The following is a 72089-nucleotide window of genomic DNA, read 5'->3' as shown; positions in this document are numbered from 1 at the left end:
GACTCGTCTTTTGAGGAACGAGTGATAATATGGGTAGCAGCTGATTCCAGGTAAGGGTTGGAATTTTCCAAGCACGGCAGTGTCACAAGGATGGCTAGTGAAATCACTCTTCGCAGTTGTTCCTCAAAATGGGTAAACGATCAAATGGAGGTGAATGATCGGCCAATGGAAAAGTGGAGGTGACGGTGCAAACACGACCAAGGCTTTAGTGGCTGATAATGTTACATTCACGGTGGTTATTTACCGGAGGATAGTTTATTTTTTAACGAGCTTAAACGCGGGTTGAAACACTTGCTCGATTTTATGTTTATTTTTTAACGAGCATGAACTATGTGCTAAAACTGCTTGATTATCCAGTCATATGATAAGAATGTCTCATGTAAGATGCCATTTTTTATGGAGCTTGCGCCTTACAAAGCTATGCCCCGCATCCTTTCGTTATGCAAGTTCGGAAACGACTAATCCTACGAGTTTAAAGGGTTAGAGGTCCTAAAAATTTAAAAAATAAATAGCCGCCCCTTGCTTGCACTCCAAAAGGTTTGCATGCCCCTAGGTATAAAGTACGATTTCAAGGTTACCCCTCAATTTGCAGATAAAACATTTGTTCTACCAGGAAAGGCCTACCTCTTTCAGGTCACCCAAAGATTGTTCTATTAATCTTTCAAAAAAAACACTTCTTCGGCGATGTCTACCGAGATAGACAAAGGTGAGCGACGATGCCCGCCAACTCACATAACTTTGACAAAAGAATCTTATTCTAGAATAACCCCTATCTCAATCACGGACGGGGTACAGACTAGTCATATTCTCCCGCGGAAACCTACCTTATACCCAAAGTTTTCCTGCCGAAGCAGACCAGGACGCATGCCCCCTGGGTTCCAGTCATATCCCTCCGAATTACTTGCGCTCATCGGGAGGACGAACCGTGGTTTGAGACATTTCTTGCCTGAAGAGACCATTTAGGGATGGTATATGACTATTTGCGATGCGTGATCCGGAAATGAAAGCTGGTCCACGAGCTTGACCACTCTTCCTTCGTGCGGAAAACACATTACTCTAAAGAGTGAGGAGACGATGGCTCCCATGCAATATATATAGTCTCGTCCAAGGAGTAGGTTATAATCCAAGGGTCCTTGAACGACCATCACGTTCATTTGAACGGTCTTCCCTTTCAATGTTATGGGCACATTGGGGAGGATCCCTAAAGGTCGATTGGTTCCTTTATCGAAGCCTGTCAGATTTCTCATCTCAGGCAAAAGCGATGGAGAACCAAGCGCTTTCCAAGCGATAGAGAAAAGGATACTCACAGATGCCCCCTCATCAATGATGGTGCCAGCCATGACCATTCTGTATATTTGGACGATAATTTTGAATGGTATGCTTGCTGGAAAATGGGGTCTGCCTAGTTGGTTCTAGTCGAAGGAGACAACTAGGTTGCTTGTTGGTGGGACCGAGTAGACGGTCGGGTATAGCTCTGATGAACTTCCTTCCTGCGATAAAGGAATGGGTGGATTGCCCCCGTGCTTGTCGGAGTCTGTGTTGATGAAGAGAATTTGGATGGTGTCATCTTTATCCTCTTCAGTGACTGTATCATTCGAAGATAAAACCTCTGAAGGCAAGACCGGGTCAACTGCCGCCTCGACCTTTTGACTTTCGTCGGGTATGGATTCAGCTGGTTCATCTTCAATGACCGGCACTTCAGCTGACCACTTGAGCGGGCCAGCTGGATTTTCAACTAACGAAGGACTCGGCAAGAGTTTTTTATATCCAGGAGGGAGTCGTAACGGTGAAACCGGACGATCATCCAAGACTCTTTTAGCCTCGTCTAAGAAGGGACAACGGTGGAGGGCATGGTTGCCTTCGCACAGTCTACAGGGAGATCTAGCTCTCCCTTTTTGTCCTGGGACTTCACTTTCACTAGTTGACGGTGTGCTTTCAACATGGCTATCAGAGGTTGACGCCACCGGATTGTGCAAACGGGGAGACCAGTCCCTTAGTATCTGAGGGATGCAGGGACAATCTCTGTGAAAGTGGTCTCCCTTGCAAATGACACATGGCGATTTAGGCCTGGTCAGTGCAGTGTGTGGATTTTCGTTAGACGACACTCGTTTGCCCCCAGTCGCTTTTGGCTCCTTCTTCTTCTTCTCTTTCTTCTTCTTTTCCTTCTTCTCCTTAGGAACTTGACTTTTGGCTTTGCCAGCCCCATCAAGCGAAGAGGAAGGAGGAGAGGAAGAATTAGAGGAAGTAGAAGGCTGGTGGGTAACTCTGGACTGGTCTAACTGCTGATTTGACTGTTCAGGAATAGTGGTGTTCTGAACGACATTGGTTGAGAAGAGCCAGATCGGCAAGCCAATTGTCAGTCCTGGAAGTGACAATGTGGCCATATGGGGCGCACCAACATCTCCCCAAGAGGAGAAGGGACTAGGATTTCCACCAAGGGGAATTCCTTGGTTGGTAGGCTCCATTTTCTCAACCTAAAGATCAACACAGGAAAAAGGGTATGAATATTCTGTTTAAAATAAATTTTAACGACGCTTGGACACGACTTGCTTTTTCAATTTTAAAGAGTCGAGAAAAAGCAAAAGATGACTCTAGTCTCCTTCAATTTTTAATGAGACTGAAGTGACAAGTGCTCAGATGGACCTTTTCTGTTAAGGAGTCTGAAAAGGAACGAAAGGGACTGCTCTGGAGTTCTAAGTAGAGGGTGTGCCAAACCAATCGCAAAACCGCAGAATACTTTTTAAGGTACGGGCGGTCAATCTTCCTAAATGTTGTGTTCAGTGCATTGCGATCAGTAGGGCGGCCGACACGGCTTCCTATGGATAAAGGTTTTATGCCTATAGGGGTCTCCCAATATATACTCGACGGTACGTGGGAGCACAATCCGTACTGGCACTTATCGTCTCTCAGGAGGAATCACCCAACCATCAGTGAGGCTGACAGTAACCAGGTTTTACGACGCCGGAACACGTCTCTAGCCTAGACCTCTATGTTGTGCGTTAAGTTACAAAGCGTTGTTAAGTTCATTCAATTTATTTTAGGTTGATCTTTCTTAGAAGTTTGCCTTTTTGGATCACCACGAGATGTAGATACAATTCCTAAATGCAGTCGAAAGATGATAAGCAAGCTTTTATCTCTTTTCAACAATGAAAATCCTAGCTACAAGGGGAAAAGAAAGACACAATCTTTTCTCAAAGAGCATAGAGCACACTGTAAATGCACTTTTCCTAAATCAAACCATACAAACTATCAATATGCAAATGCACAAATGCATATATTTGTTTTCTCTTTCTTAATATTGATGCCTAAAAAGAAAGTTGTTGTACAAATTTGAATTCGATTTCAAGTGAAAACACAAACAAGTTTCTTTTTGAAATCAAAAAGACGATTACGAAACTTTATGATTTTGAAGTAAACACTTGTTTCGACACTAGAAATTCACAAATTCAAACCAAAAGACAAAAGTAAAAGCGCAATCAACTGTCAACAGCAAACAAACTTACTCCTAAGATCAAAACGACACTTACGACAGGTCTAGATCTAAGGGCGACAGTATGACTAGTTTACTTTTGTAATGGGAAACTGCAAATGATGTAACAAATACACAAAAACAAATACAGTTTCTTTTATACAACTGAGGTAGAATTAAGGCAGAGAAAAGGGGTTTTCAGATAGGTACACACACTGATAACAGGCTGCAAAAAACAGAGATAAAACTGAACACAAGGATGCAAAGAACCACAGCTGCACAGGGCAAAGGCTGATCAGCGCACCTGTTGCACAGAGAAACTGAATTGCAGTGCAGGTAACCCTCTCGGGACCTGCGTTGAAATGCAGAGTCTCTTCACAGAGCCTACGCTGAAGCAGAAACGAGAATTGTCTCTGGGTTCTGGGTCACGGTTTGCAGTTTGATCTGAGGTTTTTGGCCGGATAAAAGCTATCAATAAGGTACAATTAGAAGGATGATTTAAAGGAGGACTAAGAGCTATCACAAAGGGCAGTTAGAGCATTTGTGGATCAGCTTGTTCAGATCATAAATAGGCCCAGTGAGTGGACTAGAGTGGCAGATCTCTACTTTGCATTTGTAAATGGCAAATGCAGTTCGATTCGCCACTCCTAAGTTTATGAGAAGAACAACAATAGAAACACAAATAAACTAACTAGATACGATCCCCAGCGGAGTCGCCAATTTGTTGTTGGGAAAAGTATCTATTCAGAACACCCCTATCCCACTCTAAGGTGTGATAGTGCCTTAGCAACAAACAAGGAAAACTACTTGAGTATTCTTCTTTATGAAATGTAAAATGAGGAGAAAGGATGTAACTAACCTGTGTCTTTCGCTAGTTTGTTGATCCAATGGCTCCTCTCTTCAATAGCTCCCAGTTCCCTGCTCCCTTACCAGCCCAGCTTCACCGAATTCCTGCAAGATCACAAGAGAGAGAAACTACATGAAGATATAGATATACATTCATAAAAAGCTCAGGATCAGATTAAGCTAAACATGCAAATATAACAAAACATCATTGATACACAGCATGTAGGAGAAACTCAAATAATTTTATTGATATGATAAGAAAGTCCAAGAGGAGATACAACCAAGTGAGTCCCGATCCAGCATCTACCTCCCAGCAAAGGAATCCCTTCCTCTCCTCCAACAAAGCATAAATCACCCAATGTACTAATCTCAATCTCAAACCAACAGCAATTCTCTGCAAAGTACAAAATTCCAACCTCCGGATCTCTGGGATGAGGGATCCATATATAGATGTAAGCAGAGAGGATGAGTCAGCTTATGTTTTGACTTGTGGCTTCTCTCTGTCAGTTCTTGCTTCCACTTGGAGACTGAGAGCCTCTTACTCATCACTTGGTCGAATTCAGTGAGGCAAGTGTCATTGGAGAAGATTCTGGAAGCTTCCATGGTCTTTCCACCTCGTTGAATGACTCTGCCACTTATCATTTCCCACTCAACGCGCCTGGGTAGTGAATTCAAGTGCGTTACAACGCACCTAGCCAGTGTATTTGGGTGCTTTGCAACGCAGGCAACTAGTGGAGCTCTTGAATTGATCCTGATTTGACTAGTTTTGAGTAGTTTTTGGTGGAGAACTTCTGGGAGAAGCTGTCATTGGTTGACCTTGTTCCTTTAGGAGCTATAACAACATATTTCGGGACTTTGGATCCCTTGGATTATGGACATTTCATGCTCAAAGCTGTAAGGCACAAAAATGTCTATAACACATGAGGAATTCTATCTTTGATCTAGAAAAAAGAAAAAAACCGAATTCAACTATCCTCTATTTCAGATTGACTGTTTGGTTGCCTGAGCATTTCCTTTTCTGATTAAAACATAAAAAGAGCACTCTCACCATGCCAAGAGGATTCATAAGGGGAGAACACACTGAAGAAGGTGAGAAAACCAATGGTGAAGGAACACAGGACATTCAAGCACAGAAAGAACAGAAAGAAAAAGGGGAAATGGGCCAAATTGCCGAGCCTAAAACAGAGAAAGAAACCACTGCAGAAACAACAAAAGAAAAAAAGGACAAAGGTTGGCAAGAAAAAGGCCAAGAAAGCCCAAAAGAAGGTTGCAACAATCAAGGTAGGCACCCAGCAAGAGAAAGAACAGACACACCATGAGATATCAGTGACAGAAGCAAAAACAGTGGGCATAGAGATTTCTACAGGAAGCAAGGAAAAAGAACAACAAAAGAGAAAACACCTGAAATCTTAGCAAGGGAGGCAGAAACTATGCTTGCTGCATTAAAGAACACCTACAAAACAAAAAGAAAAAGAAAAAGGTAGGCATCCATGTATTTTAAGGCCAAGAAAAGCATAAGAATTCAAACAAGCAAAATAGGAGGAGTAGTGGAAGGACATGGACGAGAAGGAAAAATTTTATGGCAGACATGAGCAGACCACATCAGAAGCTTGGGATGATAAGGAGGCCACCAGAGCCATCAAATATGGAGAGATAGATTAGTTGCTCAGAGGATGAGCAACACTTTCAGTAGGGGGGTGATGATGAGCCCCAAAAATAAATAATTATATGGGCTCATTCAGACTCCTAATTTGACTTAATCCACCATTATCATTAGTTTATTGCATGTTTTTTATTATATTTATGCTAATAGAGTGAATTGGGTTAGTCATTATGCCAACAAGTCTAATTTGTGCTTTATGCAGATTTTTAGTCAATTTTGAGACAAAATCAAAGGTTTAAATGAGCACTTGGCAGCCAAATTCGTGGAGAGGATTTGTAGGAAGGTGTCCCCTTCATTTATGAGCTCTTACCTCAAATTTTCCACCACCAGCTCAGAGTTCAAGGGCTACCACATCGATTATCACAAGGGCAGTCAAGCAAGGGCTAGTAAAGTTGCTTTTAACTGCAAGTTTTGGCAGCCGAGTTCCTAAAGTTTAGGAGGGTTGTTGGGGTCCTCAATTTGTATAAATAAGAAGGCCTAGGGCCTCATTTCAGTTAGCCAGTTTGTAGTTCGATGCTAGTCATTTTTTATTTGGTTTTTAGCCATTTGTTAGTTAGATTTTAGTTAGTAGGTTAGCTCTGCATTTCAGCACATTTTCGACCTTTTTCTTGTAGATAGTTTTTGGGATGTAACTATTCTTTTGATCAATAAAGACGAATCCAGCTTTGCACCAGCTCTAATCTTCCTTAGGAGGTTGTAGCTCTTGGGGTTGGGCCCAACCCAAGTACCCAATACCTCCTTTGTTTACTTTTATGTGTCTTTGTCGCGTTCTTAGAATAATTTCTGCTATTTAGATAAAATCTTCCTTTGATTACTTAGGTCCATTTTTATGATTGAAATAGCTTTTCATGTTTAGGTTGATTTGATAGATTGGTAACAGAAAAGATCTTTGAAAAAGGCCATCAAGCAACCCTTGATCTCACCTCTCCCTCCTCGGGACCATGAGTTGAGACCAAGGTGTCCTTGCTGCCACAAAAACACTGTTCTTGCTTCTTCATGCAATTGCTAGTGTTAGATTCTCAGTTGTAAAAGTTGGTACCAGTTGTGATTACATGCTTAGATCCATTCTTGCTTAGTTTCCATGGTTGTTTTACATGAGTTGCTACCAATAAACTTCTATTCATCATGCTTATGGTTTCTAGGTCAAATTAGGTCAAAATAGATAGATCTTTGGTTTTCTTAGTCTTTGTTGGTTAGTTTTGAAAAATAACGTGCAGAGCGTCTGTGAAACCTCCTCTCCTACCCTTACCCCATCAATGCAGCCTGCTTCGTCCTCTAACTCAGATTCTTGCCTCTCATTTGCCATGTTTTCTCACTTTTCTCTAGTTCCTACATTCTTGCACAACATTGCTTCTCTTATTTTTGAACCAACCCAATCGCCTTAATCACTCCTCAGCCTCATGCACCAGGTCCTAGACGTTTTCACAACCTCATCCAACCTCCATTTCCACTTTCCCGCCATTTTTTCCTCCATAAACCCTCAAAAATCCTCTGTTGGCTCTTCCTATAGAAACATCCTGTAGAAGCTACAGTACATCCTGTAGAACCCCTGCAGACTTCCTGTAGAAGCTCACGAAAGTGGTTTCTTGAAATCCGATCACTGTGAAACTCTCTGGAAGGGTGCTAAGGACAACTTAGGCCCTTTTCTCACCTTCCCAACCTCTTGCAAGCATTTCCTTTTGCCAATCAACCTCTGCACAGAAAATAAAATAAAATAAAATAAATAAATAAAAATAAAATAAGTAAATAAATAAATAAAAATAAAAATAAAAAATAAAAAATAAAAATAAATAAAAATAAATAAATAAAATAGTCAAAGCACATGCATAATAACTCTGCGAAATTACTCAAAAATGAAAAAAGATGTTTTCATCATATTTCTCTTCAGAAGTAGCTTAGTCACATGCATTTTACCCTTCTAGAAGTCAATGGCATCCATTTCTGTAGCTTTCATCCTTTTACTTGCACCAGTAGGGTTAGTCGGTAAAACTAGGGTTTGCTAGGGTTTGCATTTCCTTTCAGCTTTCCGCTTCTTTTTGCAAGTAGATTAGCCTCCTTTGAGTTAGCTTTCATCCATCATATTTAAAATCTTCTTCTAAGAGCTCATATAAGTTTGCTTAATCTCCTGGCGGACTTGTGCCAGCTGATCAAGTGACAGCCGCGGCAAGAGCTAGTACTTGTGCATATAGCACCGTCGCTTCCAAGTTTGTTACGAAGTACCGGGTTGATAAAAGTAAAGAAGGGAGTCCCAGGAGTTGTAGCATTATTGCTGCAATACTGGAGCCCACCAGCCACCCGACCAACCTTGGTGAGGTTTGAACTGCTGACCTCATCCCATCAAACTAAATGTCTTACTAGTGCGTCAATGATGTTACTTGTTATATATAGGTGGCCCAATTAAATTTAAAGCCATATGACTAGTGGTTTCAGCAGAGGATTAGGGCACATGGCCACAACCCCGGTTATATTTCACACCACATGACTGGGTGGTGGACAGTGGAGGTGCTATTGGTGGAGAGGGCAGGGACCTGGCCCCAACCCAAAGCCACGTGTATTGTATGTAACCACCGACGAGTCTGAAGGGGAGTTGGGTAAGCTCTTAGCTATGACCTTGGGCTTATGGGAGCCCACATGACCAAGCGGAGGATCCATAGTAGAGGGTGCGGGAAGATAAGACCTACGCCCCAGTTTTGTCGGTGGCAGTTGTGACCATAGGAGAGGGCTAAGCCGACGGGGACAGGTGGTTAGCCCCGACTCCCGGCCATGTCAACTCCACATGACCAATGACTAATGGAGCGGGGGCTTAGCCGATGGGGGTGGGTAGTTATCCCTTGGCCACCAACCATATTTGCCCACACGATCGCCCTTCGGGGCTAAAGTTTCGACGCAAAGGCCTTATGCCACATTTTAATGAGGCAACAATTTGCCCCTTGTACAGCGAGAATCCGGTTGGTCACAGGCGCAATTGTCGCTTGGTGGACTATGTAAAGCTGAAAAATGTTGTAGAGATAGCAAGTTTTGCCAATTTGTAGGAAAGGTAACAAAATTTGGTTCCAAAAAGCATATCTTGCTCAATTTTTAACCTTTTTGAGCTCAAGAAAAGCCTAGATAGGGGTTTTTGAGTGTCATGAACTTAATGACAACCTCAGATTTCTAATTTGAGCACTATATGGTGGAATTTTTGCATACTCAAGTCCTTTAGTGCTAAATACAAAGAGATTTTTGAGGTTAGATGAAGGCATATTTGAGCACAGAAAGAGCCTAGTTAAAGATTTTCCAGCCTTCAAGTTACATCAACAGCTGCAATTGTTACTTTATAATAGTGGCTATTTTTAGTATTTTCTTAATATTTCTTATGAGCAAAACCATTTTTAGCACTTCATTTTGAAGTAGTTGTATGCTTATGCTTTTTTATTTTAGGTGGAGTACAAGGACCTATTGTGAGAGAGTCACTTTTCTGTTGACATAATCATGACTTGTTGTAGGGAGTCATCTTTTTGAGTGAGAATTCTTTATCGAAGAATGTTCCTTTGTAGGAGAAATGATGCCACTTCATAGTCAACAATTTGTAATGTGCTCATTTGCTATTGAAATCAATAAAGTGACCTAGCCATTGGAGCAAGGCCTAGAGACATAGCCTAGGAGGGGTGAACTCTGTTATCACTTGCTTGCTTCTTCTTTGCTTGATTATCACCTTGAGTTGCATATGAATTTGTGTCACTTTTAAGTTCATGTGTAAACTTAACTACTCATATTTGAATAGGTTGTGAAACTAATGTTAAATTTAAATACCTAATTTATCAGGCTTGCAAAGTGTTAGAGGACGATCATATTTTTTCATTTACCGATCACCCAAGGCTAGCCTGTAATCGAAATTTACCTTTTAGTCACCACTCCTCAAATCCATGATGGAATTTGCTAACTTGGAGTTTAGGCTAAAATGACCAAAATTCTCATTCTAAATTAGAAATTTAGGCAATTTTTGTTTATTGGATCCTGGATCCTTACCATACTAAAGGTTGTAGGAACTAGTATTTCCACTCCATCACTCTAAACTGGAAAATGAAAATAATATTAGGCCACGTCATCAAATAAAAATAGGCTGATTGTAATGGAATCATAGCTTGCCTTAATGGCATCCATCAGATTAAAAAAAGAAATCAATGCTCTTATCTCGTCAGCTTTGAGTATCAACTAACTCACATTGAAAGGAAACTTCAATATGGGAGACACTCCCCAGCATGTCCAAGAACATAGGATCCCACCCCTCCTACTTACTCTAAGGACTAATGCATGGCCAGGTCTCTTTTAACTCATGTTTATGTTTAGATAGCTTTATTTTACATTCCCATATGTTTCACAATAGATACAGTTAGTTGATTGTTTCCAAGTTTTCTGACATTTGTCTTCGAATAGTGATACACGGGAAGTAGGTTTATTTTGATTAATTTTGATAGATGTAAGAATGTTATATTAGCTTTATTGTCATTGGTCTAGCTTCCTTTGTGATATTGGCCATCACAATAATACTATTATTTGATCTTTCTTGTATGCTTAAGTTGTGATGTAATGAAAGACAACTAACTAACAAATAAAAGTATCATAGTGATTGTAAAATTCTTAGAAATTTAATTATGGATTCTCTTTAAAGATTAATAAGAGAAATATTAAAATGAATAGAATGTAATGTATAAATAAAAAGAAAGAGTCATTGTTTTATCTGATCTTAGGAAATTTTGTAGAAAAAAATTCATAAAACTAAGGAAAATAATACAATTCCCTTGAAGAATTAGAATTTCTACCTTACACTCTTTTATGAATCCCCTAATGCCATGGACAACATTTTGAATCAAAAAGATGTTTATTTTGGTTTTAAGTGGATTCCAAATGTGAAAGCTAACGATATTGAAGGTTGTCCGATCTCAATTGGATAATTATATTGTTTTTCATCCATCTTGATACTTTTAGAGTGGAAAAAGTGGAAGAATCATCTCATGGAACCACTTTTACCAGCGGGGCCCAGTTTGGCAAAACAAGGTCTGAAACCTATTGGGAGAATTTTGAAGCATCAAACGACATTTTTTGGGGATTAAAAATTTTTCGCCTTAGTTCCACACCATTTTATGCTATTCTACAGAGATATCTTTCCAACGATGCAAGAAGTGCGTCAAACTGAGTCCGTATGTGAAAGTTCCGCCACTCAGAAGTTGACCTTCCTATTTTCACTACCATGGTTTGAGAGGATGTCGCATTAGCATCCATTATTCATGGAAAAGAGGCTAGACACGTGATTGTGATTTAAAAGACTCTAAAAGAGTCTATATTCTAACTCTATTAAGGGTTGATGTAGTGAAACTTAAGCACTAGTAGGCTATCAGGTTGTATTATAACTAGGCCACTGGGAGGAAGAGTCATTCTATTCTTTCTAGCACATTTGTTCCATAGCTGAGCAAAAATAGCGAAGAGAAATAGTATGTAGAGCCACAGAGAGGATTTGTGCATTGTAGCAGCCCACGGCCCATAGGCCATACTTCTTTGTACTTGCAACGATATTTCCACACGAAGAAAGAGAGTGAAACGACCTCACCTTTGAGCTGGTTTTTCTCCCAAAAGGTTTTCTGAGAGCATACCTTGTGTCTTATGTGTGTGTGAGAGCTTTTGTTTTGTCGTTTTTTATTTTTTTCATAATTTCCTTTCGTATGCATGCACTAATTACAGTAATTATATTTACAAATCTAGAAATTTAATAAAAATGTAATAGTGTAGAATTTCAGATTTCTAATATAATAGTGTCAGATATGTTGTGACGAACTATCTAGTGGAATATCCATGGAAATTTATGGATTATTACCATGATATTTTTTTTTAAATGGGAGGTTCCATCTTTATTCCTCATAAAAACAAGATCATCAATTTGTAAGGGAAGCAAGACTTTCCTAACATTGGGATGTACAACCTCATTTTTCCTATTCTTAAAATTTGGGATAAAGCATTCCCTCTAATTATAGTACCATTATGGTTAGCTATATTTTATCCAATATGTATGAAATTAGTCCAAGCTACGCTTAAGATATATCACTCGACTATGGATCACCTTATCACTCTCAAGATCATTGAAAATGAATTTCAAAATAATAAATTGTTCTCTTTATTGTTTCGTTGACTCTAGGAAAGATTTACACACCATTCATAAGAAAAAACTATGGAAGAGGTTGGAAGAGGAAATGGTTTTTTTTAGGTTGAGGGTTGTTGTGATAGGATTGTATGATAAAGTGTATTGCCAAGTTTAGGAGCACTAGGGATTGGTCGAGAGAAATGAAATGAAATATTGGATTCAACCAAGGGTGTCACTTATCCCCCGCCATTTTTGGCATATACAATAATGAGCTAGAAGAGTGTTTGTCAGACGTAGATTGGGTTGGTCCCATGCTCACTAGTATAGTCATAACTATTCTCCTTTATGCTAATGATATTGTTCTTTTTGCAAGGATTTTTTAAGATCGTGGAAATCAACTAAGAATCCTCCAAGATTTACGCTCCAAAATGTGTATGAATATTATTAATAACATAACTAAAATCATGATAATTAATACAAATATATAATATATACTGCTTCTGTATATAACAATAAAAACTTGCAAAAAGTTGCTTCATACACATATCTCGGAACGCATATCTGTCACAATATCAACTAGAATTATAGCATTGAGAAAAGCATAAATGGAGGATGGAAAGCTTATTATGGACTTGAAAATAATTGTAAGTCAAAAATTATTTGTATATGGGATTCACAAAAAATCCTTTTTGAGACACTTGTCACTCATATTATTTTATGTGGATGTGAAGTTGAGCATGTCAGAGTCTTATAGTCACAGTGATCAAAATTACTCTTTTCGCTAGTGGTTATAGTCTTAGGTCAAATTATGATATTTTACAATTAAATTTGGCATATCTCTTGCTTGGAAAAGGGTATTGTGTCAATGTTTAAATGTATAATTTATATTCTAGTCTCATCACAAGCCTAAGGTCATGGTCATCATCAAAAGTATCATCCGAAAATATCATGGGTCTTTTCAGTCCATTTGCTGCACACAGGGACAATTTTACTTAAAAATCGGTTTCTGAAGTAATGGACATGAATTTTACAAAAGTCAAAGGTGTTTCTTGTCAATCACAGACCAAAGAACAAAAACCTTATTCATTTTATGCACAGGTGTTATGATTTGAGAAATATGTAGCGAGATTTGAGGCTTATATTCAAAAGATGAAATTTTGAATTTGTTTTATTGTTTTAGCCATTTTTTTTGGCGTGCGTTTCTAATGGCGGGAAAGGAATTTTGAGAAAACCAAGGAGGTTTTTATCAAGTACCAGCCAAGTGCCAAAAATCCCTTTCAGTCTCTTCACAGATATCATGGGTTGGAATATTTGACTAGATCTTTACAACCTAGTTAAATTACAGATTTAAACAATTAATGATTTATTGTTTTAGTCATGATTTCATGGCACATATTCCAACATGGTGGATATTAATATGAGAAAAATTAGAAAGGTTTCTCTAAAAAATAATATAATATACAAAAACCTCCTTTTTTGTAATATATGTCCTGATTCAAGAGATACTAGTTAATATTTGTCCCCGATTGCCAGAAATTCGGTCCCTATTTCTAGCAGGGAGTGCCAAATTTAATGTGATTGTTTGTATCTTTAGGGAGATGGTTTAAATCGACTCCCTTAGTTCAAGGGTGAGCTAATTGTATATATTTCATGAATTTCAGAGTGAAAAAGGTTATATACTTAAAGCTCTGATATTTTGGAACTAGTGTACTTGATTTTTTGGCAGAATTAATATATTGTTGTAGCTATTTTTCTAGGATTCATGTGTTGTGGTCAGTGTTATTTTTTTCTTCAATTATTCTTATGAATTTGATTGTTAGATGTTTCTACCTGCTATCCATATTTCTGCTCATGTTAAGCTCTTGAGTTTTAAACAAATTCTTAAGCTTAAGCTCCTTTTTGTTAGGAATTTCATGTTTATGTTATCTATCTTTCGATAAATGAATTCATGCTTGCCATGCTCATTTTGAATATTTTCTTTTCCACCCTACACTACAGTGAAAAAGATTCAAAGTATCACAGAGGAATACCTACCCTGCTCCTTTTTATCTCTTACAACTGAACCCTTGAGACCTGACCTAGTTCCTTTATTTTGACTCGTGATCCATCAAAACTCTAAAACCTTCAATCCCTAGAGCTGAAACAAACCTAGCCTAATATGTTTTCCCACTCCAGTCATCACTGACTGTGAGCTCATAGAGAGAGACCTCTCTAGTTTGGAAGGGCTAGCTGCTAAATCCTAAGTGGTCTGAGGTCACCTCCTTTGATCTCCTTTCTCAGCCTTGGGATATTGTGGACGATAACAGAGGGTTGTAATATCTCTAGAGAGTTCATGAAAGAAGATAAAACAAATGAAAATGCAATTTATAATATAAAATCTCAAGATTAAAGGGAATACTCCCTACCTTATCCTCTTGATTGAAGGAAGCCTTCCCCCCATGAAAGCATGACAATGATTAGGTACCTTTTGCATAAGAAGAATTTTAACTACATGGAAGGTAATATGTTTCCTAAAATTGCTTCTGACTCTATCCAAAATTTCCATCATTGACTCAAGTAGGGATGGCATAAGAATGCCCAGTCTTGGCTAGACCAACAGAGGATAAGGTGTTAATTTTGTAGAATAAATATAATATTTAAAACATTATTACATCAAAATTTAAGGAGATATTTTGGGGTGCTAAAGAGTCAGAGATAGAAGGAAAATATTATATTATAAGGAGTTGATCAACCCCAATTTAGAAAATAAAAAAAAAAAATATTTGTCTTGAATAATGTTAAGAATAATATAAATATTCATAAAATGAGAACAAATTTTCATGAGCTCTATAGTGAAATTTGTTGTTGGTCAAATTCATGTTAATTTGCACAGTTCTATGATTGTTACAATCACTTTAACCCAAATCTTAACTTCAATTAGAAATGAAATCAATCTTACAATAATAAATAACAATTGTAGATAGAAAAATAAATGCAATGTGCAGTAGAAGACAATCAAGAGCAATAAAAAGAGACACCAAAATTGGTCGAAGTCTAGTGAAAACCCCCACAAGGGGGAAAACCCTTTCAAATTCTTCTTCTTATTATATTTTTATAAAATGATCAGCAAAGAGAGTAAAATTTCCAAATTCATCAAGAAATAGTGAAATTCAATCATTTTACTATCCAACAAAACCAACCAAATGATATCCAAGAGATTAGCCCATTACACAAATTTGATCAAAGTCAAAGTCTCCAAAACTTATCAAAGTTTGTGGTCAACAATCACCGATATTTTATGTCAGAGCCACTGGAACCTAGTGATAAATAGTGTGATTGTAGCCCTCCATCTGCAAGGAGCATCCTATCAATATTCCAATTGTAGCCAAATTTTCTTCGATCAAACCCTACGACTCTAGCTTAATTTCTTCTCCTCACACTTGTGGGCTCGAACCCTGCAAATTCAGACTTGTATGAACCAATCCAAATAAGAGAGAGAATAAGATGCTTGATTTGATGTCCAAATGAGGTTGAATTGTCTTGTATTTATATGCTTACAAGGGGTGCCCAATTTTTCTTTAAATCCAACCTATACTTTTGTGCAAATGTAGGTTTTCACGTTAAAAATACACTTTTTCTTAACCAAATTAAATTCTTCCAAGGGCTAGGAGGGGCTTTTCTTAATGAGGAAGGTTTTCCAAATGACAGAATTTGTCCCTGAGTTGTCAAATCAACACTTCATATCAGCTACAGAGAAATTACTGATTGTAACATATCTCCCATCTCAAATATCTCGTCATCGTCAAGTTAGATCTCGTCATTGTTCATCTATGTTCATCTCTATTAAACACTCCTGAATCTAAAATAAGAAGAATTTGACATCATAGGGGAGCTAAAGATACCACCCTCTATCAATAGGCGCAATCTACTTACCGCAAGGGAAACAATCAAACTTTGTCCTATTGACCTAGGACCATATGCGAGATCTACTCAAGGATCACATTGTATGTTATCGTCTAATGACAATAGGTGAGATAAAATTGAGGATAACACTATGTCCTATTATCCATTGATCCTCCATCGAGACCCTTAAGAGTCAAGTGGTAAAACACCTGCATCCAAGACTTGAGCAAGATCGACTTACCACATGGGTAAGGATAAACACCCTATCTCAAGTCACCTCAACCCATTGGCCAGATGGGGAGGTCCAGTCCCAACAAGCCTAGCTTGTGGGTAGGATTCCAACTAGGGTATACTTTATTAAAGAGAAAATAGGCGAGATCGACTTATCACAGGATAAGGATTCACACCCTATCCTATTCTCTAGACGTCCCTCAACCCCAAGAACTCTTACTGCTACATTCCCACCCTGGGAGCTCAACAGGGGGGAAGAGCACACTCAATGTTCTCGATTAGCCATAACCCTTACTTAGGAGTGTCACATCCATTAGTCCAAGCTTCTCCCTGAAGACCAAGAAATTCACTTTTGACAAAGCCTCAAGTGGTGAGTATATCCATTATCATCTCATCAGTCGAAATATGATGGAGCATCACTGCTCCTCTTTGCACCATGTCTCATATATAATTATACCTAATCTCAATATGCTTGGACTTATCATGAAATATAGGATTCTATGCCAATTGGTTCCCACTCTTGTTGTTGCAATATAGAGTTGTATCAAGGACCTGCTCAAACAACTCTCCAAAGAGATTCCTTAACCAAATTGCCTCATAGCTAACCATGCTCATAACAATATATTTAGCCTCAACCATGCTCAAAGATATGGAATGTTGTTTCTTTCTCATCCAAGATATCATGGTGGAACCCAAAATAAAGTAGAACCTTGATGTGTTTTTCTTGTTAATATCATCTCCAGGCCAGTGGGCATCATTGTACTGGTGAATTCGTACATCTCCAACAGTGTATCTCAAACCAAGGTTAATCATCCCTTATAAATATCTTAGTATGTGCTTGGCAGCAATCTGGTGTGCATGAAGGGGCTCAGTCATAGATTGACTCAAAACATTCACTACAAATCATATGTGGAGAAGAGTGTTCAGAAGGGACATTAATGCCCCAATTAATTATCAGTACTCAGAAGGGTTTTCCAAGTCAGGTCCAGCATCATCTCCACACAACTTCTTGAAGTTCATCTCCATCAAGGTGGCCAAAGACTTGCATTCTACCATTCCAAATCTTTCCAAGAGCTTCATGACATATATTCCTTAAGAATGGAAAATCTCTCCAGGTCTTTACCACACTTCTAGTCTGAGGAACTAATGCATCAAACTAAGATCAAACTCAGAGGCCAACTCCCTCTTAGATTTGAGGATCAAGGGCTTACTACCTATCAATATCAATATATCATCAACATATAAAACCAATATTAAAGGCATACCTTTGACCACTTTAAAGTAGAGGTTTGGGTCAGCACTTATTCTCGTGAATACAAGCTTCACTAGGTAACTATCAATGTGAGCATATCAGGCTCTAGGGGTTTGCTGCAAATGATATAGTTCTTTATTTAACCTGCAATGTGTGTCTTCATGTCCTTCACTTCAAATCCATGAGGTTGTTGAACGTATACTTCATCTAGTGGTATCACATGAAGAACTTTTGTCTTTACATCCATCTATTGGAGGGTTCATCCTTAATTAGCAGCAAGGAAAATAATCAATCTAATGGTATTGTAATGGGAAATAGGAGGAAGTGTATCACCATAGTACTCTCCCACTTTTTGGGAGAAACTATTATTTTTTTACAATACTGGCATCTAGGATAGAATCTTAAATCACTCAATATACCAAACCAAGTATCACAACAATTCTACTTTGCACAAAAAAATATAAACAATGGTAAATCTACTAGTGCATGAAATATACACAACTTTTTACAAATTATTTACAACAAGCCAACTTTGTTATATTAATAAAATTGATAATACAACAGTCTAGTGCTCTCGTACTAGGGATAATGGCCATAATGCATCCATTTATACAAGATACACACCAACTAGGGCTTGGTTTCTGTCATGATGAACACCAATATATCGTGATCAAGATACTCTGACTATCTAGTTGTCGTGCCTCTCTCGGCTCCTCTCGGTTGTACCCTACACACACCTGCCTAGTCCTTCAGCTCTCAATCTTTAACACATGCCTCTATTAATTCACCAAGTTTATATTGCCACTGAATCTCTACTCTAATTTTATCTCTTGCTAATTGTTCATCCGTCAAAGCCTCAACATCTCAAGACTCATATCGAGTAGTTCACAACTTTTTTGTGAACAACTATTATCTGCCCACTACTGCTCCTGAGCTCCTTAGGGACTTCATCCCACTATAGTCTTCCTGCACTACTCCAATGAAGACTAACATAGGGCACAGAGGGATGCCACCTATCACTACAGGATGTCCATCTCTCATAGTGAACACAAGGTATGAGGGATGCCCAACTTTTGTTGTAGATGTATTCTCCACAAGGCAAATCTACGGTTGAACAAACTACTCCTGGCTTATCAGAACCTTGAGTTTCACATTTCCCACTCATAGCAGCCATCATTGTACTTCAAGGTTCTACACTTAGGGCTTGAAGTTAGGGCATCCAACCACTAGGATCACCCTTTCTCTTCGCTACTAACAGTCTCCCACAAACTTTCCTCTTCTAGGATACCATCCGCCTAGCAAGTCTCATCAATCGAAGAGGATGATCCAACTATTCTGCAACCATCTGGTGCTCCTCTTGATGTACATGCAACTTATGATTTGACTGCTTATAGGATGTCCTCAAAACTATCCAACTTGACCAAACAAACCGACCATCCAATCTGGTCCAAAACTAAACCCAACAACTAGCAACAATTCAGTCACAAAACATCATGACATTCTTTTATCTCTCACTAATTTAGGATTGATTCTTTTATTATTGAATTCGACCTAGTTAGGGCATGTTACAGTCAACCTACAACCCTTCTCCTCTACCCAAAAGTGATCCTAACAGTTGTGGTTCTCCTTTATTTGGCTTCACCAACCTTTGTTGGCCCTTTAGGACAAGCCTACACTCTAGATAGGCCTCTCAGCCGCTTGTCCTAATTGATTTCAGACCATAAGGCCCTTCTGTAGCCTCTGATCTGAACTGCGACCTATTCCTTGATGTTTCTTCCACATAAGACAGTCTCAAAACTCTTCAAACCAACCCATTTATGATCAATTTCCACTACGCCTTCCTGTAGATTGACATGGCACCCAAGCAAGGCTTAGAAAAGCTCCATGTCTAGGCTTCTCCACCTTCACTTGGATGCTCCTAAACTGCGAACCAAATATAGATACAAAAGAGGTCGAGTTGCTCACATGTGCTGCTCAAGGATGATAAGAAATCACTCCAACCTCACCTTGTATTTATACCAAACTGAAGGGCTCTAACAATTCATCCAAAATGGCTCGAAAACTGTCATTACATCTCTTAACACTAGGCCACCATGACTTCTTCTCATGCATGCCCACACTCTAACTTCAAAAATTCATATCTCATGATAGAAAACTCATATTTGATTGGTTTTCGTTGCTCCTGGTTGCTCTCGGGATCCTCCAACATCTCAAATAATCACATGTCCTAAACTCCCCACCAATTCACACACACAAAGAATTGGGTGCAAAGCACACGGGCTTGGGCTCTAGGCCAACAAGTCATACTTGTGTTCCCATCCCTCCAAAACCCACTAATGTAGGGTTTGAACTACCTCCCAAGCTACAAATTTCAACAATCCCTCTTTTCGAGGGAGGTACTTCCAAGACTAGGAAGTCTCCATCATCATCATCTTCGGTGACACTAGCCCATCTGGTGTCCATCACTCCAACACACTCTATATAATGAACCCTGCAATCTCGATAATGCCTCTTCCTCATCTCATCTTAACATGAAGACCTCAATACTTCCATAAGGTTTCTCCCTCAAAATCTAGTATCCCTCTTAGTTTACACAATCTCCACTAGCTCAACTTGCCACCGATCTTGTGTCCTACAAGGTCGATCAGAGTTGTGATCGAGCATGGAACATCATCCCTGTAACCCAGTCATGCAAGAGCTCATCCTACTATATCAAACACAACTTGTGAAAATCCCTCCAATCTCAGATATGCAACATCATAATCAGATGATCAGTTTCTGGTTCGAACCATTTGCGTTTGAATACTATAGGGCAGACATTCTAGTTTCATTCAACAACTAGCAGCAAAATTATTGAGGGCAGTGTGTAGAACAATATTGAACCAATATTTCTTCCGCACCATAGTTGTACCACCTAGGGTTTACATAGCTTGCATAGCAAGCCCAGGTTTCATTGTTCCTACCCACTAATGTACTCGGTTTATAATTATTAATAAAATGGATCAATTGCTCAACTCTATTTTCCTGGTGTTTTGATATGTATTTGTGGTGTTTCATTTATGGTTCGTGTTTCCTTGTATATATCTTTGTTTAGCGTGGTAAATTTATGTTTGGGACATTACATAACCTCCATCATTTTAGCCCCCCTTATTATGCAAATAGTGATATATTTTTTATTAATAATTTTATGTACTTCATTTACATTACTTAGCCCTTCATGATATTTTTTGGTTCAAAAGCTAACTCTCACATATATTCATTAGGTGGCATTTCAAGGATAAAAAATGGGGTCTTGCAAACATTAAAATCATGGTAAACCATCTTTTGCGAAATTGTATAAGAGAATCCTTAAAAGTTTTTTTTTTACCTTAATGGATTTCCTTCTTTTCCTTGCTTTGTGCTAAAAAAAATGGTTTTTGTTGTCCCACCTTCCTCCCTCATTTTGTTTTTCCCCTTTTATCATTTAGAATATATCTCCCTACTTCAAGTTTTCAAAAGAAAAAGAAAACTTTTTTATCAACTATATTCAAAAATCTTAAAATTAATATAAAAAAAAATAAAAAAATTATTAATTAAATATAATTTATAATATTTTTCAAAATTATTTTGAAATATGTATAAAACCAAAAAAACTATCATTTTCAAAAGTTCACTCCAATGAATAAATTCACTCCAATGCATTTATGCTATTATCAGAGAAAATTTGAAGCATAGAAATTTTTCTTACTAATTCATAATATGAAATCTATAAAATATTTGGAGATATTTTTGTAAAAATATTCAAATTTATGATATTTTTATATAATCTACATATAATTTTTTGGTGATCTGAAAGGTAAAACAATTTCATTTTATAAAATTTGAGCGAATCATTTTTAACCAAAATAAATAAATAAATAACTATTTAAAAAAAAAAAAATAGAAAATATGCTTTTGGTGTGAATATGCGCATATTCCCTGGAATCCCAAGATCAATTTGACATCCATTATCACGACAACGCACACTATTTTTCTTACATCCTTTCACGACCTCGCAGGCTTGCATTCTCTTTGTTGGGTTTCGTTTCCACAGATACCATTTCCCAAGGCTCCGCCAAATTTGGATGGTGGTTAAAGCTCGGAATCTATGAGATACCAAACAAACAACTGTGCTGCTAATCTCGGAAATAATATATTCTGACATCCTCTTGAATTAAATGTGCGAAATGAATTATGATTTTTCACAAATTAAGAATCATTCTCGTAAAGTGAAAATTGCATATATTTTTAAATTATATATTAATTATTTTTATCGGAAAATAAAACCATACTTTAATTATTTTTATTATTTTTTAATTTCCTGAAATGTTAATGTAAAATGTATCATAAAAGAAGTGTTTTGATTTAGATTATTTTTATTATTTTTTTAATTTCCTGAAATGCTAATGTAAAGTGTATCATATCAGAAGTGTTTTGATTTAGATTGATGCTCATGAGAGTTTAGTAGCTATTTAATTTAGATGTAAAATGTATCATAAAAAAAAAGTGTTTTGATTTAGATTGATGCTCATGAGAGTTTAGTAGCTATTTAAATTAGATTGTTGTGTCAGTTGATATGGTTGTCATCAAAATTTATGCAATTTTATAAGCTATGGAAATAACAATTGCAAAATAATTAAACTAGCATTTGCACCAGATGTTGCAAAGAAAACGCCATAAGGCATAAAGTGCGGAAATTCATTTTGTATAGTCTCTAGAGAAATCACAACGTTTCCATGAAGAGTTTCAATGATTGGTAGAAAAGATAAACATCAAACCACACAAAAAGAGTCATAGTCCAGGGACAATGTGGATACACTATTTCAGAATTTATGTGTTAGATGTGACACTAAAAGAGAGTCATAGGCGAGGAAAGATGCAGATATATTCCCAATAAACATTATTTCAAAATGATATACTCCCAATAAACACTATTTCAGAATTTCTTGCGTTTGATGCGACAGTACATTCGATTTATTTGAAGGTTTTCTATGTTATGTGACCTACTGAACATAACAATTGAAAGGAATGGTCAGTAGGAGCTTTCTTTCCACCCTCCGACCTCCTCCGTTGCTGCTTCCTCACAGCAATCTTCTTCTTCCTGCAATTTCCAATCACCATAATATGAAAAAACATATTTAAGTTCATAGGATTGAAGTAATTTGATGGGAATTTATATGAAAAAACACAATTACATGTTAGGGTTATGGAATTTAAATTAATTTGATAATAAATTCTGGGAATATTTTAGAATTTGAGAATATGATAGAATCTGCCTGGTCAATTTGTTTGACCTGTTTCACCTTAATCTTATTTGTAATCTCTCTAAGATTCTCATATTCTACAATATTCATGGATCTTGAATATACTCAAAACCTACCATATTCATGGATCCATGAAATTCTAGAAAAGTATTTAACTTTAAAGTTTAAACTTTGTATTGCTCCCTAAGATTTTCAAATTCTATTATTCATATATCTTGAATATTCTCAAAATCTACAATACATCCTTTATATCCATAGATCCTTTATATCCTTAAATCCATTAAATTCTAAAAAGATATTTAACTTTAAAAGATCTAGAAGGAATAAGTTTAAACTTTTTATTGAGATTATCTTCTTACATCTGTAAAACAAAATTTGAAAATGAAATTTATAGTGATTGGTCAATATCCAGAGCTAATATGAATCCATCCTATTACCATGCAAAAAAATGTTTCTGATATAAAGAGCCTCTGCATATATAGAATCTACCTTAATAGTGAATGTGAGGCCAACTTTTATCTCCCCACAGTAGTTCTGGTCTGGAAGGACAACATTGTAGGAAGTCGGGGGTAGGCTTCCTTCCATGAATACTCCCTCCAGGGGAACGCTGTGCACCACAATCAGAAATATAAAGATATATGATCATAAAATAGAAATATTGAAAAACGATGAAACACTGTAGCATCTGAAAAATGACTGAGATCATAATGCTGGAGACTCATCTGCACCTTGCTTCCCCAACGAAGTCATCCGCGTTTCCACTATCATTGTCCATTATTTTTAAGGTGAGTTCAGCAACCCCGTTGGCTACAATGAAAACAAATTGCTCATTCCACTCGGGATTGCTACCTTTACCTGCAATTTCAGAGATCCGATCTATTAATTTTTAACTCTATATATTTTTGGGGGAAAAATTTGTGAAATCTCCCTACTTCCCCTACATATAGAAAAGATTTGTGTAATTTTTTCTTCCCACGGATAATCCAGGGGCACTCAGTGATAACTAAGACCTCACCATGAACTCTTTCTTAAAACGATGTAACCATTTTCTCCATTGTTTGAAAAGCATTTGAACCCTGGATACCTATAAACAAATTTAAAAATTATGCGAACGGAAGAATTTTATCAGAGATTGGGGATCTATTTATCAGGGACTAGTCAGCGATGCTCTCAATAATATATGTTCTCAATACACGGCTAAAACCATAGGAATATGCATACTCAAGATAAAAACATTTTTATTTTAAAGAAAGGCAAGACAAAATTTCTAGCTATCTCCCCTGACTTGTTCAGATGGGGGAGTAGAGTTATTGGTTACCTTCTACAAGAGTAAGGGCACAGGGCTTCAAGGTTGCAACATCTGATGAATCCCTCAACCTGTTGCCACGAACCTGGTATAATTCAAGTTTTTACCAACTCATGGATACTTCAAGAAAACTAAGATGGCTAATGTTGCCATGGTCACACTTAAGCTTTACAAACTAATAATAGAACCAGTTTCACTGTACATAGCTATTTCTATCTTGACACGAACACCTGTGTTGTTAATGCAAGTAGGGTCATACCACATGATATCTTGAACAGAACCAGTCAATTGCAATCCACTAGTGTGTCAAATGAAGCAAATGCATTAAGAAATCGTGATTTAGGTAGTTCCACGTGTCAAAAATAGCGCAAAAAGGTTCTGCCTGAAGCTGTAATAGATATAATCTGATTTTATTTTGCAGAATATTTTGAGCCTAATACCTGTTATGGAGGATAAGTCAAATTTGATATATCGCCCTGGGATGCCTCTGTTGAACATATCTAGCTGCAGTGACTGAGCATAGGAGTCAAACAGCGAAAAGTGAAAACAAGAAGAAGAAAAAGACTATTAAGGAGGGAGACATTCAGATGCCTTGGGGATGATCTCACAGTAATCTAACCGTAACCTACTGCTATATGCTTATGAAAATCTGGACTTTTCTAATGCTGTTTTCTTTTAATCAAATCATTGTTATTTCTTCAATGTAAAGGAGTTGTGTATCATGTCTTTATGATCAGTATGAATGTTATTTACTCTAGATGTTATGTTATCCATAGATGTTAATAGTTAGTAGCAAGATATTGTATTCAGTCTTTATTTTTTTCTGTTTTTTATGATCGAACTGCTTCCTCACATCTTCCATATATTGGAGTTATGATACGATTTTAAATTCTTCATTTTACACAATTAATTGGGTTACAGAGATTTTTAATTGGCCTCCTTTGTTACTGATCTATATCTTTTGTGTCTTCTGGGTGATATAAAAATGGAGCCTTGTTGTCTATATAATAAATCCGTATCAGAAATCTCAACTACAAGCTGCTAATGCATACACACCAATGATTATACACATGAACTTTTAACCCAAGAAAATCATAAGTTTGCAACTTTGTCTTTGGTTTCTTGTTCTTACATAATATAAATCTGTGAACTTCCTAGGACAGAAGTATCTTACTTATTTTTCTGGAAGATGCCCGATGTTTATAAAACTGATCCATGTGTCCCTTCTTTTTTCCTGCATCCTGTTTGCCTTTGCAAACTCTCATGTTCCTTTTCAACAGCTCTCTCTGGTTTTCCCTGCTGTAGGGTGACAATGTGAACATGGATGAAATTCTACAAGCTGGTGTTGAGACAACGCCCAGTCAACCCAATGGCAAACTGATTAGGTTCTGATGGATGTGCAGCAATCACAAGCGGATAGACATTGCCACTGCACATATAAATCAACACAAATCCAGAATCTTGCTTAGAATTAAAGACAATGACAGACATTTCAAATCTTGAACATCTAAAATATCTCAACATAAATGGGTGCATCAAGCAGGAAACCGTGAATCCTGAAGGCCTGAGATCACTGGAAAAACTATGCATGGAATTTTGCTTAGAATTAAACACATTGACAGATCTTTCATATCTTGAACATCTTAATTTTCTCAACAAAAATGCGCGTGTCAAACTGGAAACCCTGAATCTTGAAGGTCTGAGATCACTGGAATACCTGATATAGTATCTGATATGAAAAACCAAAGCCAAAGTCAAAACCGTCAATAGCCACTGCATTGAAAAAGGAATCAGATCATTAAAAGATAAGTGAAGATCATTAAAATATATTTACAAACCATTCAAAAGAGGTTAAAAAACAGAAAGTCTAAATCAAGTGTTTGAACGCTGCAAACAAACCATTAAAAGAAAGGAAATTACGGAGCATAAAATCACAGGATGTGATGTAGCCTCTTACCTGAACAGAGGAAGCTGAGAAAAGATACTCGGATAAAACTTGGCCTGAAAAACATAAATGAAAAACTAAATCCTGTTTGGATTTTGGTATTGGCAGGGTGGGGTATGCGAGCAGGCTAATGCTTCCGGGAATGCAAAAACAAAATTCAGGTTCGCAGAGGGAACTCAGTTCTACTGGTGACCATTAGATTCCAGCCATTCTCGTATGCCCAAAGCATTCTCAACACACCCAAGAAAGTTTGGATTCAGCAAAGGGCATTGAAGACTCCTGCAGAGGCATTAACCACAAAAAAATTAAGCTTGAAAACTATCTAGTGGGCTGGAGAAATTCATCAAGAAGATCTGCTCCTCAAGATTGATTTTGATAAAGTCCTACACAGATTAGAATGGTATATTACTTCAGATATGATGAGATCACTGGAATACCTGATATAGTATCTGATATGAAAAACCAAAGCGAAAGTCAAAACCGTCAATAGCCACTGCATTGAAAAAGGAATCAGATCACTAAAATATAAGTGAAGATCATTAAAAGATATTTACAAACCATTCAAAAGAGGTTAAAAAATATAAAGTCTAAATCAAGTGTTTGAACGCTGCAAACAAACCATTAAAAGAAAGGAAATTACAGAGCATAAAATCACAGGATGTGATGTAACCTCTTACCTGAATAGAGGAAGTTGAGAAAAGATACTCGGATAAAACTTGGCCTGAAAAACATAAATGAAAAACTAAATCTTGTTTGGATTTTGGTATTGGCACGGTGGGGTATGCGAGCAGGTTAATGCTTCCAGGAATGCAAAAACAAAATTCAGGTTCGCAGAGGGAACTCAGTTCTACTGGTGACCATTAGATTCCAGCCATTCTCGTATGCCCAAAGCATTCTCAACACACCCAAGAAAGTTTGGATTCAACAAAGGGCATTGAAGACTTCTGCAGAGGCATTAACCAATAAAAAATTAAGCTTGAAAACTATCTAGTGGGCTGGAGAAATTCATCAAGAAGATCTGCTCCTCAAGATTGATTTTGATAAAGTCCTACACAGATTAGAATGGTATATTACTTCAGATATGATGACATGGATTGGTATCCTAAGGTCAAAAAAGCAATGAGGTATAACGTTGAGAACCTAACCAATCAAGTTATTCTGCAATGGTCCATCAGAAAGGATTTTCTTTGTTCAATAAAACATTTCATCGCAGCTAATGCTCTAGGTTAGCTAGAGTCAAGTGCAAATCGAAGGAATGATCATTATCAGGTGCCTACAAGATGTTTTAAAATCTTGAACATCTTAATTTTCTCAACAAAAATGCGCGTGTCAAACTGGAAACCCTGAATCTTGAAGGTCTGAGATCACTGAGATCACTGGAATACCTGATATAGTATCTGATATGAAAAACCAAAGCCAAAGTCAAAACCCGTCAATAGCCACTGCATTGAAAAAGGAATCGGATCATTAAAATATAAGTGAAGATCATAAAAGATATTTACAAACCATTCAAAATAGGTTAAAAAACAGAAAGTCTAAATCAAGTGTTTGAACGCTGCAAACAAACCATTAAAATAAAAGAAATTACGGAGCATAAAATCACAGGATGTGATGTAGCCTCTTACCTGAACAGAGGAAGTTGAGAAAAGATACTCGGATAAAACTTGGCCTGAAAAACATAAATGAAAAACTAAATCCACATTGAGAATTGCAAACTCCCCAAGTTCTATGTAAAAATGTTGGTTTATGGCTTACTATGTAGGATTCCCTAAGGCTCTCCTTCGTGGAAGGTGATTGATAATCAAAATGAGTACTAAAGGTTTTCCAGGCGGGATTTGACATGGAAAAATTCGATTTACCTTCTGCCCAGCCGACCCCAAAATTGGCTCCCCTGAAATAGAGATTTCCACTAAAGATCATTATGAAGGGTTGCAGGCGGAGTATAGTCATCCATGTTCTCAATAATATCTATTCTCAATCAACGGCTAAAACCATATGAATATGCATACTCACCGGACGCAATGCTGCTCTTATGTTGCTGAGTTCGGCACTGGATAATGACATAGGGATCCATGTTACATGCAACCACAGCCACATTAGAGAAAAATTAAATCAAAGATCCAACTGAACATACACCAGAACACATAATTCAGCTGTCTCATTAGCAATATTCGAATCCAAAGATTTATCAGATCGCCTAAAACGCAAGAGATCGGCTCGGATGATAATATATTACAGAGGAAATCAGTGTTTTGCAGCCCCTTGGCAGTGTTTTGCAGCCCCTCGGCATTGCTCAGAGTTCCCCTCGGCATCTTGATTCTTTTCCTTCTACCTCCTGAAGCCGATTTCCACAGATCCAGGGTCCTGGAATATAGTATCGCCGAGTGAGGGCAAGTGCACCTGCAAGTAGCATAGCATCGAGCGAGGGCAACCGTCTATCTGCGGGGTCTCATCGTATACCCGTCTAATCAATTGGATGGATGAGATTATTTTCATCGTCTAACACTTAAATCAAAGGCTCAGAAATGTACACGTAACCCAAGAGGAAAGTTGATTTCAAAGGGAAATGCCTTACAGCGTAAAAACCATGGAGGAATTATTGTCTTGGGAAGCCTCAGATACATTATCAAGAACATTTCAAATACCAACGGAGAATGAACAAACAATGATCAAACATAGACTACAGAATGAAAAAATTTACAAAGAGAGAAACCAGAGGTTGCCATTTATTATTTTGTAAGGAATTGTTAAAACAACACATGCTTGACTCTTGAGATTCCAGAAAAGGACATAACAAATTAGGTGGAGAAACTTTCCCTACTCCAACTTCAGAGGATAATGTCAATGCTATATATTGTAACAAAAGGAAATGGGGATTGCTGTCTTGAGAGAAAATTTAATGTATCCTTTCACACACACAGAGATGGACTGTCAAACTACAGTGGTAATTAGATAGCCTCAACTATATAAAGAGCGACTAATTACATAGTCAAAGACGGTGAGCCTTTCTATCTGGATTCTGTCCATATAACAGTGATCTAGAATTTCTATTGGATTACTTACGATGCTGGTCCTTCCCCCTTCAATTTAGAAACTCAAAGAAAAGTTCAAAGCTCCCTTGAAATCTTTTGAATGTCTACTTAAAAAAACTAGAAACCTTGCCAATAAGTATACCACTTGAAAAAAATCGAAACCTTGCCAAATTTAATGTCTCTCATTGTTTTGAAAGAATTTGAATATATTATATCTAATATAATTGGGTTTCCAAACTTTTGTTGAGTTTCAGGAAAGTCAAACTAACAGTGGTAATTAGATAGCCCCAGCTATATAAAGCACTGGTAATTACATAGTCAAAGACAGCTGGTGAGTCTTTCCGTCTGGACTCTGTCCATATAACTGTAGCCTAGAATTTCTACCGGTTCCTCACGATGCAAAGCACTAATTCTAGAATTTTTATTGGATTCCTTATGATGAAAAGCACCATTGTTGTCTATGCATGCTGGTCATTCTATATATATTGTTTTCATTATCAATTAAGTTTCCTTATTAGATTATATATAGACACAAAGCCCTTAACATTACATTGTCTTTAACATTTAAACCAAAATATTTGCATTAATTCTGTATGATGCTTATTCCAGATTTATCTTTTCATTGTCAACCCAATTTCCTTATTAGATATCTTCACATTGCATTTCCTTTAGCATTTAAATTTTAAACCAAGATTCAACATTGTCTTTGGCATTAAAACCAAGATATTTGGGCAAACCAACCACATTTCTTGTATTTATGGTAGAATTATCTTTGGACTATTGGTAGAAACTTAAAAAAACTGAAGTGAATCCTTTAACAAAACTTAGATTAATGAATGTAGAAATAATACAAAATTGAGCTTACATAGATCCAAAAATTGATACACTTCGGAATGCTTTTCCAGCCACTGAAAAAAACAAAAAGCCACATTCTTTAAGATCCAAATTGAGCTTACATAGATCCAAAAATTGATACACTTTGGAATGCTTTTCCAGGAACTGAAAAAAAAAAAAAATCATCATTCTTTAAAATCCAATAGCTAGAGCGTGTAACCAGCATGGTTGCAACCTTTATAAAAGTTATAATCCCACCTTAACTAGGGATATTTGCCTCTGCAGCGGTTGCAGCTTAGTTCTTTTACATTGGCATTTGGTCATGAAGATCATTTGAAATGTTAAGTGTCAAATAAAGATTCATCCGAAACATTTAGATAAAAAAAACCTGAACATACTGTATGTTGTGTAGGCATCCCACCATCCTTCTCAAACCCAAATGAGGACTTAGGGGAATCATCAAACATTGCCCTTCCAAGCCTATGTGACTTGTCATACACATTGTATGAGGATTTGCCAATCAAATCCAGTGACAAAGTAGCATGATTTTAGTACGTAGATTTTCGCTGCTATCCATAATTGTGTTATACGCTATGCATATGAATTGTGTTAGAATGTAGAAATGTCCCAACATTTCAAGTGGACACTATTGCCCTCATCAGGGGATCTAAATGAAGCTTATGTGGTAGATGGCTATAAAAAATCCATGGCATGGATCAGAGCCAAGGGAAGATCCAGAATTTGCTGGAGATTTTGGTAACATTCCTAATGGTATTTGTGTACCTATTAACCTAGAGTCATTCGCTGAAGCCACAGGGTGACCAACAAAATGAGTTAAATTGAATGAATATGCTAAGCCAGAACTGGAATTGTTGTGGCCAGGAACATAAAATTGAAGTGTTCTCAACCTTGATTGTGAATTTGTGTTATGATTTTGATGTTTCAGGTGAGGAGGCCGAACCATTACACGTTTATGTCCTAATGCAACTTGACTACTTTGCAGCAAAGACGATGTCTCAGTGGAAGTATCTATGATATTTTAAGACAAAATACTTGATTGCAGAAGAGAAGATGGTTGGTGCTCTTCAGATTCCTACATTAAGAAAAACATCATTCTGCCAAACATCCTTCATATTTACATGCTAAGGAAATCACTAAAAAAGCAAGAACGAAAAAAGGAATTGGGAATAATTTGTCATCAAACTAATTAGATAAAAAAAGACAACAAGGAGAAAAGAAGGCTACCCTTCTAGGAGGTCATCTCTCCTTCTAACTCATCATAGGTCTATCCATATGAGACAAGGGTCCATGCATATGCTAATCACTATTAGGAAGAGTAGGTTACAGACCCATTATTTTCTCTATCTCTATGCCTGACTTCTTTAGGTCACCTAAAAAATAATTATCTTTCCTTGAGTTATCACTTCCTCTACCATGATTCTCCAATATTGGTCTCATATCCTCCCACAAGTATCCTTCTTCCTCTGAATTTCGCTAGTTTCTAGACACCATTCTACTGCTTATTATATCGATTTCCTGAGGTGGATGTACATGTGAAAGTAGTCCACATGAGGATCTTTGGACCTTGTAATTTCCATAGGCATCAATTAGAGCACCATGCATTAATTGATGCCTCAAATCATATCCATTAGTTGAACCATATACTACACAGTAGCAGCATCAAGTTGCCTGAGGTGATCTCCATCACCTTTCCCACCCCAAGGCCTTTCCCACCCCCTATCCTGCTCTACATTCCTGTCATTTAGCCTTCCAACAATCCTTGATGGAGAAGGATTCCTTCCAACTCCGATTCTTGATGATGCCAGAGGAGCACTCCTTCCTCCAACACTTGATGGAGAAGAATCTCTTCCAATTTTAACTCTTGGTGGAGAGGAAACCATTATTTCTACAACCATGAAAATATGATATTTGTTTCCAAGAATATGGTTTTATTCATCAAGGTAGAGATCCCTAGCAGTCGCTCGGCTTAGAACAACTTCTTTCGTCACCCCTTCAAGCCTAGGAAACTCCCCTATTTCCTAATGCGGTCACTTTTTTATCGTTACAACTCACCCGACTCTAATTTTCCTTGTCCTTTCCACCCCTAAAGCTTTACATTTTGCTAGCTTTGCATTTTCCTCCCTTTGGCTTTGATTCCCCCGACTTGCACTCATATCCTGAACCTTCTCTTGCTAGGTTCTATCCCTTACATAGCTCCATGTTGAGGCAAAGAATACATTCGAGGAATGATTCTAGTGATCGAGGTTCCATAGGCCAACCAAGAGCTCAAACACAATTATCCAGAGATAAAAAATAGGTTCAAAAATAAAAGTGCCATAGAATATCCTGAAAACAACGCTAGATCATAATGCTCGTAGTCATGATTCCAGTGATGCTTGAATCACCTCAATTCGACGTCGTATGCTCAAGTTATCGCATTCTGAAGTTTTAGCCAAACAACTAAAAAGTCAAACAAAAGGGTTGACTGGGCTGCTGATAGGGTAGACCGTACAGTTGATGTCATGTTGACTTAGCATACAATAGATAGGAGGACATGGAAACACCGTACAGGTTTGGATCACGACATATGATTGGTGGTCATTTGTTGAGGTGGCCTAATGAGAGGGTGCCATGTGGCCCTCAAAAATTGGTCAAATTGTTTACAAGCTAGCCAACAAACCTTGGCAACATTCAAACCCCTGACCTCATCCCATCAAACCATTTGTCCTAGTAGTGTGCTAATGATGTTACTTGTTATATATAGGTGGCCTAGTTAAACCTAAAGTCATATGACCAGTTGTTTGGGTAGAGGGTCGGGGCACATGGCCCTAGCCCTGGTCACATTTCACACCACATGACTGGGTGGTGAACAGTGGAGGTGTTATCGGCGGAGAGCACGGGGACTTCACCCCAGCCCCAAACCACATGTATTGAATGTGACCAACGACACGAGTGAAGGGGAGTTGCATTGGGCCATTAGTTCTGGCCCTAGGCTTATGGGAGCCCACGTGACCAAGTGAAGGAGCCACAGTTGAGGATGCAAGCAGATAAGCCATATCCAGTGGTTTTATCCACGAAAGTTGTGACCACAGGCGAGGGCTAAGCTGTCAAGGGCATGCGGTTCCCCCTAGTCCCCGACCATATGAATTCCACATGACCAACGACTAACAAAGCAAAGACTTAGCCAATGGGGGGCTGGCCATTAGCCCTGGCTCTAGGCCATATGTTCCCACATGACCTCCCTTCAGGGCAAAAGTTTCGGCGCTAAGGCCTTATGGTGCATTTTAATGAGGCAACAATTTGCCCCTTTTGCGACGATAATCTTGTCGGTCCCAAGCAAAATTGTCCCTCAGAGAACTGTGTAGAGGTGGAAAATTGTGCTCAAATAGCAGGTTTTGCCAATTTGCAGGACATATAATAGAGTTTGGTTCCAAGAAACATATCTTGCTCAACTTTTTAGCTTTTTAATCTCAAGAAGAGCCTAGATAGGGGTTTTTTAATGTCCCGAACTCAATGGCAACCTTAGAGTTATGCTTTGAGCACTATATGATGGAATTATTGCAAATTCAAGTCTTTAGTGCTAAAGACAAAGAGAGTTTTGAGGTCAGGCAAAGGCATATTTGAGCATGGAAAGAGCCTAGTTAGAGAGTTTCCATTCTTTCAATTAAATCTACAACAATTGTTACTTCAATAGAGCAGTTATTTTCAACCTTTTCTCAATTTTCTTATGAGAAAAACCATTTTCAAAACTTCATTGTAAAGTAGTTGTATGTTTATGCTTTTTTATTTCAAGTGGATTACAAGGACCTATTATGAGAGAGTCCTTTTTCTTTTGACATAATCATGACTTGCTCTAGGGATTCATATTGAGAATTCTTTGTAGAAAAATATTTCTTTATAGGAGAAATGATGCCACTCTAGAGTCAACAATTTGTAATGTGCTCATTTTCTATTGAAATCCAGGGAAAATTTTAGGGGCTAATATTCGCAGGTGGGCTAGTATTCCATTCTTTTTCTAAAGAAAGATTGGCCAATTTCCATTTTTCTAAAAATGAATTTGCCCAAATTTTTGTTGAAATTCTCACTATAGATTAACCTGATTATGCAATGTAACTAAAGAAAAATACTTAATCTACTTCTATAATCAAACTTGCGGAAGCTTAATCGATTTGAGCAAGATCAAGTAGAACACATAAAACAGATGAAGAAGAAATCTATCACACATGAACGCAGAAGAATACTTTGGGGAAAGCCTCAGCTAAAATCCCCGATCTCTGTATTATCATACAAGTGGAAATATCTCAAGATTACACAAAGCTTTAGCTCACATGCTATCCAGCTCTCAGTACAGTCCCTCAGTGCTTCTCATAGACAGAATAGAAAACACATATGCCTTCCTTCAGTCCTCCAAGCCTCCTATTTCCTTGTTTAGTTTCTCCTGGGTCCTCTAGCTACCACCTGTGTGATTCTCACCTCACACACTGCTCTGACCTCTATAGTAATTGCGCAATCCTCAAGGAATGAATTCCTTCTGCATGCAAGAGATATTCATATGGGAATATTCCTACAACTGATAGTACATTGTTCCTTCCTTTAATCTCAGCTGGGTCTTTGTCTGAACTAACATGCATGAGTTATTTATGGGAGAATATTCAGTTATCTGGAGAACACTAGTTGCATGCATGCATGCATTAACTGACTAAACTCACAATTAGTTCCAAAAACTGTTTGGAACTAATTTAACTTGACTTAACTCAGTTAACTGAGCTAATTAATTACAACTCATCCTTATCTCCTTAATTAAGGGATAACTTCCTCAATCAAAGGGATAACTGTTACATGTCTTCACGAAGACTCCATGTTTGATTTTGGCCAACTAATTAACTGAAGATGACTTAAAAAATTAATTTACAAACAGCTGCTAAGATCAAATTCGAATTTTAATTCTCAATTTTAATTTAGGGACTAATTAAAATTGGAATGTATTCCGAAATGCCATCTATAGCAATGCTATTTTTAGCATTTCTTGTTGTTATTTTCAACACTCCCTCCCAAAAAGAAAGGGATTATGTGTCACCCTGATCCTGTCTCTGTGGAACTCCAATTTGCATTTTGAAAATGCCTTAGTCAAAATGTATGCATCCTGCTCCTCGGTCGAAACATATTGCAACAACATGATCCTCTTCACAACACAGTCTCGAAGATGATGATATTGGATATCAATGTGCTTGGACCTGTCATGAAATACTAGATTCTCAGAGAGTTTGATACAACTTTGATTATCACAATATATCACAGTTGGATCAATCCTCTGATCAAACAACCCAACTAGAATTTTCCACATCCAAATGGCCTCACATGTTTCCTAGCTTGCAGCCATGTATTCAGCCTCTGCTGAGCTAAGTGCAACTGACCTCTGTTTCCTGCTATACCAAGAAACTGCAGTTGAAACAAGGTTAAAAATTCCTCCTAAAGTGCTCTTCCGATCTGATGGACTCCCTGCCAAATCTGCATCTGTGAAGCCCTAAAGCTTCACTCGCTCTGTCTGCCTGTACCATAATCCATACTGAGATGTGCCTCTGAGGTATCTTAGCACATGCTTAGCTGCCTTCCAAAACAGTTTGGTAGGCTGAACCATAGCTTGACTTAGCTAGTTCACTGCAAATCACAAATCTAGTCATGTGTTCACTAAATACATCATTGAACCCACAAGTTGCCAATACATAGTAGCAACTACTACCTCACCTGATGTAGCATCCTCCTTCCTCCAATTACCTGCTAGAGGAGTCTGCATGGGCTTGCACTTCTCCATGTGGAATCTCCTGAGTATCTAATTGGCATACTTGCCTTGAGACACAAACACTTCCCCATCCTTCTGCCACACTTCCATGCCTAGAAAGTAGTGCATGAGACCCAAGTCTTTCATATCAAACTCTCTTGCAAGGTCCTCCTTGCAATACATGATCAACTGATCATCACCTGTCAATATCAGATCATCGACATAAAGAACAATGATCAACTGCTTACCTATTATCATGATGTGGTACAGGTTCGCATCTGCTTCAGTCTTTGTGAAGCCCAACCCAGTGAAATAGCTTTCGATCTTGGTGTACCAAGTGCAAAAGTGCTTGCTTCAGCCCGTACAAAGCTCTCTTGAGTCGGCACACATGCAACTCACGATCGAAGGTCTCAAGTCCTTCTGGTTGTTCTATGTACACCTCTTCCTCAATATTTCCATTGAGGAATGCAGTCTTCACATCCATCTGATGGATCTTCCAACCCATTTGTGCTGATAGTGCGAACATCGATCTGATAGATGAGTATCTTTCTACTGGAGAAAAAGTATCATCATAGTTGATCCCCTCGACCTGTGAGAAACCATAGGCAACAACCTTGCCTTATGTTTCTCCACACTACCATCAGTTGTTTGCTTTACTTTCTAAATCCAACGGGAACTCACCACTAACTTGTTCTCTGGTCTTGGAACAACATCCAAACACTGTTCCAAACTATGGAGTCATACTCCTCCACCATAGCATCAACCCAAACTGGTTGCTGCACTTCATCCTCGAAGGAGGATGGTTCGGTCTCTATACATTCCCCAACAAGGGCCATGTAACCAGTGTACCTCTCAGGTGACCTCCTCTGTCTGCACTGAGAAGATGGCTCTCCCACATTCTCTCTTGCATCCATCAAAAATCTGTGAGCTTCCCTTGAGCGTTTCTTCCCATCTCTGGAAGACTCTGCATGAGTGGATGTCTCCACTCTTTGATCCTCTGCATGTGGCTGCTCCACATCAATTTGAGGCTCCTCCTCCTTAGGAACCAAAAGTTCCTCCTCTGCATGCAACTTGAGCTCCCTCTAAATGGAAACTTGCATGTCCTTCAACTCATCGAACTTAAGATCTCTGCGAACCACTGTCCTCTGACTGGTAGGCAAATACACCCGATAGTTGTGGGGAGTATCAGTGTACCCCACAAGTATCCCCAACTTTGTTGTTGATTCTAGCTTCTTTCGGGCATCTTTGGTCACATGGAAAAATACCGATGAGCCAAAGATCCTCAAATGACTCACATCTAGTCTCTTCCTGGAGAAGGCCTCCTCTGGTGTCTTCATCCCAAGTATGCGATGTGGGCTTCTAGTCTGCAAGTATACCGTTGTATTGCATGCCTCAGCCCACAAATGAAGTGGTGGGCCTTGGTCATGTAGCATTGCCCGAGTTGCTCCCACAAACATTCTGTTCTTCCTTTCGGCCACCCCATTCTTCTGTGGGTTATGGGTTGTTGTCAACTCCCGTTCAATTCCTTCTGTTGCACAGAAGTCTTTAAACTCTTAAGAGACATACTCTCCATCACTGTCGCTTCGGAAGGCCCTGGTCTTATTTCCTGATTATTTCTCAACCAAGGCTTTGAACTCAAAACCTTGAGAAGGCTTGATCCTTCTTCTGCATGAAATAGATCCAGAATCTACGATAAAAATCATGAATGAAAATAATGTACTACCTTTGTTTAGCGGTGGAGGTTGATGAGAATGGTCCACACACATTTGTATGAACTTGCTCCAAGATTGCTTCAGCTCGACTATCTCAGTCATGAAAGGAAGATTTTACATACTTACCCAAGGTAGAACCTTTACATGTGTCCACTTGCTCAATTTTACCCTTGGGAAGTCTGGTAGAAATCTGCTACATGATCTTCAAGGCCCCATGGTGCAAGTGGCAAAATCTTCTATGCTATAGCTCGCCAATATCTTGGATTTGCACCAACTCTGCTTTGGAACTCAATGCAGCACAGTCATCTACCTCCAGCTTGTTAAGATTCTTTACTCAAATCCCAATCCCCTTGGTCTGACCCATGGCGATGTGTCTCAGGAACGCCTTTCCTTTACTGAATACTACATCATAGCCTTTGTCTTCCAACATTGTGACGGATACCAGGTTCTTCTTCAATCCAGCCACATACTTTACATCAGTCAGGGTGAGAGGAGCTCCATGCTCCCTCTGAAACACAATTGTGCCTTCACATGAAACATGGTACTTTCCATCATCGCCCATCTCTATGCGCATCTAGAGGTCCTTCTCCTCCAAGGTACTGAATAAACTCTTGTCGTCGGTCATGTGGAATGAGGCTCCACTGTCTAGGTACCAAACACGACCCACCATCGATGAAACCATGCATGCAATGAGGGTAAAATCCAATTTGAACTGTGAGGCCAGTGCCTCACCATCTAATCCTTTCGAGGATCCCTTCTTGGATCTTCTATGGACAATTTGTTGCATAGTGGCCCACCTCTTGACAGTTAAAGCATTGAACTTTAGATTGGTCAATCTTCTTCCCACCATGGGAAGAACTCGATTTGTTATGGGAAGCCTTCCCTTTCCCTTTCCTCACCTTACTTGCTAAGGCTATATTTTTTTCATCATCATGCTTTGATGAAGAACCATCTATGGTGCTTCTCCTGATCTCCTCCTGCATCAGATCCGACCACAGTCATTCCCAATATGGAAGTTTCTCTCTTCCATTCATTGATTCTTGGTAGCTATGCCAGCTCTTAAGAAGACCGAGGAGAGCAATACCCACAATGTCATCATCGACTGTCATGATTCCTACACTTCTAAGCTCATCCCTGCAGATGGTGAGCTTGTTCAGATATGTAGAGTTCATGTCACCCTTTTCACACTTGATTTTCTGAAGCTTGTCTTTCAGCCCCAACTTCCTCTAATCATTGTTGTTCTTATATAGATCCTTCAATGTCTTCCACATTGAAAATGGTGTCTCCTTCCCATGGAGACTCGAGATAATATCATCTCGAACTCCCTCCAAAGGAATCCTCCTCGCTCTAGCCACACACTTCTTCCATTCCACCAATTATTGGGCATTAGCTGCTGCTGGCTTGGGGACTTATTGATCAATGAAGTCCTTCAAAATGTTTTCATCTAATACCGCTTCCATGTGATCCTTCTAGGCTATATAATTCAAGTTGCCATATAGGGCATACTTGAGTCTCAAACCAATGAACGCCATTGGTGAACTTTGAGATGTGATAAGAATTCGATTTCTACAATCAAGAACTTCAAACTTTGAACTTCTCCCTTCTGTGTATACTGTTCTTTTCTTTGATCACCTTCGCTTTGATACCATGTAGAAATTCTCACTGTATATTAACATGATTATGCAATGTAACTAAAGAAAAATACTTAATCTACTTCTACAATAAAACTTGCGGAAGCTTAATCGATTTGAGAAAGATCAAGTAGAACACATATAACAGATGAAGAAGAAATCAATCACACATGAACACAGAAGAATACTCTGGGGAAATCCTCAGCTAAAAACCCCAACCTCTGTGTTATCATACAAGTGGAGATATCTCAGGATTACACAAAGCTTTAGCTCACAAGCTATCTAGCTCTCAGTACAGTCCCTCACTACTTCTTATAGACAGAATAGACAACACATATGCCTTCCTTCAGTCTTCCAAGCCTCCTATTTCCTTGCGCAATTTCTCTTGGGTCCTCCAGCTACCACCTATGTGATTCTCACCTCACACACTACTCTGACCACTATAGTAACTGCGCAATCCTCAAGGAATGAATTCCTTCTGCATGCAAGAGATATTCACATGGTAATATTCCTGCAACTGATAGTACAAATTCTCTTCCTTTAATCTTAACTGGGTCTTTGTCTAAACTGACATGCATGAGTTATTTATGAGAGAATATTCAGTTATCTAGAGAACACTAGTTGCATGCTACATGCATTAACTGATTGAACTCACAATTAGTTCCACAAACTATTTGTAACTAATTCAACTTGACTTAACTCAGTTAACTGAGCTAACTAATTACAACTCATCCTTATCTCCTTAATTAAGGGATAACTTCCTGAATCAAAGGGATAACTGTTGCATGTCTTCACAAAGACTTCATGTTTGATTTTCACCAACTAATTAACTCAAGATGAATTAATTAATTATTTTACAAACAACTGTTGAGATCAAATTCGAATTTTAATTTAGGGACTAATTAAAATTGGAATGTATCCCGAAAAGCTATCTATAGCAATGCTATTTTTAGCATTTCTTGTTGTTATTTTCAACAATTTTATAGTATAAAATATAAAATAATTAGAAATATAAACATTTTTACAAAATTATCAAAAACCATTTTAAAAATTGGATATTAGGGACTACTAAGATTCACCAAGGTTGCTAAATTTTCATATAAACTTCCATCCTTAAAATTTTCCTTGTTGAAATCAATAAAGTGGCATAGCCGTTGCAGCAGGGCCTGGAGACGTAGCCTATGAGGGGTGAACTTCGTTATCACTTGCTTTATTCTTCTTTGCATGATTACCATCTTGAGTTGAATATGAATTTGTTTCACTTTTAAGTTCATGTGTAAACTTAACCACTCATCTTTGAAGAGGTAGTGAAACTAATTTTACATTTAAATACCCAAGTTATTAGGCTTGCAAAGTGTTAGAGGACGATTATTTTTTTTCATTTACAGATCACCCAAGACCAACCTATAATCGAAATTTACCTTTTAGTCACCACTCAAATCTAGGATGGAATTTTCTAACTTGAATTCTAGCCTACAAATGACCAAAATATCCATTCTAAAATAGAAATTTAGGAAAGAAAATTGATTGGGTCCTGGATCCATACCATACTAAAGGTCGTAGGAACTAGTATTTCCACTCTATCACTCTAAATTGGGAAACAAAAATAATGTTAGGCAAGATCATGAAATAAAAAAAGGATGATTATAATAAAATCATAACTTGTCTTAATGACATCCATTAGATTAAAAAAAAAAAAAACAATTCTCTTATCTGGTCAGCTTGGATGATCAACTAACTCACATTGAAAGGAATCTTCAATATGGGAGACACTCTCCAAAATACCGAAGAACATAGGATCCCACCCCTCCTACTTCCTCTAAGGACTAATGCATTTCCATGCTTCTTTTATTTCATGTTTATGTTTAGAGAACTTTATTTTACTTTCTCATATGTTTCACAATAGATACACTTTTTCCCATGGAAAAAGTCGTAATTTCTATTAATTTATAAGAAATTACATTTTGTAGATGCCGAGGCATATGCATATGGAGGCATGTTTTCCTATCAAGATACATGAAACTGTCTAGATTCTGAAAAAAGCTTAACTGCTAATCGTTGTTACTCCACGCAGGGAGTCTGTAATCAACCATAATGTATCAACACTTCCCTCAACAAAAAGAGGGAAAAAGGTTCAAAATTGTATCATATCTGCGCAGAGAGAGATATATTATTTACTGAAACCAACACTGTTGTATATACAGCCGTTAAAATAGATATGAAAAAAACATAATTTATACAATGAGATCAACAAAATATTGGGCTTATAGCCCAATTTGTCCATGTTCTACAAAAGGTCTGTGGTAATATTGATGGTAAGTACCATCAATTTCCTCCTGAATCAACCAGTCATTGCCCTGTAGATGCGCTGCCTCTTTTGAAAGTTGATCAGCCTCCGAGTTTTGTTCCCTGTAAATATGTCGACAGACAAAGGAGTCAAAAGTGGCTATCAATCTACGAGCTTCTCCTAGTATATGCCTCAAAGTATATGCATTGCAGTGTGATGCATTGTTGAGCCAATTACACACAATTTTTGAATCACCAAACAATTGAAGATGTCTGCAATGATGTTCTAATGCAAAGTATATGAGATGTTTTGTTGTACAGAGTTCAACAAAGTTGTTAGTACCCCTGCCCAGGTTTATTTGAATTTTAAACCTGTGTGAATCATTCAGGAAAAGTATGGCTCCCCCACCACATCCTGCTTCCTGAGCAGAACCATCAAAATAAGCCCATGGTTTGGATTTGTCTATGATTTCAGGTATGATGGTGCGCGGAGGGGCTATGATGTCATCCTCGGGAAGGAGATCATAATCAGCGATAGTATGAAGTAGAATGGAAGGCCAGTGAGGGTCCTTGAGATTGAAAATGGAGTGGTTTCTAGCAATCCAAATGGCCCAACAGGCTAGGAGAGGCATGTTCCTGGCTTTTCCTTTGTAGGCTTGGCACCAGGAATTCCAGGCCTCATGAATGTTGTTACCGTGCCAGGGGTTCAGGGAAGGGTAGTGTGCAGTAATACAGTTCCAAAACTCCTTAGTGGACGGGCAGTTCAGGAAGAGGTGTTCGGTATTCTCTTCATCAAGTCGACAAAGATGACATCGAAAAGGGCCATGAAAGGTTCTTTTCATCAGATTGGCACCAGTAGGGATCTTATCAAATAGAATGTTCCACAGTAACAGGCGGGTACGAGGGGCAGCCTTGAGTTTCCAAAAAGATCTCCAGTTCGGGTCAATAGACTGTGGTTTATGGGGGTCCATGAGTCTGATGTATCCTTCTTTAGGGGAATATGTTCCATTTTTTGCGAATGCCCAAATAATTTCATCTGGTTCCTCTGTCAGTCGGATATGTGCCTGTGAGAGAGCTTCAATATATTGTTGCCAGTCAAGTTGCCATTGCTTAGGGATATCCAAATCGCGTGCTGATTTCCATGCCTGATGAAGGACGGTGGAATTATTGGGATCACCAATGTGCTTGATGTAGATGATGCCCCTGTAATTTAGGAATCTTATCAATTCAGCTGGCAACCTGTGTGCATTCCCACATCCCACCCATGGATCCGTGCCAATACGGACTGCATTTCCTTCATTTATTCTCTAGGTAATTCCTTGTCGCAATAGAGGAAGCGCGTTCATCATTGCCTTCCATATGTTGGAGATATTACTGTTCGTGGGGTGTGTCTGCCTAAACCAATCCATCAAATTCATAGGCCATATGTATTTTGCATGAGCAACCCGAGTCCAGAGACTATTAGAGGTAATGAGTTGCCAGCCAAGTTTAGCAGCCAAGGCTTTCGAAAATAGTTCAAGTCTTTTTATGCCCCATCCTCCCCATCGTTTTGGAAATGCTATTCTATCCCATTTGACCCAAGCAAAAATTTTCCCGGGTTGATTACCCTTCCATAAAAATCTGCAACATATACTTTGGAGCCTGTTCAGAATGCCTTTCGGTATCCATGCTAGAGTCATCCAGAACACAGGTGTGGCCTCGATAACTGCCTTTATGAGAATTAATCTGCCGGCCTGGGAAAGGTATTTATGGTACCAGATCTGTAAGCGTTTTTCCACCTTTGCAATAAGCCACGTCCAGTCTGCAATCCTATATCCGAGAGGCTTTAATCGGAAGCCCAGGTATTTAAGCCCATCTTCCAGGTTGAGTGCAGAGAAGGGAAAACGTTGGGTAGTGTAAATGGTCTCATGCTGAGAGCAACCGATTATGGTAATTGTAGATTTTCCCTCATTAATCATCATCCTGATTGCCTGTTGAAAGAGTTTGAAAATATTATGCAGAACTGAGGAGTCGCCAATGCTACCATTTAAGAAGATCAGAACGTCATCAACAAACAAGAGATGGGTCAAATAGAAGTTCTCTGAAATATTAATGCCAACCAACTGATTTCTGTTCCGGGCAGCAATGATGGATCTGCTTAGGCCTTCCATTATTAATAAAAAAAGTAGAGGGGAGAGAGGGCAACCCTGCCTGAGCCCTCTCTCAGATAGGAAGAAAGGAGTAGCTTCCCCATTAAGTAAGACACTGTAAGATACATCCTTAATGCAGCTCATAATCCATTTGATTTATGCGAAAGGGAAACCCAGATGAGTCAATATTAATCTGATATAGAGCCAATTAGCTCTATCAAAGGCCTTGGATAGGTCCACCTTTAAGATCATGCCCTTCTGCTTCTTTGTCTGTAGAGTGTGGAGCAGTTCCTGTGCAGTGGCAATCGCCTCATGTATCTGTCGATGCTGTAGAAAAGAAAATTGCTTAGGAGATATATGCCTAGACAGTATGGGCTTCAGGCGATTTGCGATAATCTTAGCAATGATTTTATACAGACAGTTACAAAGGGAGATGGGTCTGAAATCATTAAAGGAGGTAGGGGAATCAGATTTCGGAATGAGGGCAATAAAAGTGGATTTGATGGCTGAGGGGATATTGCCACTTCTTCTACAGTCCTCCACGATCCTGAGTAAATCATCCCCCAGGATGTCAAAGAAAGCAATATAGAATTCGATGGTCCACCCATCCGGTCCAGGGCTCTTATCTTTTTTAAACCATTTTATGGTGGCCTCAAGTTCTTCCTTCGACACTGCCATCATCAGATTCTCCGAGTCCTCCTGTTCTACAAATCTAGGAAAGAGTTCTGCAACCCGCATTATCTCCAGGATGTTCACCTCACAAGGCGCCTTGTAGATGGACTTGAAGTGCTCATTGGCGAGCCTAGCCAAACCCTGCTGATCTGATACCACTTGGCCCTGATCGTTTTGAAGCTCCCAGATAGTGTTAATGGCTTTCCTACCATTGGAAAATTTATGATAGAACTTAGTATTGTTGTCACCTTCTGCCAGCCAGATGGCCCTGCTTCTGAGGCGCCAGCTCTCCTCTCTTTCCTTCAGAATTTGGGAACGCTTTGAGACAAGAGTAGTGTATAGGTCCTTGTTGGCAGGTGATAGAAAGGTACCATTTGACGAGTCCTCATATGTGGCAATGGCTCGTTCTGCCTCCTTCAACATATTATCATCATTTACCCATTTCTGATGTGCCCAGTTTCTGGAGATCCTCTTAAGTTTAGACAACCTCCTTATAAAACTAGCAGTGTGTTCTTCCCCATCCAATATGGGGTTGGTTCTCCAATATTCAGATACCAGTTGTAGATAGGAGGGGTACTTGATCCAGGAGGCATTGAATTTTAAGGGGATTTTAATCTTCGGGATGTTATTTGATAGTTCCAAAAATATGGGCCAATGGTCAGATATGCCTCCAGAGCCTACCCACTGCCTAATACGGGGGTTGAGGGTAAGGAAGACCTCTTTGATAAGGAATCTATCGATCCTTCTAGAAAGACTGTGATCGCCACTTCTGTTGTTTGTCCAAGTATACTGGATTCTGACAGGAGGAATGCCAACCCATTGATGCTCTTCAAGTAAGGTAGAGATCGTATCGGAAAGGCTGTCCACCTGGGCCAAGTGACCCCATGATTCACAGTATCCCAACGAGAAGTTCAAGTCCCCTCCCAGGATGATATTATCTACCCGAAATAATTCGGAGTCGAGTAGGGTCCTCCAAAATGTTTCCCTCTCCACACAAGGGCCATATACATTAATGATACGGATATCAGATCCAAGAGAGTGGGCGAATAAGTCCATACCAATGAAACCTCTGCCTCCCCAAGAATTTCGGAGCACCATGGATTTGTTACAGAAACCAATAGCAGTACCTCCCGATCTCCCAGATGCATCCATGGCATGAAAGGTCCAATTCGGCAGCCAAGAGTTGAGAATAGGAATAAGGGAGGCAGCCGAGCAGAGGGTTTCTTGTAAGAAAATTATATCCAACTCTGTCGAAGTGAGCAGTCTTCTGAGGGCTAGTTTTTTGGGGGGGCTAGCAACCCCTCGGCAGTTGAAAGATAATAATTTCATGGAGGGTGAGGCTGAGGGCCGTCCCTTGCTCTAAGGGCCCTGTCAATGGTTTGTTGTCTCCCAAGGGCAACTTCTTCACTTGCAGTGTGTCTGGCTTTTGTGAGCCGGGAGGGGCGTCCCCTAGATGATTTATGGGAAGTCGGGGGGCAAACAGGGTCAATACCAATCGCATCTACACCCTTATCCTTAGTTCTGGAGCGGAGAGGGTACTGGGGGGTGATAGGGGGTGAGAGGGGGGGGATGGAGGGGGAAGAGGAGGAGATCAGGGATGGGATGCAGGGGGATGGAAAGGGGGAGGGAAGGGGAAGGGAGCAAAGGAGAGAGGAGGAAGGGATAAAGCCCAGGAGAATCGGAGGTGCAGGAAAGATAGATGAAGGGATGGAAGGGGAGGAGGTACCCATGCAAGAGAGAGATGCAATAACATGAGATAATCCAGAGACAGAAGGAGAGGCAGGGAATAACATACCCGCAGTCGAGGTGATGTCCCTTGCTGTACCCGAGCTCGATGGAGGAGGAGGCAAGGAAGGAATGGAGTCCGTTGGTCGCTTGTCCGATGCCACTTTGTCAGGGGTGCCCATGGTATCCCTTGATTTTTTAGGTACAAGATCATCCTTATGCTGAGAGGGACTCCCTTCCGTCTACTCAGTCTCCTGTCTCTGCTCAAAACCCCTATTCTTATGCAAGAGAGGGCAATCCTTGTATAAGTGCCCTACTTTATGGCATCTGCGGCAATGATACGGGATGCCTTCATAATCAATAATCTACTTTCGGCATGTGTCCCTCCACTGTATGGTGATGAATTCCTGAAGCCCTCCTCTTGTGTCAAGATTGATTAGGATGCGAGAGTATGCCATCATACCCGTGTGAAGGTATGACTTGTCGTACTCCATGTAGGTGCCAATAGCATTGTCGATCCGTCTGAAGATGTCCTCAGACCAGTATTGTAAAGGGAGACCTGGAAGCCGAATCCATACAGGCCCTATGCCAATCTGTTCAGTCTCAGGATCGAAGAGGGGCGTCCAACGTTTCAGCAGAACCGGGGCGTGCTCAAAATGCCAGTAGGAGGATAGTACCCAATTTGTGTGATTGGCACGATCGAATCTCAAAGCGAACCATCCCCTCACAAACGTCTACACGAATGGGATGTCAACCAAATGGTGACACCATACCTCTACTGCCTAGGCCTTCAGATGGGCGGCCGAGTAATTCCTCCCCCTGATGCGACCGACCAAGACTCTATCTGCAAAGTCCATAGCTTCTCCCCACTGAATGTCCTCTTCTAATCTCATGAAGATGTCGTCTGCCTTAGATTTGAAGCACTTGTACTTCTTCTTGGTCCAGGGTTTGACGAGGAGGGGGGCAGACCATCAGCCGAAAGATGTATGGTACCGGCAAGTGGCGGGACAACGGAAAAATAGCCAGAAGGGGGAGCAAGGGTAGATTGAAAGTGCGAAATGATAAAAACCCCGGTCATCGGTGGGAGAACTCAGGAGATAGAGCCAGAGGTAGGGGGGTCTAAACCAGGGTTAGGGTTTAGGCAGGCAGAAACAAACCCTAGTGATGACGGGGATGCCGGAGGGGTAGATAACGATGGCCAGGTAGGAGGATCATCCGGCAGGACCACAGGGTGCCGGGAGGGTTCAACCAAAGAGTAGCCAGAGCTGAACAGGCTTGCCGACGTGGGAAAGGAGGAGTGCCAGATGGAAACCCCCTCCAGTGGGTCTTCGGAATAATCCACGGCATCTAAATCTTCCATGTCGACAGTTGCACCTTGAAACGAAGGACACCTCGAAATTGCAGGAAAAACAGAGAATAGAAAAACCCGAACCGGTCAACCAGGTAATAGGAACAAACCACGAGAAGAGGCGGTTAGTAAAGGAAAAACCTCCGAGAAACGCATTCAGTACAATAGCCACCTGTGAAGCGAGACCGCATCAGTTAGAGAGCTGAAGGTGGTAACAAATGAAAAGCGACAGAGCAGGTTACAGTGGCCGTCCGGGAATTACCACTGCAGAAACGAAACCCTAACCGAAACCCTCTTTTGCAGTGTCCATACCATTCACAATAGATACACTTAGTTGATTGTTTCAAGTTTTTTGATAACTTTGCTAAACATTTGTCTAGGAATAGTGATACGCAAGAAGTAGGTTTATTTTGGTTAATTTTGATAAACAAAAGAACGATGCATTAGCTTTATTGTCGTTGGTCTAGTTTCCTTTGTGGTAGACGATCACAGTAATACTATTATTTGATATGTTTTGTATGCTTAATTTGTGATCTAATGAAAGATAACTAATTAACAAATAAAATTTTGATAATGATTATAAAATTATTTTAAATTTAATTATGGGCTCTCTTTAAAGATTAATAAGATAAATAATGTTATGAAACCAACTCACAAAAAGATAGCAAAGATAGATCAACGCCTTAGAATTCAGCCTCTTCGAGGGGGCAACCTCCTTTATATTACACAAATGAACAATTCTTGGATGATTGAAATGACAAAACCTCCTTTCTATACATAGGAGTCTAAGGTGCACAATATAACCAAGCTGACCTAACAATAATAATATATAGGCACAAAAATAACAATAGAGGGATTCTATGGGGCACAATAATAACAATATGGGAACAATAGGGATGCAACAATAACAATAAGGGATATAATGAAAATATTAATGGGGGAATCACTAGTATTATAGGGACCTAACATACCCCGCTCCTTCAAAAAAGTGTTGTCCTCAATGCTTGAGTAGCTTTGGATGCTTTTGTGTAAAATTCTCATCCTCCCATGTGGAATCTTCAATGGGTAAGTTCCTCCACTTAATGAGACACTCTGAAATTGATCGATTTCGTAGCTGTCAAGTTCTTGTTTCTTTGACTGCTTCGGGTTCCAATATGATTTTTCCTTCCTCATCAAGTTCTGACAATATTGTTTGAACAGGAAGCTTGTCACCTATAACCTTCTTTAAGCATGAAACATGGAAAACTAGGTGCACTCGGGAAGCTGCAGGAAGCTCCAATTTGTATGCCATGTACCTATCTTTTGCAACACCTTGTACGGACCATAATACTTTGGTGATAATTTATTATCCTTCTTAGCTTGCTTGAGGGACATTTGTTTATATGCTTGTAGCCATAGGAATACCCAATCACCTACAGCAAAACTTCTTTAGCTGCGATGTTGATTTTCCTGTTGTTTCATTCTATTCTGTGCCAAGGTAAGGTTATCCTTTAGGAGTTGGAGAACTTTTTGTTGATGCTCGATGTGATCTTCCATTGCTTGAACCTGAGAATTTTCTCTTAAATATAATGTGATGTATGGTTGATGATATCCATAAAGTGCCATAAATGGGGTCATTTTTGTTGCAGTATTGAAGGAAGTGTTATACCACCATTCAGCCAGAGGCAACCATTTGACCCATTATGTCTGTTTATTAGATACAAAGCAATGAAGATATCCTTCCAAATATTTGTTTACTATCTCTGTTTTCCCATCAGATTGAGGATGATAAGATGAGTTATGAGCTAACTGAGTACTAAGACAAGAAAATACTTTTGTCCAAAAATTTCCAGTGAAAATCAGATCTCTGTCACTTACAATAATCTTTGGATTTCCATGTAGCTTTTGAATTTTTTCCATAAATGTAGTAGAAACCGTACTCGCTTTAAATGAATGATATAATGCACAAAAGTGTGCATACTTGGTAAGTATATCCACTACCACCATGATAACACTCTTTCCTTCGAACTTGGGTAAACCTATAATAAAATCCTTTGAAACCTCCTCCCAATGTTGGCTTGGAATGGATAAAGGTTGTAATAGTCATGGGGTTTTAATTGTTTCAACTTTATTTTGTTGGCAAACCAAACATTCCGCCATAAACTTTTGAATATCCGATTTAAGGCCATCCCAAAAAAGTCCTTCTTAACCCTGTGGTAAGTTTTTAGAAATCCTGAGTTCCCTCCTAAGGGAGAGGTGTGCAATTCCCTAAGAATCGTTTGCTTGAGTTTGGAATTCTTACATAGGTATAACCGATCCTTGTACCATAACAAATCATTTTTGCAGCTAAATGTATGAGATGTACTAGGATCTTGTTGTATCTTTTGAATGAGTGCCCACACTTCCTTGTCATTCTTCCATTCATCCCATGCTTCATTTATCCAATCTGGTTAGATAATAGGAATGGTGCAAAGAAATGCTTGCACATCCTCATCCTTTCTTGAGAGTGCATCTACCACAACATTTTTTGTCCTTTTTTTGTAGATGATTTCAAAGTCATAACCCAACATCTTTGTGACCCATTTTTGTTGCTTTTATAAAGATAATCTTTGTTCTAAAAGGTATATAAGACTATCATGATTTGTTTTTACCTTGAAGAGTCTTCCCATTAGGTAGGGTCACCATTTCTTAAGTGCATGTAGTATTTCCAACATTTCCTTCTCATAAATAGCTTTGTGTAAATGTTTTACTTTGATTGGATGACTTTCGAAAACAATGGGTCTTTCTTCTTGCATTAAAACAACATCAATTCCATTTCCTGAGGCATCATATTCCACAATAAAGGTTTTTTTGAAGTCCGGTGTAGCTAAGACTAGTGCTTGGAACATTGCCTATTTAAGATGTTCAAAGGCCTTTGTTGCTTCTGGAGTCCATGAAAATGCATCTTTCTTCAATAATGTTGTTAGAGGTGTTATTATTCTCCCATAATTCTTAAAAAACTTGCGATAATACCCTGTCAACAAGAGAAATCCTCGTAGATGCTTTATGGACGTGGGGATTTTCCATTCCTTAATGATTTTAATTTTGCTAGGGTCTACCTTAACACCTTCATGAGGTACAATATGACCCAGATATTCCACCTCTTGTACTCCAAAGAAACATTTGGATATTTTTGCATATTATTGTTTCCCCTCCAATAGTTTGAGCACCATGTCAGCATGTTGGACATGATCCTTCCAAGAATTGTTGTAGATTAGTATATCATCAAAAAATACTAACACAAATTCTCTAAGGAAGGGGTTGAACATGGAATTCATCAAACCTTGAAATGTAGAAGGTGCATTAGTAAGGCCAAGAGGCATGACCAAAAATTCATAATGACCCTCATGAGTTCTAAATGTTGTTTTTGGAATGTCTTCAGTCTTCATTCTAATTTGATGATATCTTGAATGAATGTCCAACTTGGTGAAGTAAATTGATCCATGCAATTCATCCAATAATTCATCAATGACAAGAATGGGAAATTTATTTTTAATAGTGAGCTTGTTGATCTCCCTATAATCTGGACACATGCAACATGATCCATCCTTATTGTGAACCAATACTACTGGAGCAGACAAAGAATTTTGACTAGGTTGAATTATACCAGCCTCTAGCATTTCTGCAACCATACGCTCAATTTCACTCTTTTGGACATAGGGATACCTGTAAGGCCTGATGTTTGGAGGAACACTTCCTGGAATAAAATTAATAGCATGATCATGATCACGAATAGGTGGGATGCCTTTGGGAGTCTCAAATACCTTGGAATGATTGTCTAAGACTTTTTGGAGATCTGGAGAAATGGATGATTTCAATGTGGGAACCTCTAGTGAACATAATTGTGCAATTATGCCTCGTTGTTCTTTATTTAGAAGCTCTGTCATTTCGTTAGAGATGATTATCTTTCCTGGTTTCCATGTGATACCCCTTAATGCAACTTCCTTTCCTTCTGAAGAGAATTTCATGAAAATTTCTTGAAAATTAAAAGCTATTGTACCCAAGGATTGTAGCTATTGGACTCCTAGTACAACATCAGCACCACCCAGTGGAATGGAAAGCATTAGGCTATTCAATACATATTCTCCCATGGATAGCTTGATATTATGGCACTTTCCTGAGAAATTTATGGTTCCTCCACTTGAAACCATCACTTAACACTCTGGTGCTAGATATAGGAAGCAATTCGGTTCCTTGGCTATCTTATAATGAATAAAATTATGGGTACTTCCCAAATCAATCAACACTGTTACCTTTCTTTTCTTGATATGCCCTTCTATCTTGATAATTTGAGGAGTGGTAATTCCAGCCAATGCATTACAAGATATGGTCGGATTCATTTCTTCTTTTTCTAGGGTTCGTTCCTAGTGTATATCCTCTTCTTTTGACATTTCTTGTTCCTTTTCTTCCTCCTCTTCATAATCTATGTAAAATAATTTCTTCTTGGAAAACTTATGACCTTCAGTGTATTTTCTATCACAACTGTAACAAAGTCCTTTTGCTCTTTCTTCTTCCAATTATTGTGGTGTCAACCTTGTAGGTTGTGGATGGCTAGGGGCAGCAACACTTCCATCTTTATGATTGTGAGTGGTAGGTTTCCTTGTTGCCATAATTTTGCTTTCCATTTTTCTTGCCAACTTGAATGCCTTCTCCAATGAATCTGGTTCGCAAAGGCGAACCTCATGTTGGATGTTAACTTTTAAAGTCCCTATGAACAAATCAATCCTATGCTCCTCTAGAATATCTTTTACCCATATATTCAATTTTTTGAAGTCCTCAACGTCCTCCATCGTTGAACCCTTTTTTTTTAGATTTATCAATTGACTAAAAAAGGTGTTGCTTTTTGTATCCTCATAATGTGTTATCATAAGTGCTCTATCGTTGAACCCTTTTATTTTAGATTTCTCAATTGTGCTAAAAAAAGTGTTGTTTTTTGTATCCTCATAAGTGCGCTTCCGATCTGATGGACTCCCTACCCAAATCTGCATTTGTGAAGCCCTGAAGCTTCACTGCCTATGTCCGTCTGTACCATAATCCATACTGAGATGTGCCTCTGAGGTATCTCAGCACATGCTTAGCTACCTTCCAAAACAGCTTGGTAGGCTGAACCATAGCTTGACTCAGCTGGTTCACCGCAAAGCACAAATCTGGTCATGTGTTCACTAAATACATCAATGAACCCACAAGTTGCCAATACACAATAGCAGCTACAACCTCACCTGAAGTAGCATCCTCCTTCCTCCAGTTACCTACTAGAGGAGTCTGCATGGGCTTGCACTTCTCAATGTGGAATCTCCTGAGTATCTCATTGGCATACTTGCCTTGAGACACAAACACTTCCCCGTCCTTCTACCACACTTCCATGCCTAGAAAGTAGGGCATGAGACCCATGTCTTTCATATCAATCTCTCTTGTAAGGTACTCCTTGCAAGATATGATCAACTGATCATCACCTGTCAATATCAGATCGTCAACATAAAGAACAACGATCAACTTCTTACCTTCTACCATGATGTGGTACAGGTTCGCATCCACTTCACTCTTTGTGAAGCCCAACCCAGTGAAATAGCTTTTGATCCTGGTGTACTAAGCGCGAGGTGCTTGCTTTAGCCCGTACAAAGCTCTCTTGAGTCGGCACACATGTGACTCACAATCGAAGGTCTCAAATCCTTCTGGTTGTTCTATGTACACCTCTTCCTCAATCTTGCCATTGAGGAATGCAGTCTTCACATCCATCTGATGGATCTTCCAACCCATATGTGATGATGGTGCCAACATTGATCTGATAGATGAGTATCTTGCTACTAGAGCAAAAGTCTCATCATAGTCGATCCCCTCGACCAGTGAGAAACCATGGGAAACAAACCTTGCCTCATGTTTCTCCACACTATCATCAGCACCTTGCTTTACCTTGAAAGGCCAACAGGAACTCACCAGTAACTTTTTCTCTGGTCTTGGAAAAACATCCCAAACACTGTTCCGAACTATGGAGTCATACTCCTTCACAATAGCATCAACCCAAACTGGTTGCTGCACTTCATCCTCGAAGGAATATGGTTTGGTCTCTATACATTCCCCAACAAGGGCCATGTAACCAGTGTACCTATTAGGCGACCTTCTCTATCTACACTGAGAAGATGGCTCTCTCACATTCCCTCTCGCATCCATCAACAATTTGTCAGCTTCCCTTTAGCTTTTCCGCCCATCTCTAGAAGACTCTGCATGAGTGGATGTCTCCACTCCTGGATCCTCTGCATGCAGCTGCTCCGCATCAATTTGAGGCTCCTCCTCCTTAGGAACCAAAAGTTCCTCCTGTGCATGCAGCTTGAGCTCCCTCTCAAAGGAAACTCGCATAGCCTTCAACTCATCGATCTTAAGATCCCTGCAAACCACTATCCTCTGACTGGTAGGCAAATACACCCGATAGTTGTGGGGAGTATCAGTGTACCCCACAAGTATCCCCAACTCTGTTATTAGCTCTAGCTTCTTCTAGGCATCTTTGGTCACATGGAAAAATACCGATGAGCCAAAGATCCTGAAATGACTCACATCTAGTCTCTTCCTGGAGAAGGCCTCCTTTGGTGTCTTCATCCCAAGTATGCGATGCGGGCTTCTATTCTGCAAGTATACCGTTGTATTGCATGCCTCAGCCCACAAATGAAGTGGTAGGCCTTGGTCATGTAGCATCGCCCGAGTTGCTCCCACAATCATTTTGTTCTTCCTTTCGGCCACCCCATTCTGCTGTGGGTTATGGGTTGCTGTCAAATCCCGTTTAATTCCTTCTGTTGCACAGAAGTCTTTAAACTCTTGAGAGACATACTCTCCACCATTGTTGCTTCACAAGGCTCTAGTCTAATTTGTTGATTCTTTCACAAGGCTTTAAACTCACAAAACCTTGAGAAGGTTTGATCCTTCTTCTGCAAGAAATAGATCCAGCATCTATGAGAAAAATCATCAATGAAAATAACATAGTACCTTTGTTTAGCGGTGGAGGTTGTCAAGAATGGTCCACACACATTTGTATGAACTCGCTCCAAGGTTGCTTCAGCTCTACTGTCTCAGTCATGAAGGAATATTTTGCATATTTACCCAAGGTACAACATTTGCATGTGTCCACTTGCTCAATTTTACCCTTGGGAAGTCCGGTAGAAATCTGTTGCATGATCTTCAAGGCCCCATGGTGCAAGTGGCCCAATCTTCTATGCCATAGCTCGCCAATATCTTAGCTTTGCACCAACTCTACTTTGGAACTTAATGCAACACAATCATCTACCTCCAACTTGTTGAGATTCTTTACTCGAATCCCAATCCTCTTGGTCTGACCCGTGGCGATGTGTCTCAGGAATGCCTTTGCTTTACTGAATACTACATCATAACCTTTGTCTTCCAACATTGTGATGGATACCAGGTTCTTCTTCAGTCCAGGCACATACTTTACATCATTCAGGGTGAGAGGAGCTCCATGCTCCCTCTGAAACACAACCATGCCTTCAACTGAAACACCATACTTTCCATCACCGCCCATCTCTTTGCACATCTAGAGGTCCTTCTCCTCCAAGGTACTGAATAAACTCTTATTGATGGTCATGTGGAATGAGACTCCACTGTCTAGGTACCAAACACAACCCACCATCGATGAAACCATGCATGCGATGAGGGTAAATTCCAATTCAAACTATGAGGCCAGTGCCTCACCATCTAATCCTTTCGAGGATCCCTTCTTGGATTTCTTCTGTAGACAATTTGTTGCATAATAGCCCACATCATGACAGTTAAAGAATCGAACTTTAGACTTGTCAATGTTCTTCCCACCATGGGAAGAACTCGATTTGGAATGGGAAGCCTTCCCTTTCCCTTTCCTCGCCTTACTTGCTAAGGCTATATTTTCTTCATCATCATGCTTTGATGAAGAACCATCTATGGTGCTTCTCCTGATCTCCTCCTGCATCAGATCCGACCACAGTCGTTCCTAATATGATAGTTTCTCTCTTCCATTCACTGATTCATGGTAGATATGCCAGCTCTTAGGAAGACCTAGGAGAGCAAGACTCACAATGTCATCATCAGTTGTCATGATTCCTACACTTCCAAGCTCATCCCTGTAGGTGGTGAGCTTGTTCAGATATGTAGAGATCGTGTCACCCTTTTCACACTTGATTTTTCGAAGCTTGTCTTTCAGCATCAACTTCGTCTTATCATTGTTGTTTTGATATAGATAATTCAATGTCTTCCACATTGAAAACGTTGTCTCCTTCCCATGGAGACTCGAGACAATATGGTCTCGAACTCCCTCCAGAAGAGTCCTCCTCGCTCTAGCCACACACTTCTTTCATTCCACTAATTCTTGGGCATTAGCTGCTGTTGGCTTGGGAACTTCTTGATCAATCAAGTCCTTCAAACTGTTGTCCTCTAATACCACTTCCATGCGATCCTTCCAGGCTATATAATTTGAGCTGCCATCCAGGGCATACTCGAGTCTCAAACCATTGAACGCCATTAGTGAACTTTGAGATGTGATAAGAATTCGATTTTTACAATCAAGAACTTCAAAATTCGAACTTCTCCCTTCAGTGTATACCGTTCTCTACTTTGATCACCTTTGCTTTGATACCATGTAGAAATTCTCACTGTAGATTAACCTGATTATGTAATGTAACTAAAGAAAAATACTTAATCTACTTCTACAATCAAATTTGTGAAAGTTTAATCGATTTGAGCAAAATAAAGTAGAACACATATAACAGATGAAGAATAAATCAATCACACATGAACATAGAAGAATACTCTGGGGAAAGCCTCAGGGAAAAACCCCAATCTATGTATTATCATATAAGTGGAAATATCTTAGGATTACACAAATCTTTAGCTCACAAGCTATCCAGCTCTCAGTATAGTCCCTCACTACTTCTCATAGATAGAATAGACAACACATATACCTTCCTTCAGTCCTCCAAGCCTCCTATTTCCTTGCACAGTTTCTCCTAGATCCTCCAACTGCCACCTATGTGATTCTCACCTCACACACTGCTCTGACCTCTGTAGTAACTGTGTAATCCTCAAGGAATTAATTCCTTATGCATGCAAGAGATATTCACATGGGAATATTCCTGCAACTGATAGTACATTGTCTCTTCCTTTAATCTCAACTGGGTCTTTGTCTGAACTGACATGCATGAGTTATTTATGAGAGAATATTCAGTTATCCAGAGAACACTAGTTGCATGCATGCATGCATTAACTGACTGAACTCACAATTAGTTCCACAAACTGTTTGGAACTAGTTTAACTTGACTTAACTCAGTTAACTGAACTAACTAATTACAACTCATCCTTATATCCTTAATTAAGAGATAACTTCCTCAATCAAAGGGATAACTATTGCATGTCTTCACAAAGACTTCATGTTTCATTTTCACCAACTAATTAACCCAAGATGAATTAATTAATTATTTTACAAACAACTGCTAAGATCAAATTCGAATTTTAATTTAGGGACTAATTAAAATTGGAATGTATCCCGAAATGCTATCTATAGCAATGTTATTTTTAGCATTTCTATTTTTAGCATTTCTTCTTGTTATTTTCAACAATTTTATAGTATGCAATATTAAATAATTAGAAATATAAACATTTTAACAAAATTATCAAAAACCATTTTAAAATTTGGATATTAGGGACTACTAAGATTCACCAAGTTTGCTAAATTTTCATATAAACTTCCATCCTTAAAATTTTCCTTGTTGAAATGAATTAAGTGGCCTAACTGTTGGAGCAGGGCTCAGAGACGTAGCCTAGGAGGGGTGAACTCCGTTATCGCTTGCTTTATTCTTCTTTGCATGATTACCATCTTGAGTTGCATATGAATTTGTTTCATTTTTAAGTTCATGTGTAAACTTAAACACTCATCTTTGAAGAGGTTGTGAAACTAATTTTACATTTAAAGACCCAAGTTATCAGGCTCGAAAAGTGTCATAGGATGATCATTTTTTTCATTTACACATCACCCAAGCCCAACCTATAATCGAAATTTACCTTTTAGTCACCACTCAAATCTAGGATGGAATTTTCTAACTTGAAGTCTAGCCTACAAATGACCAAAATGTCCATTATAAAATAGAAATTCATGAAAAAAATTGATTGGGTCCTGGATCCATACCATACTAAAGGTCGTAGGAACTAGTATTTCCACTCTATCACTCTAAATTGGGAAACAAAAATAATGTTAGGTGAGATCATGAAATAAAAAAAGGATGATTATAATAGAATCATAACTTGCCTGAATGACATCCATTAGATTAAAAAAAAAAATCAATTCTCTTATCTCGTCAGCTTGGATGATCAACTAACTCACATTGAAAGGAATCTTCAATATGGGAAACACTCTCCAGCATATCAAAGAACATAGGATCCCAGCCCTCCTACTTCCTCTAAGGACTAATGCATTTCCATGTCTATTTTATTTCATGTTTATGTTTAGAGAACTTTATTTTACTTTCTCATATGTTTCACAATAGATATACTTAGTTGATTGTTTCAAGTTTTTTGCTAACTTTGCTAAACATTTTTCTTGGAATAGTGATACGCAAGAAGTAAGTTTATTCTGGTTAATTTTGACAAACATAAGAACGTTGCATTAGCTTTATTGTCATTGGTCTAGTTTCCTTCATGGTAGACTATCACAATAATACTATTATTTGATATGTTTTGTATGCTTAAGTTGTGATCTAATGAAAGATAGCTAATTAACAAATAAAAGTATGATAATGATTATAAAATTCTTTGAAATTTAATTATGGACTCTCTTTAAAGATTAATAAGAGAAATATTGTTATGAAAATGGCTCACAAAAAGATAGAAAAGATAGATCAACGCCTTAGAATTCAGCCTCTTCGAGGGGGCAACCTCTTTTACATTACACAAATGAACAATTCTTGGATGATTCAAATGACAAAACCTCATTTCTATATATGGTAGTCTAACAGGTCACAATATAACCAAGTCGACCTACCAATAATAATATAAAGGCACAAAAATAATAATAGAGGGATTCTATGGGGCACAATAATAACAATATGGGGACAATAGGGATGCAGCGATAACAATAAGGGATACATCGGCAATAGTAATGGGCGAATCACTAGTATTATAGGGATCTAACATGCCTCACTCCTTCAAAAAAGTGTTTTCCTCAATGATTGAGTAGTTTTGGATGCTTCTGTATAAAATTCTCATCCTCCCATGTGGAATCTTCAACAGGTAAGTTCTTCCACTTGATGAGATACTCTGAAATTGATCAATTTCGTAGCTGTCGAGTTCTTGTTTCTTTGACTGCTTCAGGTTCCAATATGATTTTTACTTCCTCATCAAGTTCTGACAATATTGTTTGAATAGGAAGCTTGTCACCTATAACCTTCTTTAAGCATGAAACATGGAAAACTAGGTGCACTCGAGAAGCTGCAGGAAGCTCGAATTTGTATGCCATGGTACCTACATTTTGCAACAGCTTGTACGGACCATAATACTTTGGTGATAATTTATTATCCTTCTTAGCTTTCTTGAGGGACATTTTTTTATATGGTTGTAGCCGTAGGAATACCCAATCACCTACATCAAAACTTCTTTCGCTACGATGTTGATTTGCCCGTTCTTTCATTCTATTCTATGCCAAGGTGAGGTTATCCTTTAAGAGTTCGAGAACTTGTTGCTGATGCTCGATGTGATCTTCCATTGCTTCAACCTTAGAATTTTCTCTTAAATATGATGTGATGGATGGTGGATGATATCCATAAAGTGCCATAAATGGGGTCATTTTTGTTGCAGTATGGAAGGAAGTGTTATACCACCATTCAGCCAGAGGCAACCATTTGACCCATTGTGTCTGTTTATTAGATACAAGGAAACGAAGATATCCTTCCAAATATTTGTTTACTATCTCAGTTTTCCCATCAGATTGAGGATGATAGGATGAGCTATGAGCTAAATGAGTACCAAGATAAGAAAATACTTTTGTCCAAAAATTTCCAGTGAAAATCAGATCTCTGTCACTTACAATAATCTTTGGATTTCCATGTAGCTTTTGAATTTTTTCCATAAATGCAGTAGAAATTGTACTCACCTTAAATGGATGAGATAATGCACAAAAGTGTGAATACTTGGTTAGTCTATCCACTACCACCATGATAACACTCTTTCCTTCAGACTTGGGTAAACCTATAATAAAATCCATTGAAACCTCCTACCAACGTTGGCTTGGAATGGATAAAGGTTGTAATAGTCGTGGGGTCTTAATTGTTTCAACTTTATTTTGTTGGCAAACCAAACATTCCGCCACAAACTTTTGAATATCCGATTTAAGGCCATCCCAAAAAAATCCTTCTTAACCCTATGATAAGTTTTTATAAATCATGAGTGCCCTCCTAAGGGAGAGGTGTGCAATTCCCTAAGAATCTTTTGCTTGAGTTGGGAATTCTTACATAGGTATAAACGATCCTTGTACCATAACGAATCATTTTTCCAGCTAAATGTATGAGATGTACTGGGATCTTGTTGTATCTTTTGAATGAGTGCCCACACTTCCTTGTCATTCTTCCATTCATCCCTTGCTTCATTTATCCAATCTAGTTAGATAATAGAAATGGCACAGAGAAATGCTTCCACATCCTCATCCTTTCTTGAGAGTGCATCTACCACAACATTTTTCTTCCTTTTCTTGTAGATGATTTCAAAGTCATAACCCAACATCATTGTGACCCATTTTTGCTGCTCTTCTGAAGATAATATTTGTTCTAAAAAGTATTTAAGACTATCATGATCTGTTTTTGCCTTGAAGTGTCTTCCCCTTAGGTAGGGTCACCATTTCTTAAGTGCATGTAGTATTGCCAACATTTCCTTCTCATAAATAGCTTTGTGTAAATGTTTTCCTCTGATTGGATGACTTTCAAAAACAATGGGTCTTTCTTCTTGAATTAAAACAACACCAATTCCATTTCCTGAGGCATCACATTCCATAATAAAGGTTTTTGTGAAGTTCGGTGTAGCTAAGACTAGTGCTTGGCACATTGCCTATTTAAGATGTTCAAAGGCCTTCATTGCTTCTGGAGTCCATGAAAATGCATTTTTCTTCAATAATGTTGTTAGAGGTGTTGTTATTCTCCCATAATTCTTAACAAACTTATGATAATACCCTGTCAACCTGAGAAATCCTTGTAGATGCTTTATGGATGTGGGGATTTTCCATTCCTTAATGGTTTTAATTTTTCTAGGGTCTACCTTAACACCTTCATGAGATACAATATGACCCAGATATTCCACCTCTTGTACTCCAAAGAAACATTTGGAGGTTTTTTCATATTATTGTTTCTCCTCCAATAGTTTGAGCACCATGTCAACTTGTTGGACATGATCCTTCCAAGACTTGTTGTAGATTAGTATATCATCAAAAAACACTAACATAAATTTTCTAAGGAAGGTTTCGAACATGGAATTCATCAAACCTTGAAATGTAGAAGGTGCATTAGTAAAGCCAAGAGGCATGACCAAAAATTCATAATGACCCTCATGAGCTTTAAATGTTGTTTTTGGAATGTCTTCAGTCTTCATTCTAATTTGATGATATCTTGAATGAAGATCCAACTTGGTGAAGTAAATTGATCCATGCAATTCATCCAATAATTCATCAGTGACAGGAATGGGAAATTTATCTTTAATAGTGAGCTTGTTGATCTCCCTATAATCTGGATACATGTGCCATGATCCATCCTTCTTGTGAACCAATACTACTAGAGTAGAGAAAGAATTTTGACTAGGTTGAATTATACCAGCCTCTAGCATTTCTATAACCTTACGCTCAATTTCACTCTTTTGGACATAGGGGTATCTGTCAGGCTTGATGTTTTGAGGAACAGTTCCTGGAATAAAGTTAATAGAATGATCATGATCACGAATAGGTGGGAGGTCTTTGGGAGTCTCAAATACCTTAGAATGATTGTCCAAGACTTTTTGAAGATCTGGAGAAATGGATGATTTCGATGTGGGAACCTCTAGTGAACATAATTGTGCAATTATGCCTCATTGTTCTTTCTTTAGAAGCTTTGTCATTCCCTTAGAGTTGATTATATTTTCCAATTTCCCTGCGATACCCCTTAATTCAACTTTCTTTCCTTCTGAAGAGAATTTCATGAAAGGATCTTGAAAATTAAAAGCTATTGTACCCAAGGATTGTATCCATTGGACTCCTAGTACAACATCAGCACCACCCATTGGAATGGAAAGCATTGGGATATTCAATACATATTCTCCCATGGATAGCTTGATATTATGGCACTTTCCTGAGCAATTTATGGTTCCTTCACTTGCAACCATCACTCAACACTCTGGTGCTAGATATAGGAAGCAATTCAATTCCTTGGCTATCTTATAATGAATAAAATTATGGGTACTTCCCAAAGCAATCAACACTATTACCTTTTTCTTCTTGATATGCCCTTCTATCAGGATAGTTTGAGGAGTGGTAATTCCAACCAATGCATTACAAGATATGGTCAGACTCATTTCTTCTTTTTCTAGGGTTTGTTCCTGGTGTATATCCTCTTCTTTTGACCTTTCTTGTTCCTTTTTTTCCTCCTCTTCACAAGCTATGTAAAATAATTTCTTCTCGGCACACTTATGACCTTTAGTGTATTTGCTATCACAACTATAACAAAGCCCTTTTTCTCTTTTTTCTTCCAATTATTGTGGTGTCAACCTTATAGGTTGTGGATGGCTAGGGGCAGCAACACTTCCATCTTTATGATTGTGAGTGGTAGGCTTCCTTGTTGCCATAATTTTTCCTTCCATTTTTCTTGCCAACTTGAATGCCTTCTCCAATGAATCTGGTTTGCAAAGGCGAACCTCATGTTGGATGTTATCTTTTAAAGTCGCTATGAACACATCAATCATATGCTCCTCTGGAATATATTTTACCCTTATATTCAATTTTTGGAAGTCCTCAATGTGATCCATCATTGGACCCTTCTGTTTGAAATTTATCAATTAGCTAAAAAAAGTGTTGCTTTTTGTATCCTCATAATGTTCTCTCATTTCATCCATAAAAATAGCCCAAGTGACAATTTGCTTATGAGAGCAAAGCCATCGATACCATACAAACTGATTTGGTTCCAAATATAAAGCTGCAATGCATACCTTTTGTGTGTTTTGCACATTATGGATATCGAAAAATTGCTCCATCTGTAGTATCCATGTTCCAAGATCCTTGAAATCAAACTTCCTCATATCGATCTTTGGAACATGGTGGTTCTTTGATCCAACATCAGATTCTATAAAATCATGATTAACATTTATTTTGTTCTCATCATGAGTTTCCTTTACTACCCTTTCGCCATTAGTAAGCATTTCTTGTAGAAACTCTGTCAAATCTGTCTTCAAATCTTCCATGCCTTTCTTTAAATCATTCATCTTAGCTTCCACGCCATCCATCTTAGCTTCCACACTGTCCATCTTAGCTTCAACGTCATTCATCTTAACTTATACGCATTCTTTAAACCATCCATATTAGCTTCCACATCATTCATCTTAGCTTCTATGCCTTTCTTTAAACCATCCATCTTAGCTTCCAAACCTTTCTTTAAACCATCCATCTTAGCTTCTACATCGTTCTTTAAACCATCCATCTTATTTTCTGTTACTTTTTGTGCGAGTGAAATTTGTTGCACTTGGTCTCGTAAATTTGATATATCATGTTGCATTTCTTCCTCTTCTTCATGAGTCATGCTAGAGCTTTCAGGTTGCTTACTACTTGTTTCCATTTCCTTTCTTCAGGGCATCAATTATCGATAATAATGCTTCAATATGCCCTTCGAATTCCTTCAAACTAATTTTTCAAACCAAGCTTATGTAAAAATTAAAAAAAACTACACACCTTTTTTCACTTTGTAGGAGCTCAATATTGAATTTGGTGTATCTCTGTAATTTTGGATCTCCTAGTTCTGAAATTTCTTCCTACTGTAACCGTCTAAGTAATATTTCTAACCCCACAAGTCTGATCAAGATTTGATTCTCCAATGAATCGTTATGCCAAATCACCCACAATGACCTGAGTATAGACTAGTTCAGTAGAGAAAACTTGTATGGCATGCCATGGGTCACTGTTTCAACCTTAGGTTCTGAAAATGATACCAAAAACAACTATAGTCCATCCTCTTTCTTTAACTTCTTACGAAAATTCAATCTGATGCTCAAAGCAAAATTTATGACATTTTTCCCAAGGTGACATGTTTGGAATGTAATTCGGGGATCTGCAAAAACCCTAAATTCCCCAGATTATATCTCCGAAAATATAGCGAGACAGGATCTAAAATTCGGAGCTGAGATTTAGATCGCTTTCTTTTCCTATGGGTATTTTTTTTATCTTTTAAAACTTCGTAACGAAAGCATTATAGAGAAAATTCCACAATGACCTGTTTTAGATGAAATTTTGGAGCTTGCAAAAACCCTAACTTCCTCAGATCATATCTCCAAAAATATAGCGAGACAAAATCTAAAATTTGGACCCAAGGTTTAGCGAGATTTAATCTCAAATGGGTTTTTTTTAGCTTCTGAAACGTCGCTGAAAACAAGTTATAGAAAAACTTCCACGATGACCTGTTTGGATCAACGAAACCCTAGAATCCAAAGCTCTGATACCAAATGTTATGAAACCAACTCACAAAAACATAGAAAAGATAGATCAATGCCTTAGAATTCAACCTCTTTGAGGGGGAAACCTCCTTTACATTACCCAAATGAATAATTCTTGGTTGATTCAAATGAAAAAACCTCATTTCTATATATGAGTCTAAGGGGTCACAATATAACCAAGTCGGCCTAACAATAATAATATAAAGGCACAAAAGTAACAATAGAGGGATTCTAAGGGGCACAATAATAACAATATGGGGACAATAGGGGCACAAAAATAACAATAAGGCATACAACGGTAATAGTAATGGGTGAATCACTAGTATTATAGGGACCTAACAAATATTAAAATGAAGACAATGTAATGTATAAATAGAAAGAAAGATTCATTGTTGCATCTGAGCTTAGGAGGTTTTGGAGAAAAAAAATCATAAAACTAACGAAAATAATCTAACGCCCTTGAATAATTGGAATTTATACCTTAAAATTTTTTATGACACCCTAATGCCATGGACGCCATTTTGAATCTGAAAGACATTTATTTTGGGTTAAGTGGCTTGCTAAAGTGAAAGCTAAGGATATTTAAGGTTACCTGATCTAGATTGTGTCATTATATTGTTTTTCATCCATATCGATGCATTTGGAGAGGAAAAAGTGGACGAATCAACTCATGGGACTGCTTACCAGCGGGACCTAATTTGGAAAAACAAGGTCTGAAACCTTTGAGGAGAATTTTTAAGCATCAAACGATATATTTTTGGGGGTAAAAGTTTTCTACTTTAGTGTCACACATTTTCATGATATTCTACACACAAGTATCTTTCCAACAGTGCAAGAAGTGCATCAATTAGAGTCTATATTTACACGTTATGCCACTCAGAAGTTGACCTTCTTGTTTTCACCACCATGGTTCGAGAGGATGTCGTGTTAGCCCCCAGTATTCATGGAAAAGGGGCTATACACGTGATTGTGATGTAAAGGGTTCTAGAATATTTTATATTGTAACTCTCGTTAATGGTTGATTTATTGAAACATAACCACTAGTAGCTTATCAAGTTGTATTATAACTTGGCCACTGGGAGGAAGAGGCATTCCATTCTTTCGAGTGCATTTGTTCCATTACTGAGAAAAAATATCTAAGGGAAATACGAGGTAGACCACACAAAGAGGATTTGTTCATTGTAGGAGACAATGCCCCACAAGCCATACTTGTACATGTAGCCATATTTCCAGATAGAGAAAGAAAGCAAAATTTCCTCGAATTCCAACTAGGTTTTCTCCCGAAAGGGTTTCCAAGAGCATATCTTCTGTCTTGAGTGTGTGAGAGAGATTTTATTTTTTCATTATTTATTTTTTGCATAATTTCATTTCACATGCATGCATTAATTACAGTAAAATTTACAGATCTAAAAATTTAATAAATTTGTAATAGTGTAGAATTTTAGATTTCTAATATAACCATATAAGATCTATTTTGACGAACTGTCAAGTTGAATATCCATGGAAATTTATGGATCCTTACCAAGATAATGTTTTTAAAATGGGAGGCTCCATATTTATTCTTCACAAACACAAGATCATGAATTTGTAAGGGAAGCAAGGATTTCCTAACATTGGGATGTAGAACCTCATTGTGCCTATCCTTAAAATTTGGGATAAAAGCATTCCCTCTATTTATAGTACCATTATGGTTAGCTATATTTTATCCAATATGTATGAAATTAATTTGGAAAATAATATTAGCCTATGGCTAGAAAGCCATGGTAAAGGATCTAAAGGCCAAGCTAGGCTTAAGAGATATCTTTTGACTATGGATCACCTTATCACTCTGATGATCATTGAAAAGGAATGTCACAATAATAAATTTGATCTCTTTATTGTTTCATTGACACTACGAAAGATTTACACAACATTCATAAGACAAAAATTTGGAAGAGGTTTGAAGAGGTAATGGTTTTTTTCAAGTTGAGGGTTGTTGTGATAGAATTGTATGAGAAAGTTTAATTTCAAGTTTAGGTGCACTAAGGGTTGGTCAAAAGAAATGAAATGCAATATTGGATTCAACCAAGCGTGTCACTTATCCCCCACCATTTTTGGAATATACACTAATGAGCTAGAAGAGTGTTTGTCAGATGTAGATTGTGTTGGTCACATGCTCACTAGTATAGTCATAACTCTTCTACTTTATGCTAATGATATTGTTCTTTTTGCAAGGATTCATTATCATCTTGGAAAGAAATTAAGAATCCTCCAAGATTTTTGCTCCAAGATGTGTCTGAATATTATTAATAACAAAACTAAGATCATGATAATTAAATACAAATATATAACATATACTGCTTCCATATATGACAATAAAAACTTGTAAAAAGTTCCTTCACACACATATCTCAGAATGCATATCCATCACAATATCATTTGGAATTACAACACTGAGAAAAGCATAAATGGAGGATGAAAATCTTATTATGGGCTTGAAAATAATTGTAATTCAACAAATATTTGTATATGGGATTAACAAAAAATCCTTTTTGAGACATGTGTCACTCCTATTATTTTATGTGGATGTGAGGTTGAGGTTTGTAATATCTCTAGAGAGTTCATGGAAGAAGATAAAATAAATCCAAATGCAAGTTATAATCTACAATCTCAAGATTGAAGGGAATATTCCCTATCTTATCCTCTTGATTGAAGGAAGCCTTCCCCCCATGAAAGCATGATTAGGACTAGGTAGAACAATTTTAACTACATGGAAGCTAATAGGTTTCCTAAAATTTCTTATGACTCTAGCCAAAACCCTTAGCATTGAATCAAGTAGGGATGGCATAAGGATGCCCAGTCTTAGCTAGACCAATGGAGGATAAGGTGTTAATTTTGCAGAATAAATATAATATTTAAAATATTATTACATCAAAATTTAAGGAGATATTTTGGGGTGATAAAGAGTTAGAGATAAAAGGAAAACAATATATTATAAGGAGTGATCAACCCCAATTTCGGAAATAAAAAATATATCTTTGTCTTCAATAATGTTTAGAAAAATATAAATATTTATAAAATGAGAACAAATTTTCATGAGCTCTATAGTGAAATTTGTTGTTGGTCAATTTCCCTTTAATTTTCAATTGTTCTATGATTGTTACAATCACTTTAGCCCAATTCTTAACATCAATTATCAATCAAATCAATCTTCGAGTAATTAATAGCAATTGTAGATAGAACAGTAAATGAAATGTATAGTAGTAGAAAATCAAGAGCAATAGCAAGGGATGCCAATATCGGTCAAAGAACAACGAAAAACCCCACAAGGGGGGAAACCTTTCCAATTATTCTTCTTATTATATTTTCATAAACCGATCCACAGAGAGAGTGAAATGTTCAAATTCACCAGGAAATATTCAAATTCAAACATTTGACTATCCAATGAAACCATCTAAATAATATCCAAGAGATGAGCCCAATAAACAAATTTGATCAAAGTCAAAGTATCCAAAACTTATCAAACCTTGTGGTCAAAATTCAATAGTATTTAAGGTGAGAGCCACTGGGACCTAGTGATAAATAGTTTGATTGTATCCCTCCACATGCAGGGAGCACCCTATCAACATAGTAGTTATAGCCAAAGTTTCTTCGATCAAACTATATGACCCTAGCTTAATTGCTTCTCCTCACACGTGTGGGCTCGGACCCTGCAATTACAGACTTGTATGAACTAATCCAAAGAAGAGAGAGAAGAATATGCTTGATTTGATGTCCGAATGAGGTTGACTCATCTTGTATTTATATGCTTCCAAGGGGTGCCCAATTTTTCTTTAAATCCAACCTATATTTTTGTGCAAACCTAGGTTTTCACCTTAAAAATACATTTTTTCTTAACCAAATCAAAACTCCATCTCTACTAGGGAGAAAATATCAACTGCAACATATTTTCCATCTCAAATATCTCATCATCATCAAGTCAGATGTCGTCATTATTCATCTATGCTCATCTATGTTGAACACTCTCGAGTCTAAAAGAAGAAGAATTTGACATCATATGGGAGCTAAGGCTAACACTCTCTATCAATAGGAAAGATCTACTTACTTCAAGGCAAGGATCACAGTTTTTCCTATTGACCTTGGACCATAGGCGAGATCTACTCAAGGATCACATTCTATCCTATCGTCTAGTGACAATAGTTGATCAACTTGAGGATCATACTCTGTCCTAGTGTCCATTTATCCTCCATCGAAACCTTTAAGAGTCAAGTGGTAGACCACTTGCATCCAAGACTAGAGAGAGATTGACTTACCACATGGGTAAGGATACACAAACTATCTCAAGTCACCTCAACTATTTGGCCAGATGGGGAGGTCCAATCCCAAAAATCCCATCTTGTGGGTAGGTTTCGAACTGGGGTATACTTTATCAAAGTGACAGTAAGTAGGATCGACTTACCACAGGGTAAATATTCACACCCTATCCTACTCTCTAGAGGTCCCTCAACCCCAGGATCCCTTAGTACTACATTCCCGCCCTACGAGCTCAACAGGGGGGAAAATCATGCTTAGTGTTCTTGATTATTCGAGACTCTTACCCAAGAGTATCACATCCATTAGTCCAAGCTACTCTCTGAACACAAAGAACTTCACTTTTGATAAAGCCTTGGTGAGTATATCCATTATCAGCTCATTAGTTGAAATATGATGAAGCCTCACTACTCCTCTTTGCATCATGACTCATATATAATTATACCTAATCTAAATACACTTGGACTTATCATGAAATACACTAATCTTTACCAATCAGATCCCACCCTTGTTATCGCAATATATCATAGTCGTATCAAGGACCTGCTCAAACAACTCTCCTAAGAGATTCCTCGACCAAACTACCTCATAGCTAGCCATGCTTGTAGCAATATATTATGCCTCAGCCATGCTCAAAGCTATGGAATTTTGTTTCTTGCTCATCCAAGATATCGTGGTGGAACCCAAACTAAAGTAGAACCCTAATGTGTTTTCCCTATTAATCGCATTTCCGGCCTAGTCGGCATCAGTGTACTGGTGAAGTGGTACATCTCCAACAACGTATCTCAGACTAAGGCTAATCATCCCATGTAAATATCTCAGTATGTGCTTGTAGCAATCCAGTGTGCTTGAAGGGGCTTAGGCATAAATTGACTCAAAGTGTTCACTGTAAATCATATGTCTTGACGGGTGTTCACAAGGAACATCAATGCCCCAATTAATTGTTGGTACTCAGAAGGGTTTCTAAGTTAGGTCCAACAGCATCTCCGCACAACTTCTTAAAGTTCATCTCCATTGGGGTGCCCAAGGATTTCTATTCTACCATTCCAAATCTTTCCAAGACTTTCATGACATGTTTTCCTTAAGAAAGGAAAATATCTCCAAGTCTTTACCAAACCTCTAGTCCTAGGGGGTAATGCATCAAACTAAGATCCTTCATCTTAAACTCAGAGGCCAAATCCCTCTTAAATTTTAGGATCAATGTCTTACTACATATCAATAATATATCATCAACATATAAAACCAAAATCAAAGGCATACCTTCGACCACTTTGAACTAGAGGTTTGGGTTAAGACTTATTCTCATGAATCCAAGCTTCACCAGGTAACTGTCACTGCGAGCATACTGGGCTCTAGGGGTTTGCTTCAAACCATATAATTATTTCTTTAACATGAAAATGTGAGTCTTCTTGTCCTTCACTTCAAATCTGTGACGTTCCTAAATATATACTTCTTCTTGTAGTATCCATGAAGAAATGTTGTCTCTACATCCATCTATTGAAGGGTCCATCCTTAATTAGCAGCAAGGGAAACAATCAATCTAATGGTATTGTAACGGGAAACGGGAGGAAATATACCATGATAGTATTATCTCCCTTTCTGGGAGAAACTATTGTTTTTCCATGATATTGGTGTCTAGGATAGAATCTTAAATCACTGATGCTAGAAAACCAAGTATCATAATAAGTCTACTTTGCATAGTAGAATATAAATGACAGTAAATCTACTAGTACACGAAATATATACAACTTTTGACAAATTATGTACAACAACCCAACTTTGTTATATTAACCAAATTGATAATACACCTGTATAGGACTCTTGTACTAGGGATAATGGCCCTCATACATCCATTGATACAAGATATACAATAACTAGGGCTTAGTGTTTGTCGTGATGAACACCAATCTACCCTGATTAGGATACTCGGAGGATGATCAAACTGTCCCACAACCATTTGGTGCTCCTCTTGACATACACGCAACTTATGATTTGACTGCTCATAGGATGTCCTCAAAATTGTCTAACTAGACCAAACAAGCCAACCATGAAACCTGGTCCAAAATTAAACCCAACACCTAGCAACAATTAACTTACAAAACATCATGACATACCTTTATCTCTCACTAATTTAGCACTAGTTCTTATGTTTTTGACTTCGATCTGGTTAGGGCATGTTATATTCAACCTGCAACCCTTCTCTTCTACCTAAAAGTGCTCTTAACAGTTGTGTTTATTCTTTATTTGGCTCCTCCAACCTTCGTTGGCCCTTTAGGACAGGTCTACACTCTAGATAGCCCTCTCACCCCCCTGTCTTAATTGATTTTAGACCATCAACCCCTCCTGTAGCCTTTAATCTAAATTGTGAATTGTTCCTTGAGGTTTCTTCCACACAAGACAATCCTAAAGCTCCTCAAACCAGCCCATAGATGCTCCCTTTCCACTAGGCCTTCATGTCGATCAACATGCCACCCAAAACTACCCTACAAATTCTTCATGTCTAGGCTTCTCCACCTTTGATTGGCTACTCCTAAACTATGACCCAACAAAGATACAAAAGAGGTCGCGTTGCTCACATGTGTTGCTCAAGGATGATAAGGAATCACTCCAACCTCACCATGTATTTATACCAAACACAAGGGCTCTAACAGTTGATCCAAAAGGGCTTCACAACAGTCATTAATTCTCTTAACACTAGGATGCTTTGACTTCTTCTCATTCAAGCCCACACTCTAACTTCAAAAATTCATATCTCATGATAGACAAGTCATATTTGATTGGTTTACATTTCTCTTGGTTGCTCTCAGGATCCTCCAACATATTAAATCATCACATGTCCAAAACTCCCCACGAATGCACACCCACGCACTTGGGTGTAAAGCCCATGGGCTTGTGTTCTAAGCACACAAGTCATACTTGTGTGCCCATTCTTCCCAAACCCACTAGTGTAGGGTTTGGAGTACCTCCCAAGCTACAAATCTCCACAATCCCTCTTCATGAGAGAGGTGCTTCAAACACTAGGAAGTTTCCATCATCATCATTTCCGATGACACTAGACCATCTGGTGTCCATCACTACAGCATACTTTGTATAATGGACTCTACAATCTCGGTAGTGCCTCTGCCTCTTCTCACCTTAACATGAAGACATCAATACTTTCATATTATTGCTCCCTCTAAAGTTAGACTCCCTTTGAGTTTACACGATCTTTATTGGCTCAACTTGTCATTGATCTCGTGTCCTACAAGGTTAGTTAGAGTTGCGGTCGAACATCGAACATCATCGTTGCAACCTAGTATTGCAAGAACTCATCCTCTTGGATCAAACACAACTTGTGAAAATCCCTCCAATATCATATATGCAACATCATGATCAGATGATCGGTTTCTAGTTAGAACCATTTGCTTTTGAATACTATAGGGCATACATTCTAGTTTCATTCAGCAGCCAGCAGCAAAATTACTAAGGGCAGTGTGCACAACCAGATTAAGCCAATATTTCTTTCGAATCATAATTGTACCACTTCGGGTTTACATATCTTGCATAACAAGCCCAAGTTCCATTGTTCCTACCCACTTATGTACTATGGTTTATAATTACTAATAAATTGGATCAACTACTCAACTCTATTTTCCTATTGTTTTGATTTGTATTTGCGGTGTTTCATTTATGGTTGTTGCTTCCTTGTATATATATATTTGTTTATTGTTGTAAATTTATGTTTGGGACATTACATAACCTCCATCATTTTAGCGCCGCTTATTATGCAAATAGTGATATATTTTTTATTAATAATTTTATATATTTCATTTACATTACTTAGCCCTTGATGATATCTTTTTGTTTAAAAGCTAGCTCTCACATATATGCATTAGGTGACATTTCAAGGATAAAAAATGGGGTGTTGCAAACATTAAAATCATGGTTAACTATATTTTGTGAAATGATATAGAGAATCCTTGATTTGT

General features: G+C 38.3%; 2 protein-coding genes and 1 long non-coding RNA gene across 3 annotated transcripts; all 3 read right to left on the bottom strand.

The window, feature by feature from the left end:
- Nucleotides 1–22399: 22399 nt before the first annotated feature.
- On the bottom strand, nt 22400–28303 carry LOC149145827 (elicitor-responsive protein 3-like). The gene is made up of 5 exons (XM_089448117.1): nt 28223–28303; nt 28005–28065; nt 23469–23595; nt 23230–23347; nt 22400–22577 (listed from the first exon to the last, which is right to left on the bottom strand). Exons 1-5 carry the CDS (start codon nt 28301–28303, stop codon nt 22509–22511), a joined length of 456 nt encoding a protein of 151 aa, XP_089304243.1. The 3' UTR covers nt 22400–22508.
- Nucleotides 25384–26448, bottom strand: LOC149145828 (uncharacterized). The gene is made up of 3 exons (XR_016264415.1): nt 26004–26448; nt 25764–25819; nt 25384–25475 (listed from the first exon to the last, which is right to left on the bottom strand). It is a non-coding gene; the product is annotated as an uncharacterized LOC149145828 (long non-coding RNA).
- A 14269-nt stretch (nt 28304–42572) lies between the features above and the next one.
- Nucleotides 42573–43415, bottom strand: LOC149145826 (uncharacterized). Its single transcript, XM_089452572.1, has one exon. It carries the CDS (start codon nt 43413–43415, stop codon nt 42573–42575), a length of 843 nt encoding a protein of 280 aa, XP_089308698.1.
- Between the last annotated feature and the right edge of the window lie 28674 nt (nt 43416–72089).

Source organism: Pinus tabuliformis, chromosome X, assembly GCF_031772625.1.
Source record: "Pinus tabuliformis cultivar Carrire ecotype Pingquan chromosome X, CPIR1, whole genome shotgun sequence".
Classification (NCBI taxonomy): Eukaryota; Viridiplantae; Streptophyta; class Pinopsida; order Pinales; family Pinaceae; genus Pinus; species Pinus tabuliformis.
Note: the sequence above shows the minus strand (reverse complement) of the source record. Positions and strands in the feature narration are given on the sequence as shown.

Bases quoted from the DNA above. Each gene is read 5' to 3' on its own strand.
- LOC149145827 (XM_089448117.1), bottom strand. From the start codon at position 28,303: ATGCCGAGGGGAACTCTGAGCAATGCCGAGGGGCTGCAAAACACTGCC. The intron at 23,596-28,004 runs GTGAGTATGCAT...CTGAAATTGCAG, and splicing joins TAAGAGCAGCATTGCGTCCG to GTAAAGGTAGCAATCCCGAG. The intron at 22,578-23,229 runs GTAGATTCTATA...TGGAAATTGCAG, and splicing joins GCCTCACATTCACTATTAAG to GAAGAAGAAGATTGCTGTGA.
- LOC149145826 (XM_089452572.1), bottom strand. From the start codon at position 43,415: ATGGAAGGCCTAAGCAGATCCATCATTGCTGCCCGGAACAGAAATCAG.